Genomic DNA, 72,089 nt, shown 5'->3' on the forward strand with positions numbered 1-72,089 from the left:
CAGAGGCTCGACATTTGTTGTAGGGGATGCAATCCTTGAAGTAATGTCGGGTAGTCGAAAGATTGAACCCCCACTTCGCCGTGAGGCAATCCGGGCCGCTTTAAGGTTGGACCCACCTATTGACCATCAACGGGAAGGTAAGTAGGAGATGTTTGATTATGCTGAAAAGTCAAACCGGTTAATGTAAATAATCTCTCATTGTGGGTGTGAAATTCGCAAACCTGCCCCCTTGCTTTATGTTACTTCGCCCCTTCTTTATGTCACTTCCTCTTTATTTTATGTCACGTACCCCTCTTCCTCTTGACACTTTACACTATCTCTCAGCCTTTTGTCATTTTTCTCTTTCTTCTCATTCTTCCCCCTTAATGAGTCTCCCCATTGGGCTAGGCCTAAGAAATACCATGAGTCTGTTATATTTTACCCCTTACACAATAGATACATAAGGTCTATGTAGGGGGAGAGGTTGTTCTTCATGGTTTTGATCGAGACAGATGGTTAACATAAAACATAGGATATGACATATTAAATAATTTTTAGGAGTAAATCTATTCATTCATAAACCTCTTCATTGACACACCAAAGACATCTCTAGCTATACCACATCAGTTTATTTAAAAAAGTATGATACTCGGATTTTTTTTAAGAATATATTGGGTCCCTAAAGAGAAACGTTTGATCTATAAAGAAGATGGGAATTCAGGGAATTTTGTCGTTACCACGTAAAATAATTGGAGAGGTATTGTATCATGGTCGACACTCAGCTTATTGCTTGGGTCCATAAGCTGGCCGCCTTATCTTGTAGCTCCGCAAAGGCCCACCCACCACCAAGTAAATGCGTTTGTTTGTACGTATTCGTATGGGAAAATGATAGACCACCTACTATTGTCTGCAACCATTTTATAATTCTATTTAAAATGAAAGGTAATTATATAAAATTAAAAATATTTTTTAATAAAATGGCACAATTATATTAGTTATTTGGTGTACAAACTAACATTAGTTAAAAAAAAATTTAATCGCAAGAAAAAATAAAAATTTATATAAATTCATTAATAGTAAAAAAAATTAAAAATATATGGACAAAAACATTTAAATATTATGCTTACTATTTTGGTTTGGATAACGTTAGCCATATGGGTTGCTATTTATTCGGGCCTTTCTACTACTCATGAGTGTCAAAGTCATAAAGATTAGCACGATCTAAAATTTGAAGGATTTTATTGGATTGAGGTGATGGTTCATTTTATGTCAGGCATTTGATGGTTTGGAGTATGTGCCCACCGTACGCATGGTTTGGAGAGTGCTCTTATAAAGTCATGTCTCGCATGGTATCCGCGCCAATTTAGGTTTGGAGGGTGTGCTAATGGGACTTATCAAGAAATGCAAATTAGGTTTCCAAAATAAATAATTTGGCTCAATTTGTTAGGTATTTCGTTTGTGAGTTTTAGATATGGTTAATCGTTTATTGCCCTAAACACACTCGTTGGTTATTTTCGCTAAAAATACTATTCTTTTTATAAGTTCATTATATTGCTGAACAAAAAAGAAATATATTGCAAAGTGGAATGCCTCAACATTCATCCTAAAAATACAAATGCAACGCATAAAATAAATGCATTTTAGAAAATGGTACCAAGCCATTTGTCCAGTCTGATCATTAGCGACTATTGCCAAAAAAAAAAAAAGTCCTTCATCAGGGAGTAGGGTGTTGTGTCTGATTATATTGGGGTGATGGTAGGAAAACTTCTATCTTACATCCTATTAATACCAAAAAATTGCACAACAAGTTAGAAAGGAAAAAAGAGTCATTCCTAGCCTGCTATGATGATTTGAATCTCGATCAGTATGATCTGGAGCCTCCAGCAGTGGTCCGGTACGACTTTATTACTTCAGTACATACATCCATGACAGTGAATAAGAAGTAAATGCAGGAAAAATAAAGAGAGTGGGGCACATATATTTACATGGTTCGGCATAATGCCTATGTCCATAAACATTTGGAGAGGAATCAACTATAATATGATTATTTTACAGTCTCTCATTTCTCACTATACAATAGAAGTCGCAGATCTGTTTGCTGTAGGAGATATTCTCGCTGAAGCTCTCGTCGTGAGGTTGAGGAATTTGAAGAAGTCGAAGAACAAGCCCATTTCTCATCCAGTTTGATCCATTTTCATCCCTAACCTTGTGAGTGGTGAGGGATGTCAGCTTTATTCTACTCCTCGTTGGTGTGCCTGACTTGCTTTCCCTCGTTTCTCATTTTCTCTTCTTTTTTTTTTTCCATCCATTCCTTCTTTTCTCTTTGACATATTCTTTCCCCTTGTCCCCTCATTGTCTTCCTTTCCTCTCTCTTTAAGTTGTTTTCTAATGGGGGCCCTTTGATGGGTTGGGCCTAGGATATTTTTTTCCCTTCACACCATTTGCATATTTTTCATTTGGAAAGAATAATGATACCCACACAATACATTTTACAATAAATTTTACAACACGTGTTTTAAAATGGGGAGCAAGAGCCACTTCATGGCATGGCAAAGTAGAGTACCATTAGACTCTCAGAAGATGAAGCAACAAGTAGGCATGCTAAGGTTGATAGTTTTCCAAACATTTACATAAAAACACTACTAGAGAAAAACATAAAAGTAAATAGAAATGAAAGTTGTAGATGTCTTCGATGGTGTTGGAATATTTTTTGCCCATTGATGTGAATTGTTGTTGGTGTTCCTATTTCATTGTTGATGTTTATTGGTGGTAACCTGCTCTAAGTGGTCAAGGAGTCTGTCGACCCTCTAGGTCCATCTTTGGCAGTTGACGAGGCTGTTATGGAGCTCGGAGGATCATTCCCGAAAGTAACCCACAGGTGGCAGTTGTGGCACATGTGTAACACTCGACGTTTGCTGAAGAAGATACTATGTTGGTGTTGTTGTCCAAGGCCGAGTCAAAAGACTAGGCTTGGTGGTAGGCCTGCAACTTGCCCACAATATTTCGGTTCTTGGCCCGACTGGACCCATATACAGGAATGCTTGAACTTGACCCGACTAGACCTGTCTGATTCGGGTCTTTTTTTTTTTTTTTTCATAGACTGGATAACTCATGCATATGCATGACCTACTGAAACATTAATATTTGCTACCTATGCGATTAGAATTCAAAATTGTAAGTCTTAGAAACAAAATGGAAAGTCTTGAAAAAAAAGTAGAAATTAAACAAAAACTAACAAACAAAAGATGATAAACACTAATAAAAAGATATTATAATTGAGTACAAATAAGTTCTTGAAATGATATTATAAGGCCTCTGGAGATAGCTATGCTTCCTTAGGAAACTGCTAATGAGCTCTCCAATTGAAGAATGGAGACATCAAGGCAATAAAATTTCCACTTCCAATACAATATTTATTTTTACTCAGAAATATATACTCAGAAATAGCTAATAATATAGAAGTTCATAACCAATTAAATTATAAGAAGAAAACCTTTGTTTTCAAACAAAAGTTCAAGCACATTTATCTCCAACACAAACAAGAAGAAAAAACCACAAACAATGACAGTTTTCAAGAAAGGAAACGACCTTGAATGAATCCAACAAACTTTTTAAAAAAAAATGCAAATTGAACAAAAAATAAAAGAGAACCCAAAAGAGATTCAAGGGAAATCACCCTACAATTCCCAACTGAAACATTCTGAAAAATCTATAAGCAAAACCCAACCCATGGAAGAAGAGAACCCCCTCCAACAGTCGAGCAAAAGAGAGAAAGTAAAAGAGACTAGTAACCTGGGGCAGGAAAGCAGAAACATAGGGGAGAAAGCCGACAGAGAACGTGATGGAGAACGCCGACAGAGGCTAGGGTTTCACAGTGGGAGAAGAGACTTTCTGTCCAAAATCGGTTTCGACGGATTCAACTTTATAAACCCACTTTTAAGTTTTGACTCGATGAGCCCGAATTTTTTCGGGTGGGCCCAATCGGGTCGCGCGGGTTGAGTGGCCCATCGGGTTTCTTGGACAAACCTACTTGGTGGCACGAAAGTCGGCAAGTTAATGGACTTGTGTTCGACTAGCCATTTGGGCAAGCCAAGGGACTGGTGCCCGGCCTAAACTTCATGGCTAGTCAAGGGACTTGGCTTGATGGCAAGAAAGTTGGCAAGTCAAGAGAATTGTATACAAGCTAAACTTCATGGCGAGTTAAGAGACTTGGCTTGGTGACACGAAAGCCAGTAAGTCAAGAGACTTGTGTTTGACTAGTCGTATGGATAAGTCAAGGGACTAGTGCCTGGCCTATACTATATGGCAAGTCAAGGGACTCGTGTCTGACACATACATCGTGATGAGTCAAGGGACTCTACTTTGTTGAAGAAGACGTTTGTCCTTGCTAAAAAAAGCCAACTCAGTTAGCTTAAATAAACCAAATCAGAAATATGAGATTTACAAACCTAAATCGCTTTTCTAAAGAAAGTTAGAGGCGTGCCTGTGTGCAGCCAGGTTTAGATGGTGATGAAGACCCAGGTGCCCACGATGCCAAGTAATTTATTCTAATGGAGGCATATTAAAAAGCCCGAACAAAGCCCGAGCGGGGCCAAGTAGCCGGTGTTTCACCCCCACAGGAATTAATTCTGTTAGCCAAGATGGAATTCACACAAATTTTGAGAGAGATAAACCTAGATGTTTTAGCCGCTGTAGTTGACCTTTGCTTGACTGAAATTTTCTACTGTCGGTCGATGTTCCTTTTCTCTCTCTTTATTTATTTTTTTGCAACTGTTGTAGGTTTGAGGGGCTTTGGTCGTTGATCATCATTGTGGGCGAATAAAGACACAGGACGTGGCATGAGATATGCCACATGTAGCTGAGCAACTTTAGTACTTTGTCATCATCGTGGCCGAGTAAGAGCTGGTGAAGCATGTTGCATGGGCCATACAACATGTACTGGAGGCTGCTCGTGCTAGGCAATGCCTCTTCTTGTGGCCAAGAAATATTCCAAGTGGTCGTGCATGTGGTGGTGTTCGTGCACCTTGCTTGCGGCCGAGCAAGGTGCCATAGGTGACAGAGGGAGGTCTGTGATGGAGTGAAGTTCATGGGCAAGCTTCAACCGAGGTCGAGGAAGTTTGTGTGTGGCAAGCGCCCACCCATGTGCATATCGGGATGGTCGTGGCCGAGAAACTTCATTGTTAGGCCCGAGGAGTGAGTCCAAGTAAGTGAGGCCATGACGCATGATTCCGAGCAGAGGGGCCGTGATGCATGAGCCCGAGCATTGGGGCTGTGATGCATGAGCCTGAGCAGAGGGGTCGTGATGCGTGGCAACGGGTCAGTAGGGCCCGTGGCAGGCTGCCGTGAGGCTCCCAAATGCATGACAACGTGCACCCGTTGTGCACTGTGCTTAGCACTGTGCGTGCCATGCACAGTTCGAACGTGCATGGGTAATTTGGCAAATTTTACGAACTACCATTTTTACAATCTTCCACTTGCTATGATTTATGAGCTCTTGCTCCTATATGTTGGCAAATTTCATTATTATGCTTGCTTAGTTTATGATTTCTTTAAATATATGTGGCTTATTCCTTTAAGCAAAAAGTCCAATTTTTTTTTCTACTTTTTTAATTTTTGAAAAATATGTTGAGCATTAGTTTAACAAACAAACAAAAATTCAAACTGATGGGGGAGGCAAGTTTGCTAACACCCAGTTTACATCCCATTTACAAAAACAAGGTATTATTCATCGTTTTTCCTACCCTCATACCCCTTAACAGAATGGTATCAGTGAATGATGTCACCGTACTATTCATAAACTTGGTATGACCATGCTTTTTCACAATGGAGTTCCGAATCAACCCCCTCTCACCCTTCCCCCGCACCTGATACATCATCCACTAGAGACCGTAGTCTACCTTCCTCTCCTTTACCCATCTTTGATCCACCCTTTATAGCACCCATACCACCTACTGATCTTTCAACCAATTCTTCAGTGGCCTCTGACCACACCATTGTTACTCACTTTGAATCCAGTATTTGCAAGCTCAAGCCCAAATATACTAACCTCCATGACCTCACTTTCACTCCCGCAAAGCTAAAATCAATCCACTTTGCCTTCAAACATCCTGGTTGGTTACAAGCAATGCATGATGAATTATAGGCATTACATGAGAATAATACTTGGACTCTTGTCCCTCGTGAGTCTACCATGCCTGTCATCAGTTGTATATAGGTTTTCAAATCCAAACTCAAAACTAATGGCACCTTAGATTGGTTGAAGTCTCGTTTAGTTGCTACAGGTTTTCATTAGAAAGATGACATCAACTATCATGAGACCTTCTCTCAAGACTCCAGTTATCAAACCAAGTACAATCTAAATTGTCATCACTTTTACTTTGATCAACCATTGGAGTATTCTTCAATTAGACGTCAAGAATGTTTTTCTTCATGGTGACCTCCATGAATCTGCTTTCATGGAACAATCTCCAAGTTTGGTTCACCAAACTCACTCTTCTTATGTTTGCAAGTTAAATAAATATCTTTATGGTCTAAAACAAGCACATCGTGCATGGTTTGACAAGTTTATCAGTTTCTTATTGACTTATAGCTTTATTTGTAGCACTGCTGATTCTTCTATGTTTATTTGTCATTTCTCTCGTGGTTCTTTTATTTTACTACTGTATGTTGATGGTATTTTATTAAACGGTTTGGCCTTTGCTTATCTTCATGAATTTATTTCCATCCTTCTAGTTAGTTTGCCATGAAAGACTTTGCCCCTACACTATTTTCTTGGTATTCAGATCACCTCGACTTTTGATGGACTTACCTTGTCTCAAACCAAATATGCTCTTGATATTTTATAACGTGATAAAAATGCATGACTGTAAACCCATGGGTACTCCCATGATGCCCAAGACTAAAGAACTTACCTCACAGACACCCTTATCTTATCCTACACACTATCGCAATATTATTAGTGCACTCCAATATCTTATCCTTACTCACTCTGACCTCTGCTACAATGTTAATTTTATTTCTCAATTTATGCATTCCCCTACGGAAGTCCATTACAAAATTTTCAATTGCATCATTCGGTATTTAAAAAGTATTGTTGATCTTGGTCCTCATTTTAGTTCCCACTCTACACTTGATCTGTATGCATTTTCATACGCATATCAGGTAAGGTGTCCCCTCACCAAATGTTCCGCAACAGGCTATTGTGTCTTTCTCGATAGCAACTACATTTCCTGGTCTGCATAAAAGCAACAGACAGTTTCCAGATTAAGCTCCAAAGCTTCGTACAGAGCAATGGCCCATACTACTGCTAGGATAACTTGGCTATCATTCTTACTTCGTGATCTAGGCATTCACCTCTCTTCCACTCTGCTCTTACTTTGTGATAATATCAGTGCTCTTTATATGACAGTCAACCCTGTCTTTTATGCTCGGAGTAAGCACATCGAGATTGATTATCGCTACGTCCATGAACGTGTAGCTCTTGGTCTATTTAATGCTCGGCATGTTCCAGCCTCTCTCCAACTTCCTAACATTTTTGCCAATCCACTTGGACGACTTGCTCTTTTTTATCTTCGGACCAAATTGGCCTCGTACCTTGGCACAATTGTGAGGGTGTAATAACATAGAAGGGAACTTGCCCATAGAACTCCCACAACTCACAAAAACTGTCACAATGGCTGCCTCCAAAGCATCTCCTGAAGATTCTCTCGATCACCCTTATAGCAACCTTGACTCATGCAACCGCTACATTACAAATGCTATCAATTGTATATTTTCTTCATTTTCCACAAGTTACCTTATTGGTATAATGCACATTATATATAGAAATAATACTCTCTATGGACTCACGTTAGTTGAAGCATTTCATCAAACATCTTGTGTTCACCTTTTTTAGAAAGAGGGTGGTGTGTGGCAGCCAAACTCATCGATGGCAATGCATGACTGCCACATGCTAATTTATATTGTTATTTGTAAGCTTGGGAGGTTAATGGTTCCATTAATGGCCTCTGTATAGTTATCGGGTGAAATAGAAGTCTAAAATCTTTGCTTCAATAACTTGAGAAAACAAAGGAATCCAAAGAAAAAGAACAAAGGTAAGAAGAAGAAGAAGAGAGGATGAAGAGATGTAGGACTTAGAAATAAAATTAAAGAGCAAAACTAGTTTTGTGAGAGAGGGGCAAGAGGAAGGGATCGAGAAGCTCAACATGAGCTATGGTGGGTGATCAAGGGAACTTTTAGTGTTTGTGGACTTGAGGGAGGGAAGAACAATACAATGACAACTAACAAAATGACCCTTCAATGTTTTCTCTCTGTCGTGGGAGAAGGAGGTATATTTAATCAATTTTTCAATTGCTAGAAATTGTGAGAAACATTATCTCAGACTACTTCACTACTATTCACAAACAGTTCATTATTATTTCACTACTATTTATAAACAATTTCACTACTATTTACGAATAATCTGAAATATTCCTAACATCCAAACCTACTCTAAACATAAGGTGAGGTTTGGATAATGAGATGAAATGTGATGGTTTTAGATAAAAGTTGAAAGTTAAATAAAATATTATTAGAATATTATTTTTTAATATTATTATTATTTTAAGATTTGAAAAAATTGAATTATTTATTATATTTTGTGTGAAAATTTGAGAAAATTGTAAAGATGAAATGAGATCAGATAAAACACTTTTATTATCCAAACAGGACCTGCTACTTGCAACAGGCCGCTATGTTAAGTGGAGCTATAAAACACTAGAAATAGAAACTATATAATTGATGATAATATATCCTATCATAGACAAATTAAGTAGTATAGGGACATAATCATCTTCTGTGTAGTTGCTTACGTACATTGTAGTTCAACCAAAAACCAAGTGATTTAATACTACCAAATAAGTAGGGATTAATATGGTGAACAATTGCCACGATGATACTTGAAAGATGTATGGTCCAAGATATATAGAAAGGATATCTTGTCAAGGATTGTAAGCCATATGCAGAGAATGTTGTACATTTTATAGAAAATAAACCATTGTAACAAGTAATGTAAAAAGGAGTCTAATTAAAGACGATGAGAAACATACGGCTTTTAAGAAAATGTAAATGAGGTAGAAAAAAACCTTGAAGATGTATGATAGAGAGAGGGTGGGGAGAAATGAAAAGCTTTAGCCATTATAAGGAATCAACATAACAGAGCTGCAAGTAGGTTTATATTATCATTTCCTACAATCATGTAGGGTGCGAATGATGCACTACAACGTAACTGGTTTTTTGGGATGAAAAGTGGGACAAAATTTCAGTTTTGTCCCAAAAAATTGGGTTTTCATCACAAAATACTTCTTTGGACAAAAAAAAAAAAAATCGTATGTTCCAATAACAGTGTCCCAAAAAGTATTTTGGGACTAAAATATCAATTTCGTCCTGTTCAAACAGTACAGAATTAACATTCAAACGTATTGTATGTTCGAACGCGTCCTTTATGAGCAGTCGATCGATACCAGTCTGTTCAACCAAATAGGTATAAGGAAACGTTTGAACAGACCGTGATAGGATCAGACAATTTCATATTAGTAGACGTTCGAATGTTTAGTTCATGTTCAATGATTCATTCGAACGGTTTCACATACTGTTCAAACATTTAATTTCGATTACATTCGAATGTTCTGTATTAATATTCGAATGATTTTACTCATGTTTGAATAATTTTTGCTCGTTCAAACAATAACTATTTTATTTTACATAATAATTAAAAACCAAATTGGCATACATAATATTAAAAAAAATATATTACAATTTGTTCAATACCCATAAAACTAGTCTAATAAGTGCGAACTAAATAAATAAAATAGTAGTAGTACTAGCGTTCTTCGTATAGAAATAGATTCCAAAATTTATACAATTAATGTAAATCAGTTGCTTGGAGGCTTGAACTGTTGCATAAGCATCTGCATATGGAGTTGCATATCTCTCCTAAACTCTTGTTGTTGTTGTTCTTGTTGTTTCATGCTCATTTCCAAGTTTACTTGTTTTGCTAATTTAGAGAGGCGATGGAAAGATCTTGAGCCTGCATGATGATAAATCTTCAACTTCGATCTATTTGTTTTATTTATAGAATTTCGCATCTGCATAGAAGTTATAAATATTAGGAAACAATAATTATAAATAGGACACGTAAAAAAAATTAATTTAATTTACTTTATATAATGGATTCTCAAATATATTACAAAGTTTTTCCCAATCGGAAGGTTGGATATCCTTAAAAGCATGTTGGCGTGCATCTTCCTTGTTCTCGAACTTATTAGAATGCTCATAACACATCGTCTTATATTTACAGAATGTATTATACATAATCTCATCGACAATCTTATGCTCCTCTCTGCGACCAAAATTTAGTTCGAAGTCATCCTTGTAAAAATATATACATAAGAATATTATCATCCAAAATATTCTCAATTTTGCATATATATTAAATAATATTAATATAAATCAATTACTTAAATATTACGAAGTAACGCTTCTTGATAAGCTATTTCATATCCTTGGAGACTTTCTGTCATGAACTCATAGCCAAATGTGCATAATTTCGTGTAAGAGCACTCACATGCGATGCAAGCCAAGCTGCTTCTTGTCGTTCGCCTCCTGTATGTTCGTTAGGAATGTTAACCTTAGTCTTACCCACTTTACAATATTTTTCCAACGTCACGCTTTTAATAATGCCTCGACCTTGACAAGATTGTATTATTAACTCTTTAAAATATTTAGTTCATTGTAGAAACAAAGTAAATTATGGTTAGAAATGATGTAATATGTATGAATGACCTTAATTAAAACAAAATGACTGTTAGATTTTTACTTTGTTCTGTAGAGTCAATCTCTAGTGGTGAGTCAAACGAAGAGCTAGAAATAGGTAGAGATGAGATGCGGACTTCCTTCCTCTTTGGTGACATAATTTTGAAATACTGATACATTCATTACATAAAAGATTTGTCATAATATGTAATGTGAACACAGAACCGGTCAATCATCTATATCAATTTCATTTGTAGATTCGCCCTCATCATCTATAGATATTTCAGATAACTCAACATTTTGCTCAACTGTTGCATCAATAATTTCAGCCTCAATATCATCTCTATGTAATGGAATCATCTCATATTGTCTCAAATACACAAACAAGTTAAAGGCGAGTTGACTCTCTTAGTATGTTTCTTGAGTAGAATGATCATTTTCTTCTTTATCTTGTCCATCCACCTCAAGGATAACATCATATATATCTTAAGGGTCATTCTTTGACATCAGTGTTCAATGATCATGGTTGGGCACCAATCCTCGATCAGAAGGACAAAGCATGAGACCTCGTGTCTTATATTGACATCATCTCTGAGTTCTATAAAGAGCTCAGTGGTGCCAACCCAAACGGAGGGACATATATGATCTCTATCCGAGGAGCTTCAGTTATATTTTTAGCAGATACACTCGCTGATTTTATTGGTATTCCTGGACTGCGCACTGCATATCCTAACGTGGTGCCTAGACTCTCTCCAGCTTATGGTGATGGGGAGACGGCTGAGGACGAGGGATCAACTTATATAGATGAGCTCGATGCCCTCGCTGATCATGAGGTGAGAGAGTTAGTTGTTGGTTTAAATGCTCCTCTGTATGATGGGACGAAGAGAATCAAGCAGGCATATCTATCTGCTTTCTTCAAGATCATGAACTTAATCATCGCCAATAATATTGATCATCGGAAGCACAGGATAGAAGTTGGAATGGATCAGGTGAAATTTATGATACGCGTTGCTCATGGCGTTCTTATCAACCTAGTGAGTTATATATTCGATAGGATTTAATCAGAGGTCTGGTACATTACAATGGATATATTGTCATTCGGGATTCTGATCACCTGATTTTTGCTACATGTCGGGATCCTGCCAAATATTGTTGAGCGTGTCCGGGAGCCGATGAAACCGATTAACAACTCCACCCTGTCACAAAGCACATGACACTTAAGACTTCGTCTTCGTGGTCCCATTCCAGACCCAGTCGATACTCAGAGAGATGGACACCTGAGAGATCGTGGAATATTGGTCGGTAAGACATCCACGCAGGCCGATGCATCACGCACAGCTACTCGTGAGGAGATGGTTGATATAGTGCATGTAGAGATCAGCGGACATACATAAGTGGTGATCGATGCAGTGCGTATGGAGATCCATACTGCCATGTCTGACTTACATACAAAGATTAAATCTAGCATCTCTGACTTACGTATAGAGATTGATGTCATGTCTGCGACTCAGATCACAATCAGTATTCAACTGAAGTTAAAGACACGCCTAGATACAATCAAAGATGTGTGTAGAGAGTTGGGATCTTAGTAGTTTGTATCCTTTATTTACATTTTTTTTGGTGTGGACAATATTTTGGTGTTTTGTAAATTTAATTTAATTATGAATTAAGTATTTTTCGTCTTTTCTAAATTAATTATTGATTTCTATTATTTAATTGCTAACTTTTATATAAATTAAATATTTATCCATAATTAAATAAGGTATTTTGTTGCCATCAATAATTGTAAAAATTATGTAACCATTCGAATGGAATATATCACGTTTGAACGTTTCTAATTTCTTTTTGAACACTTTATTTTACATTTGAATATTGATAACTTATTAGTTTGAACGGTAAGTCAATGTTTAGCTAAATTTAGTGACTTAACCCACCAATTTCTCATTCGATCATATATAATATTTGTTCGAACATTGATTAACCTTGACATTCGAATGTTGTTGTATGTTATTTAAATGGTAAATCAATGTCCCGCTAAATTGTGTTACTTAACACACGAAATTGTCGTTCGGCCATATATAACTTCTTTTCGAATGTTTATTTAATTTTGATTGAATGTTTTTTGTGGATGTTCGAATGGTTATTTTATTTAGGACGAAATTTTTCATCTTTGCATATACCATTTGAACACCTTCCGTCATTTTTTAAAAACAAAATTTGAATATCATCCCTACATCTCTTTTTTTTTTTTTTGACAATTTTCATTTCGTTCTAAATAAAAATCATCTCAAAAATGAATTTTTGTTGTAATGATGGCAGGGATTAAGCGATGCTTGATGTTAAGAAAGACGTGATGTGCCTTCCTAACACCAACTGATTTTTAGTGGGTTGATAGCTCCCGGCTCAACAAGTGATCAGAGCTAAAATTAGTTGTGGGATTGTTGAAATATGCTTATAATATCACTCCATACGTTCGCTCTAAAAACAAGCTGGCGGAGTAAGATGTCAATGCCATAAAAGACTTGACAAGAGTAGATACAGACATCTCATGCTTTGACAAGAGTAGATAAGGAGATCGATTTAAAACATGGCCGGGTGCAGTGAGGAAGATTCAGGAAAAGATTAGAGACCGTATTCAGATTGTATTTTTTTGACCAGGTCTCCAGCTCAGTTGCAAGGGGTGCTCTAAAACTAAAAGTCTTTCTTTTCCTCACTCTTTATCTTTCCATCATGTGGTCCATATTGAAGTTATGCTTATCTTATTTACTATTGCTTTCCCAGCTTGCCCCTACCAGATTGATGTGTTTGTACATTGTTTGATGATATTTCCATATTTTTAGATAGACTGGCGATTTGATGTTCTTCAGCTTTCACAGCTTATTTGGTTGCTTTTGATGCAATTTGGAGGATTGCCTTTTGTCATGTAGTACTGCATGAGCCAATGAATTAAAAAAGAAAGTCTACATAATTTAGTTGTACTGATCAGATCCTAGTCATAGTCTATTTAATACGGTGGACTTTGGTGAATTATTTGAATCATTCAATAATTTAAAATATATATTTTTTCCTTTTCAAGACACAGGGAATATACTATTCCATCAATTTTGTCATGAATATGCAGAGTCAGATCATACGGTAAAGATGAGATAATGCTGGTTTTTGCCTATCTATTACCGAATGACCCAAAGGATAAGGTCGATTCATCATTCATTTGTGTTTCCAACAAATCAATTTTGAGAAATATACTTTAAAAACTTGGAAGTTCTTGTAAGAATTGGATAATTAAAAAGTTTTAAAGCGGTCAAAGAAAGAGAAATGATGATGTTCTTAAAAAATGAAATGAATCATTTTTCCTGACACCAATTAATGTATCGTATTTTAAGTATCGGTTTGGATTGAGAGACAGGTAAAACATTCTCTAATCCAATCACCCTTTCATCCAACTTTAAGATAGTTTCTATTATTTCTATTGGTTTCTATTATTATAAAAACAAATTTATAAATATATTTATAAATAAAATAAAACCATTACAAATATTATATAATTATTTGTGAGACCCACATCTGACTCATCTCTAACAACTTAAAATCATCTCATCTCACTTCTAATGCAAATACAAAATTTTCAAAAACCATCTCAACTCATAAATCTTACTACTATTCATAAATCATTTCAACTTATCTTATTTCATCTCTCAATCCAAACGGAAGTGAATTTTTTTTTGTTTTTTTATTCAAGTGGTTGGCTTATGTAAACATCACTTATAGGAATGTTTGATTCCTAAAAAGATTTTACAAAAAGTAAAGTTCATCAACGGATATGATTTGTAGTGATACATTAGATTTTAAAAACTCTTTTATTATAAAATAGATTTTACAATATTTTACATTCAGTTATATTAGTTTATGAATTTTTATAAACTTAACACTTCTCAATTATTGGCATTATCGGAAGAAAGAAAATTCTATACACCACAATATTATTTTATTTTATTATGTAAAATGTGACACATTTATTATTATTAAATAATTTTTTATTAGTGGAAGGTAAATGTAATGTATAACATCAGTCTCGAATGAAATCCACCGTTCGAAACACGTAAATGAGCCGAAAAAAAAGATAAAGGAGAACATTTATAACTAAGATGTCAAAATCAGTAACCTAACCTAAAAAGACTGTTTTATTAACACTTCCAAGTGTGCACTCCAATTAAATCGAGTAGCTAGCGCAACCCATTGGGAACTATTTCCTTGCTGCCATGTTCAACACGTAACATGCAGTACTCGGTCTCTTTCTATTTGCATCAATGCCTGTTTGTCTGTTTAATAACACTCTATGGTTACTTGGATGAACCTCATTGGCTATATATAAAAATCTTATTTAATTTCTTCTCCTTTTGGATAATATAATATTCCAACATCGAATTTGGTCAAGGGATCATAATTAATGTGATGCATATCATGAGCCCCTAGCTATTGCAATGGATAATACCACTCAAATTGATTATTTTTATGGATTTGAAAATACATCCCTATAGCTTGTTTCGATTGACAAGTGAGTCAAATTATTCAATTATTCATTTGAAAATACGATTCTTGATCGATGATTATTTTCTTTATAGGTAAGATTTGATGGCTAGATAAGATATACGTACGTATTTGGCTATTTGTTGATCAATTCTCTCAAATACAGACAAATATTAATCTCATCTTATTATAAAATGTCATCTCATTAAAAAATAGATGCCATGTTGATTTGATAAGACAAAAGTATTACGTAATCTCCGAAAGTAATTAACAATGAGAAATACTTTTTGTCCCGAAAATATGTTCTGAATTTGTGTTCCGAATGACTTTTTTTTTTATTTAGTAATTAAAGAAGTATTTTTTAATAATGTTATGAATTTTTTATTTTTTTTAAATGTTTATGATGACTAAAAAATACATAAAAAATAAAAGAAAAATAAAAAAGTAAAATAGTCTATTCGGAATGCTTTTTGGGAATGTTTTTTGGGTCAATGTAGCAGTTCTCATTTACAATTCTTTCTTATCCAAATACTTTTTTAGTATTTTTTATAACTTGATTAAATCTTATTTATATATGTATGTCATGCCCTATTAGCTGCTAATTAATTAAGTTTTCACACCACTTGAGGAGAAAACAATTAGGCTGCTTTTGGATGTTGAACTGAGTTGAGATGATAAAATATTGTTAGAATATTATTTTTTAATATTATTATTATTTTAAGATTTGAAAAAGTTGAATTATTTATTATATTTTGTGTTGAAATTTGAAAAAGTTGTAATGATGAGTTGAGATAAGTTGAGATGATTTTAGTTACCAAACGAAACATAAGGCTGCATTTAGACGTTGAATTGAGTTGAGTTGAATTGAAATGATAAAATATTTTTAAAATATTATTTTTTAATATTATTATTATTTTAAAATTTAAAAAAATTAAATTATTTATTATATTTTATATTAAATTTAAAAAAATTATAAAAATAAATTGAGATAAATTGAAATTTCAAACCAAGCCGAGCACAGTTATAAAAAGTCCATTGGCATCCCAACAACCACACGTACATTTGGTTCAAACCATAATAAAAACGTCCTAAGGTTGGTTGGATTTGATAAAGTCAGCAAAGAGTATTAATCATATATAAGATAGATTTGACTTATTCTTTTTTTTTCATCTTTTCTCAATTCATTTTTCTTTACTTATATTTCATTAAGATTCGTTTAGATAAAAAAAAAAAATATTATCAATTCATTTTATCTTTATAATTTTTAAAATTTTGATATAAAATATAATAAAAAATTTAATTTTCTCAAATCTTAAAATAATAATAATATTAAAAAATAATATTCTAATAATATTTTATTCAACTCATTTAAAATTATTCCATCTCATTTTATTATCCAAATTAACCTTAATTATTTTTTATTTTAATTTTGGCACGTAATTAAGGCACATGGGTCATCCCTGTCAAAACATAAATAATTTATTATATTTGAAAAGCAGTCATTTCTCCTACAAATTTACAATAAAAGGTTACTTAGAAAAATATAAAGTACAATATCTCGTATGGAAGAGGTGGACGATTATCTGTAAAAAGAAAAATAAATTAAAAATAATATACATATAATTATTTTAACAACTCTATTTTAAATAAAAAAATATTTTATAAAATAATTTATAAAAATAATATCCTTTTATAAAAATACAATCATACACGTGTATCACGAAGGTATAAGAATTTATAATTGATTTTTTTAAATCTCTGGCTATGATATATAATTGTCCACCTTATTAGAAAATGAGCTAAAAATGTCCGGTCGTTTTCTGACACTGATCTTTGATCACTGAGCACGCGGCACTGACATCATTCACGCAACCAGCTCGTGGTTCACACGTGGACTCTGATTATATTTTTTTTAACACCGGACCGAACTAAATATTTATATATATTTTTTAATTTTTTATATTCTATAAAATATTTTTTATATAATTTTTTATAGTATATATAATTTTTGTATATAATATATATAATTATATATAAAATAATTTTGTATTATATGATAAATTACTAGTTAATAGAATATTAATTTTTAAAATCATATATCACTATAATTTATTGTATTAATAATTATACTAATACTATATCACTATATATTATAATATACTATAATATATCACTATAATCAATAATATAATTATAATATACTACAATATGTTATCACTATATTATATTATATATACTATATAATATATCAGAAAAATCAGACTGAACCAAACCGAAATCGGCAAAACTGGAAGTACCGATTTAAGAGTGTAACCGGTGCTATATTAATTCTTCAAATATCAAAACTGGTATATACCAGTTCGATTTTAAACTAGACCGATTTCACTCCTAATCATCACCGGCCACTTGAGTTGTGTTCTTGACATATAATTATTTTAATTTTTTAATAATGTATTGGAACATGAAATAACTGATCACCAAATCTTACATTTTTAATTAGATTTTAGAAAAAAATTTCATCAGATCACTGTAAAATCGCATCCTAAACATAAAATTTAAAGTTTAATATATGTATTCTTGATTCACTACAAGAAAAATGAACTTTTGTGATCAATTTATTGTAACTAAAAGATTTTTCACAATTAATTTTAGTTACAAATAGTAATTTTGCTAGAATTAAATGGTTACAAATAAATAATTTTCTTGTAGTGATATTGAGTTGGGATGATTTTCTTCCTATACATGATCAGTCGTATACAAGTAAAGTAAATTAAAACGTAACAACCAATATTTAGAAGATGAACAATATGTTTGACTGAATAATACAAGTAAAATTAAAAAAATAATTTAGGATATGTGGTTATTAAAATGAAAATTATGTTGAAATATATATTTTGTATTAGAATATGAGAATTTTGTTGATGAGCTGCTTAATTAATTATTATTGTAATTGAGTTTGGACTCGAATTTTGGATGATCAAAGCTTATTATTATTTGTTAAGACAAGCTTATAAATATTATCCTATATATATATATATATATATATATATATATATATCTGGCAAAGATTTTAGCTTCATAAAAAAGTTATTAACAAGAACAATATTCATTATTAAAAATCGAGCATTTTTAATTTTACATTATTAGAATGCTTAATTAATATTCAAACAAGATTCTTTATAGCTAGCTAGTAACTTTAATTTTATGTGCATCATATATTTAAATTAATATTATAATTTTAAAAGCATAAAAAAAGTTAAAAAAAAAACTAAAATAAAGAATAAGAAAATTATAAGAATAAAACAAAAATAATTAAAAAAAAAAAGAGTAAAGTGTAAAATTAGTAACCTTTTATATTATATGTACTGTATATGTACACGTGTTGCACCAATTCAAGTAGGAGATGATTAATCACTAAAAATCTAAAACCAGCGGCAAAGTACATATTTTACGCATACGTTTGCTTTATACTACACGATTTTGAAAACCATGCATGGATGCCAAAGAAGATCATCGGCTGTTCAATGATATGTGATCATATGCAGAGAAATAATTATTTTAGCTTAATTTAATACCACATCTTGACAAATTAAGAAGAAACTTAATGCTGCACGCAACTTTTATATATACTACTGTTCGGAGTTTATTCAAACAGTTCTTTTCTCCCCCCGACCCCATACACCTAAGTAGAGTTAGGATTATCTTATCCGAACCGATCTAGGATTTCGAGTGGGAAAAATATAGACAGGTAAATTAAGTTCCATAATATATATTGAACATATAACGTCATTCCAGAAATTCACTCAAACAACTATAAACGATGTGAGGTTCATTAAGGTACAGTTTGGATAATGAGATGAGATGATTTTAAATGAAAGTTGAATAAAATATTTTTAGAATATTATTTTAAAATTTGAAAAAGTCGAATTGTTTATTATATTTTGTATAAAAAATTTAAAAAAATTATAATAATGAAATATAATGAAATGAGATAATTTCTAAATTCATATGTTAAGGTCTTAAAATTTTATCACGAACTCTTAAAAAATCCAAATCCCCTTTTAAGGTCTCCGAGTTCTAGAATTATTTGGTTGTCTCTACTCTCGATCAAGACCCAAAGATCCAAAACTGATTGATCATTGAGTCATGACAGCTTATGGTCCCAACTTATTTTATTAACCTGAAATGGTCAAAAATCAACCAAACTCATTCACTTTTGGGTCCCAAACTAGTTCCAGTGTTATCTTGTGGGTTAGATATATATATACCCAAATATGGCAGATTAAAATGATTCTTTATTGAGTAGTACTCCATAAATACGCAAGGATAACACTCACGTTTAACCTTGCCTCAATCAGGATAATCTCAAAGTTTATAAGTAGACAGATAAAATAATAATATTATTTATTTTAAATTCTATCATTCGTGATATAATTAATATCATAATTTTAAGGTCCGGTTTAGATGTTAAACTGAATTGAAATGAATTGAATTCTTTATGAATAATAGTAATTAGTTAAGATGGTGGAATGAGTTTTTTAGGATTCAACTAAGATGAATTTAGATGTATTTAAATATTAAGATGAATTTAAATATATTTATGAAAAGTTAAAAAAGATCGTAGATTCTGCGTAAAATAATTTTGAGTTGAAAATGTTGTAATGCCATATGTAAAGACGAGTTCATGAGTTAAACTAAGTTTATGATTTAAAAGTTATGATTCAATTTAAAATTAAGCTGAAGTGTCTAAGTTAAAAACGGAACCAGTGACTCGTCCAAAAAATAAATTTTAAATGGTTCCATATTGGTAAGTTAATCTATGTCTCTTCCCGACACATGACACCCACACCCGCACAAGCAGAGACGCACAAAAACAGGCTGTTAATGTCGGAATATTCTGTCCAAAACCAGACAAAGCTGCAACTCTGTTTGAAAGCAGTAGTGGCACATTCAGCTTCCTGCAAATTAATCATGGAGGAGAGAACCAGAACAAAAGAGCAGTTTACTGCAGCATTCACACAATATAAATTAATAAAGAAAGCCTGATAAAAAGTCAAAAACTTCAATTACACGCAATTAAACAACAACAAAAAACCAATCATAAGGAACCCATAAAACCAAATTCAGTTTCTTATTCCGGATTTTTATATATCTATTAATGAATGACATTAATCCCCAATTGCTAAAATAAATAGATAAGAACAAGTGAACATGAACAGTGCCGAATGAAAGTATTTTCCTTTTCACTACCGCATAACATTTCTTTGAAAAAAAAAAAAAAAAAAAAGAGTAGTCGCGGCCTTGCGGCCATGGATTAATACAGGTAATGGTATAGACTCATAGATTAAAGCAGTCGTCACGTTTCCAAAAAGCCAGTCATTCTGAGAATCGAATTCCGAACATGGCTTAAATCCCGGCCCTTGAGAGTCCTCCCGTTGCCGGTGCAAAGCGAGAACGCCATTTTCCCGGCGATTCGCCGCTCTATGATAACGTGGGGAGGTACCATTTCCCCGTCTTCCCTTGCGTCGTCAAGGTCATCGCTAACCAAGCGGTGGAATATTCTATCCGGGATACCGAGGGGAGGCGAGTTGGCCATTCTCTTCTCGGTGTTGGACTTCTTGGACTTGTTATGGCGACCCATTTGATCTTGGGAATCTGAGAAAGCACTGTCTTGGTTGAGTTGGTGATGCCGCTGGTGGCGGTGGTCGGGAAAAATGACGTCGCATTCTTGGAGTTCTTCGAGCTCCTTGGCCATGGGAAAATGAAAAGAGAAATTGAAGGAAAGAAAAAGAGGTTAGAATGGAAGAAGGGAAATGTGGTGGGGGGTTTTTATAGTGGGGAGAAGGCAAATCGTGCTGCGTACAACTGATTGCTTGCGACTTTGTGTTGCGAGAGATGGCGTCACCATAAAGGCGTTGAGTGTGATCCCATATCTCTCTCTCTCTCTCTCAAAATAATTCGTGTATATGAGTTTTTTGTCAATGTTTTCTCTGGTTTTAGTCGGCTGCACAATACAGCTCTTTACTTACGGCTCACGGATTGTGCTTTTGTTTTTGTTTTTGTTTTCGTTTTATTATGACTGCAGCTTGTGTGGCTGATGCATTGACTTGACTAAATCGGCTCAGCTTTGGTTGATCAGGTTTTAAATTTGGTCATATTTATGTTTTAATATTTTTTTTTATAAAAGTAGAATTTGTTATATGTATTTATATTTTTATTTATAAGAGTCATTTATTAGTTTTCTTTTAAAATTTAAATTCTAATAATTTTTAATTTATTAATAACTGACATTTAGATAAGTAAATTTTTATTAAATACATCTAGCATTTTCTATAAAAGTATATAACTTCAATTCAAATGTCTTTTAATTGAAAAAAGTCACAATTTCAATTTTCCAATCAATCATTTACCAAAAGCTTAGCGAAACGTAAAAACATATATTAGGTTGTAATGGGTGTTGTACTAGAAATCTTATGAGATAGTGTAAAATTACTTCTCAAGCATTGCTTGAAGAATTGGGAATATAATAGATGGAAACCAAGATTAATCAATACCTCAAAGTCTAAAGTCAATTACATGTTCAAATTTGCCTCTTAATTAAAAGCTTTGACTAATGAGAAAATTAAGGCCAAAGTACAAAAGAAGTTTATGTATAAACAATATTGAATCGATCGATATAATTTTTTGTAGGAATTCTTGCGATATATTTTGGAGAAAGCTAGATATTGCTACGCAAAGTCTATAATATTTATTATTATTTATATGAATTTCTTAAAATTTTATTTATTCTTCTCTAAAAAATAATAAGAACTTAGAAAGATAATTACGATTGCGTTTAAATAGTGAAGTGCTATCAGATATTTTATAAATATTGTAAAAAAATAATAATAAAATATTAAATAGTAGGTTATTCTCACTTATCCAAACTAACCCTTAAAAAGATTATTGGAAACAAAAGTAACATGTTTTGGGCTTTTTTTAACCGGAAAAAGACAAAAATAGAGTTTGTAGGGTTTAATAAAGCCGGGGAGCCGAAGCCTAGCCGAACCAAACACAATTCACCAAATGATTGTGTAAAGGAAGGAAGGCGTAGCCGTAGCCGTGAAGCTATTATTAATTATACATGTATATACGGATAATTAATAAAAAAGGTCCCTACAGCTCGGCGCACCCGACGGATCCGGCTCCGCGTTGGAGGTGGTGCTGGGGTCCACCTAATGTCATCCACTGCTGCCACGAATGAATTTTCGAACACGACAGACCACTAGATATCTTACACGTGGGTGGGAATCTCAATAATTATCCTGAGTTGCCACATTTGCCGCGTTTTTGTTTACGTGTAAATTAAGTACACCCCGTACTAATAGGAGGGAGGAGTAGAGGGTTTTCATCTCCTTGTTCTTCCTTCGAAGTGTGTGTTTATATCTACGTGCATTTTTAAGGAAGCAAACAAAGACATATAAAAAGTCAAGGGAGAGAGATAATGCTGTTTTTTGGACTACAGAGAGAGATCTCTTTTCCAGTATCCACAAAGATTTCTATTTTTATTTTTTCAAATTCTTCTACTTATTATTTTTACCCCCACATATTTATTAAAAAATAAAAAATAAAAAGATAAAAAATAAAAAATAGATGTGTAATGTAAGGATAATAAGTCGAATTTTTATTTTTTATTTTGCAAAAGTAAATTTTTTTATTTTTAAAATGTTTTTGCGTTCAAAACTATTTTTTTTTCTATTTTTGTTTGTTCTTAGGTCTTTCTATATTAAAAATATTTTGATACTTATTTTTCATTTGAACATTTTTTAAGATTTCGTTCGTAAGGGTCTTTCTTTCTTTTTATTTCTTTGATAATATTTTTAAAACAATTTTATACTTTTATTAATCCTTTCCAGGGCGTAAATTGACAAAGTTGAAAATCCAAAGAGCAAAAAGATAGTCAGTCCTACATGAAAACCTGAAGACCTTCTTGTAAATCTAAAATTTTTAGTATAAGAGACGGGATTATTATAGGTTTTAATTTAAAAGTTTTCATAGATATTAATGAGTTTTTCTACTCTTCATCTCTACACTACACACCTGTTAAAAAAATAAAAATAAGTGTGTGATGTAGAGAATCTAGAGATGATGAGTAGAATTTTTCGATATTAATATGATGAAAAGCTGTATTTTTCCTTTTCAGTGCAAACATGTACTGTTTCATAATTGAAGTTTGGGATCTATAAGATTAATTAGATTATGGCCCATTCTTTGGGTAGCAAGGTATTCTCAAGAATTCTAGATATTTCATTCTCAAACATTACTTAAATATAAAAAAAAAAAAAATTAATTTTTCATCTAATCATTATAACGTTTCCAACATTCTAAACAAAACACAAAACATAAAACTTTTTAAAATTTTAAAACAAAAATAATATTAAAAAATAATATTCAAATAATTTTTTAATTTTATAACATTTTTATTCAATTTTTTCTCGCTCATTTCTCAAAATCTAATAAAACATTTTAACTCAAACTATTCCAATATTATTCACAGATATTCTAAAATATTCAAAGTTTCCAGACTAGCCTAAGGTCTTGTTTGGATTAAAAAATTATCTCAACTCATCTCATCTCATTTTATCTAACCATTATAACTTTTTTAAAATTTAAAAAAAACTATATAATAAATAATTTAATTTTTTTAAATCTCAAAATAAAAATTATATTATAATAATATTTTATATAAAATTTGACTCTCATCCACCTCATCTAAACTCATAAATTCTTAAAACCTAATTCTTGATCTCTTTTTGGCCAAAACATGCATATATTCTTGTTCTCGTTTTAGTCAAAAGATGCATATTTATTACACAGTACGGTAGGAAAGATCAATTGATCTATTACTTGAACAGAACTGTCAAGGTATATATATATACACACTAGCAGTTATATAACGTGCAAAACACGTTTGTCCATTTATCTAATTAAAAAAAATAAATATAAATAGCAATCATTATTAGAAACAATCATTTTACATACATAATGTGTCATCATCTAAATCATATATCTCTCAAATCTAAAAAAAGAAGAAGTAAAAAACTAAAAGTAATCATGTATTGAGTGCAAAATGTGTACTGCTACAATAACTTCTCTCTAATATTACTCAATTGAAAATGATGTATAAAAAAAAATAATATGATGTGTAAAAATAATATGTTTTTTTAAAGAAAATTAATTAGTTAATAATGTAATGTACAGGAATAGGAAAATAAATTTTAACAAGCATCATAATGATAAAAAAACGTTACAATAATATAAGTAATATGAAAATTAAAAGATTTTGAATATTTTAATAATAGTTTTCTTAACAAAATATATGAATTGTGTAGAATTCAATCACAATACTCAATGACCCAAGGAGCACTGAAAAAATACAGAATCTTTTATTTCTATATTGCTCACATTTTTTCATTATTAAAATCTCTTTTATTTTAAAAATTTCAAAAATATTATAATGGTAGAAAATCATTTTATCTAAATAATTTTAGTTAATTAAAAATATGATGAGATTTAAATTATATTAAAAACTCTAATTATTTATATAATTTCTCTCTTAAAAATATTTAATAAAATTCTATCATTTATTTTACTGTTTAGTACTGTTCATTAATGTAACACTGTTATTACTGTTCACGAGCACTGTTAGGGCAGGTTTGGGCGCTCAGATATCTCATCCCAAATCTCAAACTGAGATGAGACATATTTCCCAAACAATCACTTTGAAGAATACTCAGAAATCTCTCCCACTGTTTAAAACATCTCAATACTGTTTATAGACATGACATTAGGTCTGAAAAGCAGCGTCTGTCCCCCTCCCACATTACTCCCCCCAGCGTTCATCTGTGCCCTTCTCCTTTCTCCACGAAAGGCTTGCGCCGTCCCCCAAACAAACTAGCCCGTAAAACAGACTTCTCCCTCTCATGCGAAGGCCAAAAATCGCCCAGAAATCCCCCAATCGCAAAATCGTCATCCATTCCGAATATGTGTTTGGAACGACGCCATCGATAAAGAAAAATCCCCAGAAATACTTGTATCAGATCATGCCAATCGATTGGCGTCCAGTGGGCTGACCCACGAAGATCTGAGATTTCTCACATTCTGGTGGAGGAGGTTACGATGAAGCTCACAGATTCTGCAGAGGTAGGCAACTTCACAGCCCCTACTTTCCCTCTGCCCCATACGGCCGTGCGAATCTCTGAACATTTTCATGTCAATCAAGCAGGCTATTGTTGACATTGACCAAGTTGAATCTCAAAGCCCTAAACAAAGGCTGTTCTGTAGAGTGAATGGTCACTGAGCTGACCGCTGCTGCTCAAAAATAGACGTTTCGAATATTGCAACAGTTGCAATAGGATTTCTCGTGAGGATGATACGGTTGGCTCTTATCGAATAGAGGACAATGGTGTATAAAAGAGCAGCGGGAAATAGAGAGGAAGACACTCATATGAAGCGAATCAACCCTCGCACTGGATTCCAGAAATCTCCCCGTCGTTGCCTCCATAACTGGACCGCCACGAGTCCTAAGACTCGGTCATACCAGGTGAGTTTCTCTGCAACGACCCATATTGAGAAGTTTATGTTGTTGCATTCTACGTCTACATTATGAAATACTGGAATTAATTCTAGCGTATTATCATATATATACTAGCTGCCATCGTTGTGGGGTATGGTCATTCCTAGTTTGGTTTTGTTTTCCGTGTAACTATTGTAAATGTGTGATTGTGATTTCTTTAGAAATACACACTGTGAGTTAGGCATGTTATCCATTGATAAGTGTACTCTGATTGGGATTCTGGGATTGTGATGAAGTCATTGTGATCTGGGTTAAACGGAAATCTTTTACAGTTTTGGTGAAATTTCCTCTATCATTGTGCTTCTGTGCATGTGTTTAAAGTAATCCATTGCAGGGGAAAAATAGGTTGGTAGTTGTAAACAAATGGAACTGCAGCCCTCCGAATACATCACTGCAAAACAGAACATGTTGATGTTCTGGTTCAGTACAAAGCCTTAGGTCAAATGATGCAGATTTATTTTTTTAAATTTTAATAGAGGTGCCTTTGTTCTGTGATTAGAGCTGGAGAGCTTTGAATTTATAGGGATCTAATTTGGTATATTTCCTGAAAGACATTCATTGCTTAGCGTCTGATCTTGCCTGTCTCTTGCAAGGGTGAAAACATGTTATCTTTAATAGGGTTTTATTTTTCTGGATGGACGTTTGCTTAATTGATTTTGCTCAATTATGAGAATTTGAACTTAAAACATTCATTGATCCAACACCCAACTAGAACTATCTTTCACTTGTTAGCTGCTAGGCACGTATACAATATTGTGCTTGCAGTTATACTAATTTAGGTCATGCGTACTGTCCATATTGTACATATATTAGGTAAATGTTTTTGTCTAAATGATTACGAAAACACCTAATCTTTTGACCATTTCTTCGCATGCAGATATCACAAATAATATATATATGAAGTGGTTAATATCATGGCATGGATTCATAAAAATTCTGACTGAAAAATCTAATTCAGCATGAACGATCTTTCATCCATGCTTTTCTTTTTCTTTCTTTTATTTGTACCAAAACTGGAGTTAACAGCTGGGCAAGCAAACACATGACTCCAGTACGTAATTAAAGTAGTACTGCATGTCGTTAGTAGTCTATCCTCTGTCCAAATTGGTTTGATTTTTTTTATAACCATTTGAATAAATTAGGCACGGCCTGTAGATCTTTTGTACCTGGTTATTTAGTTCATTGTTTGTTTAATGGCTAGTTCCCGTCTCGTTTTCTTCTTGTAGCGTTATTACTTGAGGCGTTGTACGACTTCATCCTCTCGACAGGTATTGGATCTTCTGCTTTATACACAATAACATATTTGTAAAGTATAAGCTGAGACATAGGTTGCAATGTATAAACTACATCCCTGGCGTCCTTATATATGAAATTAGTTTCAGGGATCAACTTTTGTTTAAAAATTTATGAAACTGTCATATTTCTGTGCTCATGTTCAGTGTTTTTATATTGTTTCATGCATGGGCCAGACTAGATTATATTGCCATATCCACGAGCTACCCTGTTCACTTAATCTACAGTACATTAATATACCAATAGTTCGCACAACATCTTCCCATGCATGAGTATGAAATGTTTTTATTATTTCCATGTTAACTGTGTTTCGGGTGTTAGATCATTCTACCCTAAAAATATAATTGTCCATAAAGGAAAACTGCATGTTGAATGTGGTCTAAGCCATTTCAGCGCCCCCTATTTGGTTTCAATATAAAACGTCCTCGTTTGAAAATATATTAGAAGCATATGGACAATGATACGATCGAAACTCCACGTGATCGGGATTTATGGAGTGATGGGTTTGAGGATGTCCTCGTTGACCTCTTGTACCAAGACACCCTCATGGATAGATTGAGAGGAGGGAGGATTACAACCGCTGATAATCTGAGGCTTGCTGAACGACTGTCTGCTATTGGCCCAAAAAAATTCAATTGTGACCAAGTGAAAGGGAAAATTGGGAGGCTTAAAAGAAGACAACGCGAGTTTACTGATCTTATGAAACAAACCGGTTTGGGGTGGGACCCAGAGAGGAAGGCACCAGTTGCTAGTGAGGAACACTGGGCGAATGCTATAAGGGTACGATCTATATTTGCTCTACTGTGTTCATTTTCCTTTTGGAATACATATTGTGATTCTAATTAATGACAATTGATCATGTTAGGTTCGTTCATCATGGAAACATTATAAGACCCATGGATGTCCAAAGTATGAACTGCTTTGCGCAATTTTTGGTTGTTCAGTTGCCACTGGGACAATGGGGCGGGCATCGACCGATCCTGCCCCAGATAGTGACGATGAGCGGTTTCTTCAGAAGGAAATGCAAAATCCTGGGCAACCAGTGATTGATCAAGAACCCTTGCATTCACACAGACCATTCTCTGCCTCCTATGCCAGCGGGTCTCGCAGACGACAAAGGGGAGGGCCGCCATTTCAAAACGATGCCCTTCAACAGCAAATGAACGAAACCCTTGATGAAATTAAACGTAGTAACGACGCGAGACGGAAGGCTGCTGAGGACGTCATGGAGTCGAGCAAGTCAAGGAAGCGAAGTAAAGGCTTTGGCACTAGCATGGAGTCGGACGGAGCGTTTGATCTCCAGATGCATTGTATGAAGTTGTTGGAAGAAGTACAACCTACCCTACCTCCTGATCAATTTAACAAGGCCTTTGACCGTTTATTGAGCACTCGGGTCCAGAGATCGTTCATTTCAATCTCGGATGAACGCAGAAGTCAGTGGGCTTGGAGTCTAATTTGATGGTGACGCCGAATGTCATTTGCCACTCCTGATCCTACAATGGTTTTGGAGCTATTACCATGTTGGATATGGAACTATCTTATTAACCCTCTTATCAATTTAATCATGCATGTCTTTGAATTATTTTAGCCTTCATTCTGACATTTCACAAACTGTTGAGGAGGTTATTTTAGGCTTTATGAACTTGTTGGATATTGTTGTAATTGTGTATGGTACGTTGAGTATATTAATGGTTATTGTGTACGTGATCATACCAATATTTTCTTTGTGTTGCTTAGTGAGATTTGAGAGTATTGGAAGAAAAATGGATGATGAATATGGTAAGCTTAGGATATGACAGGTTTTATGATAGTCACATACATGTACCTTGATATTGTGTTTGGCAAATTATAAATGTTGTTAAGAAAATAAAGTTTGGGAAATTTATAATAGTACTTTGTCATTGTCCCACCGTGATCCAACCCTTGCAAGGTTTTTGCAACTCATCTATATTTCATAATATTTTTATGCAGTGGATGACAGCAGCTAGACGGATCGTCCATTATGAAATGCCTACACCTTTGGATTAATTTATTCTCCAAATATAACATGTAAGAACTCTTCTTTCCATCACAAGCGGTAATGAACCATGAAACCAGCTCTGCGGAAACCCGATCGATTGAGACCAACAGCGAGATAGACGATACTTCGTCAAGTATCTCTCATAACAGTGAGGCGGATGAGTTTATGCGGACATATTCCTCTAGTGGAGATGAAGCGGCAATGCAGGAGGTAAACCTTATTAATGTGATGTACTCAACATCTCAGAGCTGGGGGCGTCGGGTTCTAATGCCCCACCACAATATAGGTCTACGGGGAAACCAATATATTCAAGCGGTGTTGAATGGAAACCCGGCGAGTTGCAAAGAGATGTTTCGAATGGAAGTACCTGCATTCCGGTATATATGCGACCTGCTACGGGGGTCATTAATTATGGACCCTACAGAGAGGGTCTCAGTGGAGGAATCAGTAGGCATTTTTTGCCTACTCGTTGGCCATGCACAGGGCCAACGCATCGTAGGGGACCGTTTCCAACATTCTAGCGAAACTATTAACCGACACGTTGTGACGGTGATGCGCTCGCTACATGAGCTAGGCCGGACCGTGATTAGGCCGACACACACTCATGGGGTCCATCCTTACATTGCGGGAAACCATCATAATTACTGTTCACACAGTTTAATACTGTTTATATTTATAGTCACTTTTAAGTTAAAATGAGATATATATCTATATATATATATTTTTTTTTAGAAATAACAAGGTTTATTGATTTGAAAGTCCTAAGAGTACTTTTTGATCATAAAGAGAACCACAAATTTTCAACAGAAAAATTAAATGGCAGAAATGTCTTAAGTCAAAATTGTTTAATTTAGGCGCATTTATGGCAACAAGATAATTAAGGGAAATGATGAGTTCCATCATGGTTTTTTTTTTTTGAAGAAAAACTTTATTTTCAAATTTTTTAAAAAAAATTGTTTAATTTAGGCGCATTTATTCTCAAGTTACATAATCTAATTTAGAAGAAAAAATTTAAAATTTAAATCTTACAAATCAAAACTTACCATTTAAGTGATCATATGTATAATATGATCAATCCACACATCGATTTAAGAATATAATAACTGATTTGAAAAATAAGTATTTTAAAATTGTCAAGAAGTATATATATATATATATATATATATATATATACATAAATTATAATCAAAATAAAAGTTAAAAATTTATCAATCACAAAAATAACCTATTGTAGTGGTCCATTTAGAAAAGTCTATATGCACAAAGGGCTAAGGACGAATATATATGAAAAATATATAAACTAATTAAACTAAAAATATGTATAAACTAGAAGATGTGTAATATTGGCTGGCCTTGAATATAGAGAAAAGATAATTGCAGTCATGAGTGCGCAAACGCCATACAATCACTTTGAAAAATAATAAATAAATACATGACTTACATGAAAAGAAATTAATTTTTTAATAGTAGAGCATGTTATTTTTTAAAACAACTGTACGACATTTGCACATTCCAGAATTATATATAGCATTACTCTTAAATATAGTAACAAAATCATTCCAACCCAATTTCTTAATGCATCCAATTTTCGTTTACGCAATACAAGATTTTGAAAATCTTTCATAAAATAGAAAAAACTTACGATTTAATTATCTACCCCCTAAAACCTGAAACGAAAAAGGACACTCGATCTCTTCCTTCTATCGTGTGGCTCCAAGTTCCAACAATCCCGAATCTGTTTCCATTGGGAGAAATGATTAGTCCACAATTTGCTTTTACAATTGTATACTAGATGAAGAATAGGTTTGTAAATAAACTTATTTTTAATGAAGTGGCCGACATGCTTGTATTGATTAATTGTGAAATGAATTCTAAAAGAGTTGTACTACTTCTTTCATTACCGCTCATTTGTTCTTATATATTCCAAATGCACCCATGCTTTTTTTTTGTTTACTTAATTGTTAAGAAAATGATTATTAATAAATTTTTATAATTTCTTAAATATTTAAAAAATATGTGAAAGAAAAAAAAAATTAAATTGTTATGATTGGTCCAAACTATCGGTACCTTTTATCGATATCGATAGCAAGACTTACGCACAAAACTCTCTCTTTAAAGCACACAAGACTCTCTTTTAGTACTACGGCTGACAACGAAAGCCCCGAACCCCCAACTAGACTATATCATCAAACACACACGTTACAGACTTCCAACTATCACACGATTGAACACTAAACAGTCATAAATTACTTTTTGTGATGCCATTAGACGGCCAAAAAAAAAACAAAAACAAAAACAAAACTCCGTCACACGGATATGCCAATGATCCATACGATCCAACAGGCAATATATTCTTCTATTTTAAGTTAAAGTTGTTAAGTGCAAAATACATAGAATATATATGAAAGTAAAAGATAATTAATAGAGTAAAAAATATTAGAATGAAAAATATTAAAATGGTTAAGAAAACACGAAAGAAGAAAATGGGGATGTAGATGAATTAATAGAGTACGTATGTATAATTTTATGTTAATGCCTTGACGTATATGCACTCTTCAGTGAAAATGACTACTGGAGGGGTACTGTTTCTCCTACTGCAGTTTTGGTTTCTAATCCATACACGCATGATATTAATTCTCTATATATAAGTCTAGAACATATCATATACGTACGTTAATAGTTTTGAATTACGACGGGGCAGACAATGACTTCAACCTCATCTTTGATGATGGTGGGTATTAATATATTATATGTTTCATGGATTCGCATGCGTGTGTATATATATAATATATATATATATATATATATATAAATGTTCTTTTATCTCTCATGGTTTTTAAGATTCCGTACGTGAATATAAGCCACGTAACTTAATTAGGTTGAATCATTATAACATAATTATTTTTTAGTGACGGTTTGAAAATTGAGACCATCCCAAACCGCCACTAAAAGGCATTTTTTGTGACGGTTTTTGAAACCGTCACTAAAGACAGATGAATTTTTATTTTATTTTATTTTATTTTATGTTTGAACAAAGAGCAAATTTACATTTGAATGTCACATATACGTTCGAATACTGTGGCTACTTACGTGTGAGCGTGAAATGTTTTGGCGCCAATGTTTGAATGTTAGCAAGTAACGTTCGAACGTTAATTGTAAATTTAAATTAAATATGACTCTAATTTAAAAATTATGTAGTTTTTATGGTGCATTATTTGCGAACAAGTCTAAAAAATTGTAATATATATTTATATACACACAATTTGTAAAATATAAATATATATTTATATATACATGTATAAATATTTATATATTTATGTTCATATATATTTGGAGTGCAATGATTTAGTATTAAGGTTGGAAAATCTAACATTAAAAAAGATTGAGAATTGAAATTAAAAAACAATAGATATATTAAATAATATTATTCCTTACATATATTAAAAGAAAAATATAAAATACGATAGAATTTCGTAAACAACACTCAGACGAACACGTTGTTCATGAAATTCATACTCCGTATCTCCTCAATCAAACTATCAACCTTCTTGTTGAGGATACCTACACGATGGGCTATCTCGATGACAGACTTCTCTACAACCACAATTTGTCGATCGATATGTGCAGTCAACTGTGAGATCACCGCATTAACCCAAGCAGGCCGTGCATCTCCCGTATATATACTTGTCGGCTGCTGACTACTACCCATACTAGGCCTGGGCTGAGTCGGAGGAGCTAGATCCACTACAGGGGGTGGCTGACGTTGACGATACCCCCTCGCCTGTCTAATGCTACGTCGATGCATGCTCATGTCGAGGGGGTTTGTCTGATCTGTGACTCGCTCCTTCGGTTGGAGTGGCACTCTCCGAGCAAGTAATAGCCTGCTGATGATGACGTCGTATGGGAGGTTGTCTGTGAAAACGATGCTCGTCTCGTAATAGATCCTCTCAAAGATGCGCAATGGCAAATCGATGAGATTTTCACGTGCCACTCATATAAAAAACTATGCCCGAGTCTAACTAAATGTGGTCTTATGTGCCACATGATCTAGGTTTGTTGCAACAATAAGTTGCAAAATGTGAAAGAAAGGTAACATATGTATTTGGTTGAATGAGTTTTTCCTCTCGATCTGTGTGCGGTCTCTCCTGGTGAGGATGTAGAAGTCCTCGTCTTGATCATCATCTCGAGCCTCACGGTCAATACCCTCATCCTCTGACCGGTCTGCATCTCTAGCATTATCTACTAGCCAGTTGGGCCAATAGATGATGCAGAAGTGCCTACATCTGCATCGAATGTGCCATGTATAGATGTAGATGTGTGAACGATGACTGTCTTGCCAGTCTGAGAGTCAACTGTAGTCGATGTCTCAACTACTCAACGAATCCCGAGTAGCTCGGCGATCACATCTGGTGAAATCTCAAACGAAACACCGCGTATAGTTACGGTGTGAGAGGATGCGTCTTGAGACATGAAGCACATCCCCAAATAGAACTCCCGAACCATTGAGAGCTATACTTTACCCCTCAATGTGCATATATTTCCCTAATCTCTACTGATGAACATGTCTCTGAAGTTCGTCTGCTTCCATCTGAGCTCGTCGAACTCATTAAGCAGGCATTTCACTCCACCATAACAGTACGAGCCCCGATCCGAGTGGTGTCCTCAATGGCTCATTTCCTCCCTTATTTCCTAGTATGCAAAGGATGAGCCATATCCTGAAAATAAAAATGAAAAAAAAATTATTAGTACTATTGATGCATTTTTTGTATTAATTTTAAACTATTTTGCATTAACGTTCGAACATAATATAACTTGATGTTCGCACGTTTTATCTAAAGAAAGATGCACATTCTTTAGATAAAAAATATAATAATGTTCGAACATAATATAACATACATGTTCGAACGTTAAGGGCATAACGTATAAGAATTTTGAAATGTGTTGCGTTCGAACATTATGCCTTTCAGTTCAACTGTATGTTTTTTTACGTTTGAACGTAAAATATTGACTTCTGCAACGTGGAAAGCAAAACGGTGGATAAATTAAAAGGTTGTACGTTTGAACGTTAACATTAAACGTTCAAACGTAAATGCATTGAAAAGTAATGTTCGAATGTACAAAATATACGTTTGAACGTGGAAGGCATAACGGTTATCTAATTGAAACGTCGTACATTCGAACATTCTATCAAAACGTTCAAACGTTTCGATACAGAATGGCTAAGTCGACTTAACCATTAACAAAAATCACGTACCACAGTTCTAAGTGGCCAAATGCCACCATAGAAATGATGTATACATTTAAAGAAATTTTTTTATGGTAACCATTTGGCCAATGACAACCCGTGGTGGCTGGAAAATGAAGTTGAATCCGGTCACTACTAATGTTCGGTTTATACAAAATCCTACTAAATCTTAAAAAAAAAAAACATGTACGAGGACAAAAGAGGGATGCGTACCTTTTTGTGACGGTTGTGGTAGAGTTTGACGGCAGAGGCGACGATTTGAGAATGACGTTTCCCGTTTCGGTTTTGGGCTTATATATACGAAACGTTCGAACGTCATTCTAAGTAACGTTCGAACGTTTGGCGATTTAATTCTCAAAAGTATATTAATAATATATTTTATTATTAATATATGTTATATATTATAATGTATACTATAATATATCCCGAACGTAATCTAATATTATATTATAATATATATACTATATACTAGTATATATATATATATATATATAGTATATAGTATATATATATAGTGTATTATATATATATATATAATATTTTATATACTATACTGTATATATAGTATTATATATAGACTATATATAACGATATCTACTATATATAGTATATTGTTGTTGTTAGTATAGATATACTATATAGGAATGCTATTAGTCTATAACATATAATATTAAGCTAATACTATACTAATATATTATATGGTATAATGTTATAATATATAACATAATATATTAAGTATTATATATATTATAGTCTAATATAATAATAACAATATATAATAATTCTAATTCATTAAAATGTCTAAATTATAATTTAAGGCTTGAATTAGAAAATTTGATGAATAATATAAAATATCTTAAGTGAAAACAACAATTAATGAGACAAGACAACACATTAATGATGTCTAAATATCATATATATCAAAGTAGATAAGTGGCAATAGAGGAATGAGAAGCTGATTGTAACTTCCTAAGAAGCAATTGTCTTTTTGTATCATATATAATGATGTCTAAGTATCATATATACAAATACTATACACTAATACTACATATATAATGGAAAAACAATTCACAGTATAATTAAATTCATGTATAAATTTATAACAAGACATACAATCATTTTTATAATCTTTTTGTAGACCATATTTTATTGACTATAAGTTAGAATATTACTAACAACATTAACATATATATTTTTTCGTTGTTTTGTTAAAAATGTAAAAATTAACTCCCAATAATTGATAGTAGATTTTAAGAATATTTTATATTCTTAATAAGTTGTCTAAATTAACATTACATCAAACACATCAAGCGATTTAGCATAAATATGATATTATTATTATATTTATAAAGCCTAGTATTGCTATTTTTATTAATTATGTCATTTTTGCCATTAGCAAGCCCTAATTCTCAGTTAGCTGTCTAATATTAATATTAGTATTACTATATTAATATTAATAGTAATTACATAATATATAATACTAATATATAATATTACTATATAATATAGTAATTAAATTCACAGTATAATTAAATTCATGTATGCATTTATAATAAGACATACAATCATTCTTATAATATTTTCGTAGACCATATTTTATTGACTATAAGTTAGAATATTACTAACAACATTAACATATATTAGTATTGCATATGGTCGGTTATATTGCTTGTTTTACATGCTTTCATGCATATGACTGGTTATACTGCATATTATTATTATTATTATTATTATTATTATTATTATTAAGCTATTATTAGTAGTTACTTATTACTTGGGATTTACGTCTTTGGTATAAGAGCTACTGGCGATTGTTTTGTTATATTATTGTTATAGGTTTTATTGGCCAACTTTTCAAATGTCGCCTTTCAATTGTTATATCACATATTATTGTTATAAGTATCAGAGCTAAAAGGCTGGTGGGATCGTTACCTTTCAAATGTCGCCTTTTCTTCTCAAGATTACTCACCCTGACATCTACCTCTCATAATCCTGAAAATGAACATTTTTCTCCAACATATTCACAAGTGATTGGAGATGATGTCCAAATATACACCTTGAGTAAATAAAAATTTAAAATTAACAAAAAATATCTCAAACAAGATTATATGAAAGAAGCAAATAGTCACAAAATGTTAGTATTTTTCTCAACTTTTCAAAAATAAAATGAGATTATATTCAAGAGAAATATTATGAGTATCTAGAAAAAATACATATATATAACTATTATATTAATAAATACTAACTACGGAATAACGTCATACATTCACGTTCGAACGTACACTATTTACATTCAAACGTTAAAAAAATGCGAGAATTTTCCCGCTCAATTTCCTCAGATATGTGATGATCTTTCCATATTTGAACGTTCCAATTTAACATGCGAACATGAATTGAGATATATAAGAGAAAATCGATTTACATTTGAACGTTAAATTATAATACATTCGAGCACGAGAAGAAAAATGCGAGAAATTTTCGGCTCGATTTCCTCACCTCTGTGATGATCTGAACGTTCAAACGTTAATCAATGAAATTTGTTGGGAAATTTATAAACGTTAGAACATTAAATTTCCGTACGTTCGAACATGAAAATAAAAGTGAGGAAATTTCCTGCTCGATTTAGGCTCTGTCATAGGAAGATACATTCGAACATATTTAACGTCCGAACGTTATCTGCCAAAAATTTAGCTGAAATTTTTTAACGTTCGAACGTACAACTTAAACGTTCAAACGTTCCATCTAATAATTTAGTTTTTGCATGAATACACGCATGGGAGGAAGTAGACTCATTTATGCTGCTTCTCCCTTGTGCGAAAATAATCGAGAGAGAGAGACGATGATAAAGGATCGTGGGTTAGAGAGAGAGAGGGTTAGAGTGAGAGAGAGTTGAGTGAGAGAGGGTTGTGGGTTAGAGAGAGAGTTAGAGTGAGAGAGAGCTGAGTGAGAGAGGATTAATATTTTGGAACTCTAGCTCCATTGATTTTGGTAAGGAAAAACTCTTTTTATTTTTTATTTTTTTGAATTTTATGATATTTGTTTTGTGTTTTTTTTTTTAATATATATGTCTCTAACAAGTTAGTGTTATATGTTTTTGAAAGATTGATTGTTTTGGCAAGTTGAAAACTTTTGATTTATAAGAGGATATTGTGAGTGTTAGGTATATTTCTAAACTTTAGTAATATGTTTATACATTTTGTTGTGATTTTATTGTGGATAATGATGAATATGAGATGTGTATACATTTTTTGCTGATAAAGGAGTTATACATCAACTTAGTTGTGTATATACTCATCAACAAAATGCTATTATTGAAAGAAAGCCTCAACACATATTAAATGTTGCTCGAGCTCTTATATTTCAATCTCATATTCCTTTAAATTTTTGGAGTGATTGTGTTTTAACTGCTGTTGATCTCATAAACAGAATACCAACTCCTATTCTTTCAAATAAATCATCATATGAGGTGTTATTTTTTGTTAAACCTCAATATAATCATCTTAAACTTTTTTGTTGCCTTTGTTATGCATCAATTCTTGGTGGTTCTTCAACCAAATTTTCTCCTCGAGCTCAAGCTTGTATATTTCTTGGATATACAATTGGCATAAAAGGGTATAAACTGTATAATCTTCATACTCACAAGATATTGATTTCAAGAGATGTTATCTTTCATAAGACCATTTTTTCCTTTCAAATTTGATTTTATAACTCAATTAGATTTTGCTTCTATTTTTTATCCTGTTTTACCAGCCCCTTTATCAGACACTGTTCTTAGTCCTTCTCAGTCTAATATTCCCACCAATCCAGAAAATGATTCTGTTTCTATTCCTACCTGAAAATCTACAAGAAATAGAATACCACCTGATTACTTGCAACATTACCATTGTTCCTTGATCTCAAAGAATGAAGTTACTCCTTCTCCTCTAGTTGATGGTTCTTCAGCAGTAGGTACTGTATATCCTATTTCTTCATACCCATCATATTCCAAATTCTCCAATTCTTACAAACACTTTTGTTCTTCTGTTGATTCTCTGTATGAACCTAAATTTTTCCATCAAGCCATAAAACATCATCATTGGAGGGATGCAATGACAGCTGAAATCAATGCTCTTGAAGCTAATAATACTTGAGTTTTAACTGATTTACCTTCTGGCAAGCGGTTAATTGGTTGTAAATTGGTGTATAAGTGCAAGTTGAAATCGGATGGCACTTTAAAGAGATATAAGGCTCATTTAGTTGCCAAGGGTTATACTCAACATGAGGGCCTTGATTATTTTGATATTTTTTCTCCTATTGCAAAGCTTATTATTGTTCATTGTTTTCTTGATTTTGTTGTAATTCACAACTGGGAATTACATCAACTAGATGTAAACAATGGTTTTCTTCGTGGGGAATTGGATGAAGAAGTTTATATGAAACTGTCACCTGGTTTTGAAAAACCAGGAGACTCTCGGGTATGCAAGTTGCTTAAGTCCTTATATGGTTTAAAACAAACTTTTCATCAATGGTTCTCCAAGTTCTCTTCCACTTTGATTACCTATGGTTTTATTCAGTCTAAATCTGATTATTCCTTGTTTATAAAGAATTCTAGTGATTCTTTTATGGCAATGGTGGTGTATGTTGATGATATTGTCATTGCATCTAATACTTCTACATTTGTTTCTGATCTTAAGGCATTTCTTCATTTGTATTTTAAGCTTAAAGATTTTGGCAATTTGAGGTATTTTTTGGGTCTTGAGGTGGCAAGATCTACCAAAGGTATTTCTTTTTCTCAGAGAATATATGTACTAGAGATTGTTATTAATTCTGGTCATTTTGCTGGTAAGCCAGCTACTTTTCCAATGGATCAAAATTTACGGTTATCCAAAACTGATTCTTCGGGCCCTTTACTTGATGATCCAACATCTTATAGAAGGTTGATTGGTAGACTTCTTTATTTGATACTCACTAGGCCTGACATTTATTATTCTGTGAATACTTTGAGTCAGTTTTTGGATCACCCTTGCCAATCTCATCATGATGCTGCTCTCAAAGTTGTAAGATATGTTAAGGCTACTGCTGGTTAATGGCTGTTTTTTCCAAGTTCATCATCTCTGCAGCTGAAAGGTTTTTGTGATTCAGACTGGGCCATATGTCTTGATTCTAGACGATCCGTCACCGGTTTCTGCATTTTCCTTGGTGATTCACTGATCTCATGAAAGTCCAAGAAACAAGTGATTGTTTCCAAATCTTCTGCTGAAGCTGCGTATCGCTTAATGGCTTCTGCTTGTTGTGAAATAAAATGGCTCACTGCTTTACTTGTTGATTTTAGAATTATTTTTTCCTCTCCATCTGTGTTGTATTGTGATAGTGAAGCAGCACTACACATATTGTTGCTAATCCTGTTTTTTATAAAAGAACTAAACATATTGAGATAAATTGTCATTTAGTTAGGGACTTTATTCAAGATGACACCGTAATTATTTTACATGTTTCTTCTAAACTTCAATTAGATGATTTTTTCACTAAGCCTTTAGGAACAGATAGATTTCATAGTCTTCTCTCCAAGTTGAGTGTTATCAATTTACATACTCCAGCTTGAGAGGGCCTATTAGTGCATTAAAGTTATTTTTAATCACTTGTATGCACGTGCACTTTAGTTAGTGTGTTACTCACTTTTGTACTATATATCGTTTTTACTTTTCTGATGAAGTACAATGAAGTGTTCCAGATTCTTCCATTTCGTTATCTAACTCTCTATTTCTCATCAATGATATGAGATGAATTGAGATTAAAGTTAAAAAGTTAAAGAAAATATTGTTAGAAAATATTTTTTTAATATTATTTTTATTTTGGAATTCGAAAAAATTGAATTGTTTATTTTATTTTATATAGAAATTTAAAAAAATTATAATGATGAAATATGATGAATTGAGATAAACTGTAAAAACAAACTAGATAAGTATCCATAGTGAGCAATGGGCATTCTATGGAGATGCGATAGAGATAATTAACATCAGAAAGGACGAAATATGTCGGGAGCTACAGGCACAACAATGGCAAAAGTCGGAACAAATGTAGTCCATGATGGCTCAACAGTTAAGGTCTCCAGTCTCTCATAATTGATTGAATTAACAATTTTTTGTTTATTTATTTTTACTAAATTTGGACAATTAATTTCTATTTATCATCCTGTTTTATTTTTAATGTTATAGATTTAGTTTAAATGATCTAATGAAAAAAAAGAGTAATTTACTCATTATCCCAATTTTCATCATTATCTCATCATTTTATGTTGTGATATTAGATGATTAGAGACTATTTATTATATTTTATTTGTAAACTTATCATTTAATGCTACATCATGAAATGATAAAAAGATAATGAAAAAATAGATGATGAATAATGTTCAAACTTGCGTACGAGGTAAATTAAACCATTGTAATGATCACTAATATTTTTAATATTGTACTCTTTTGTATGCTTTCAATAATTAGACCAAAGAGCCTTTAAACTATATAAAACACGAAGGATTCATGTCACCAATGAGTTACAAGATCAGTATGCTAAAGAGATTGCCATTGGACTTCTAACAATATGTTTCCCGTCAGCCCATGAATACCACCCAAAAGCATACTCATCCTTGTCAACCTTGCTCAGCATCTCTCTTCTTACTTTCACCGTGATGGTGAAACTCTTCTTCTGGCCAACATCATCGAACGACAAAACATTTGGGGAGACTTTTATCGAGAATCCCAAGGGCGGTTTAGCCGTAAATGAATATACACTTTTGCTGTCACCAACGTTCGTGACTGTCCGCTGAACAGTGATCGTGTCATTGAGTTTGGGGATTGCTATGGATGGATAGTTGAGGTTGATTGCTTTTGGTGCTGCTTTTGGACACTTGAATGTTGGATCGAATTTGCTGATTGACCCGATGGTGCTGCACAAGTAGAGAAGGTAGTCGGTATGTGAGGCATCGTACACTAGGCCAGGGTCTGCAGCCATGGTGGGGCGTAAGTGTCCAGAGCCATATGCAAAGGGAGTTGCAGTTTTGCCAGAGTTGTCAGTCAATGGGGAACCCATGTTGTTTGTTAATCCAGCTGCAGGGTAGAGAGATGTTGAAGTTTTAAGGCATGTTGGCCATACCATATATTGATCATGTTACAACTTCAGAGATTTTGCTCAAGAGTAGTTGAGAGATAGATACATAAATTGAAACTCATAATATGCGATCATCTATCTCTTTAGATCCTAGGATCCGGACAGGAACGCTAAGAGATCTAAATCCTTCATAAATACTAATTATGTACTTTTAGCTTGAGCTTAAGTCGGGAGAAACTGAAAGCAAATAAAAAGATTTTCTTAGTTAGAAATGAAAAGGGTATCAACATTTCACTTTACCTAGCTCGAAATGAATTGTAGTTACAAATTATTGAGTACCTGTGGTCATAAGGGCAGATCTTATTGCAGCACTGCTCCAGGTAGGATGTATGGCTTTAAGAAGTGCAGCTGCAGCAGACACATGGGGGCATGACATTGAAGTACCGGAGAAAATATTGTACTTAACAATTCTGTTATCTTGATGTGACAACTTTGTAGGAGGATCAGCCTCGCTCCATGCTGCCAGTATATTCAGCCCTGGAGCTGTAATGTCAGGCTGCATGCAGAGTAGTAAACCGAACAATATATATTATTGCATTACAATATATATGATTAATTTTGGAGTTATTTATAAATGAAAAACTATGTATGATCTAATCAATTTAGTAATTTTCATTTACAGTTAGTACTTATTAGTGCAGTCTATTGATTTTCCCAACATGTTTTTTTAGGTTTTTTCTGCTATTTTTTTTTTTAAATTCTTATCCAGTGAAATTTTAAAGGTTACTGAATTTTAGAGGAATTTAAAAGGTCATATCATCTTGATTCTAGTCGATCAATGCTGAAATAAACCAAAGTTTGTGAGGTTTTTGCTGTAAAATAATTCAAGGCATGTCTACACGACTAGTTTAAAGTTAAAACATGTTTTTTGTTCATGCATGTTTGAGGGGTAGTGTAAATGCTGTTTCTCCCATGCTGGTTAAATTCATATGGCCAGAAAAAAAAAAAAAAAAAAGATGAAATAGAGTTGCAAAATGTCTACCTTGAGAATATAAGGGTCAATAACATTAGGACCTCTGCTAGAGAAGGAAGCCATGAATGGTGCTGGCTTGGTACCTATCACTGTCTTTGCTGGTATGATAGTCGCCATTGGATTCTTGCTGGAATTGATGTAATCAACAATTCTAACTGCATCATCATAGCTCACTGCAGAGGCAGGAAGCACGTGTGCATCACATGATAACTCAGCTCCATTCGCCTTACTATTTCCAAGGATAAAACCAAAACCACCTGCCATCTTAACTTCCATGCCTTTTCCAGCCCTGGACCCAAGACCTCTCATGCACAACACTATCTTTCCCCTTACCTTCTCAGGTGAAAGAGAGCCAGGGAGACATTGCCTGCAACAATATTTGGTATTACGAATGCAGGGTGTGCTAATCAAGATCATGTTTGTATTCCCAGAAAGAAAATGAATCAAAGGTTGAGAAAAAAATTACCCAAGAGCTTCTTTTGACACATTTGGATTAACTACATCTGCCGCGTATACTAATGGGTATAACTTGTTCTCCAGCTTAGATGGAGTCACAGTTTGTCCCTAGCAATGATTTGAAAAAAAAAAAAAAAAAAATGGTGAAAGCCCTTCCAACAACAATACATAACTAATCCCATGCCCGATTAGAATTTTAGTAGCACACTTTTTCTTTAGTTTCTCGAGAAAATATACATAACTTAATGTAAAACTATTTACCTCAATTCTGAGACCATTTCCCAGCACGACAGGAGCGATAAACTGACGGTCAACACTACTAGCACCAACGGTGATGATCCATGGAGCTGGATTTGATAAAGTTGAAGGTGCAGGGCCTTGGTTCCCAGCACTACATGCAACAACAATGTTTTTCTTCGTAGCATGGAGTGCTCCAATTGCAATATAATCCTCCGTATATTTAAAAGGTTGTTTAGTCCCGATGGAAACGCTTAGAACGTTAACACCATCCCCAATGGCATCGTCAATGGCCGCTAACATGTCTTCCGCAAAGCATGTGTTCCCGTCTACTTTCGACTGGCCGGGTATTGGCCAGCACACTTTGTATATGGCTAGCCGTACGAGTGGTGCTCCACCGGTGGCAATACCGTGAGCAAAGCCACCAATGGCCGAGACATTGAGGACCCTTCGGCCGCCAACTGTCGAGGCAGTGTGTGTTCCATGACCATCCTTGTCACGAGGTGATCGGTAATCCTCAGTGGTGTTTAGAGGGCCCAGGTGTGCCTCATAAGACTTGAGGTAGTACCTTGCTCCAATGAGCTTCCTGAAAACATGAGATTAATTTAGTTGTGGAAAAGAAACTAATAAAATCTATTTTTGTTCGTCCTTACTATACATAGGTGTAGACAATCTCATCATGATTTTGTGTTTTGGTTAGAAAATGATAAGAAATCTTGATCCTTGGAGATTATATTATAGCATCGCTAAATGAAAGAATCTATGGTACTAGTGATACTTCATTAGACAGTTTCTCTCTGAATTCTCTATCTCAGTAGGGCTGATCAAAGTGATTAACTTCTTTATGGATGCCTTAATGTCGTTGATTTCCTCTATAATTTCCTTAATGTCGTTGATTTCCTCTATAATTTGAAGGGGTGCAATAATTCATGTGATCACTTAGATTGACCCAACAGACGTAGACAAAATGAAAAGAAACAGGATAGGATACTTTGAAATGCATGGGGCACTGGAGCTAGCACTGATTGGGGAGCTGATCACAAGATGGGGGGAATGCATGACAAAGAAGCCAAAAATAATTGAATCAATTTGATCGAAATGGACAAAGGTAAAACGACACATTATAGGACAATGTGTGGCCCTCATGGGATGTTGTCATGTGAGTATTTTTGTCCCGGAATGCAACTTTATCTTTCTTTCTCTTTATCTTTTTTCTTTTTTCTTTTTCCCCCAAAATGAGGTCCTTGGGTTATAAGCTTAATAATTTTCTTTTCTGGGATGGATTGAGAACAAATTGATTATATTCTAGCTTTAGTCAAAATGTTCCTCGTGCAAGAATTGAATGTATAGCCATCTGAAAACGACACGATCGTTTTATAGAAAGCCTACTGCAATTGATGATCATCAATTTAATGATGAAAATATTCACTACGACTTTGATTAAGAAAGCCACAGATGGGTCATCCAGTACAATAATTAAGAATTCCAATATTCAACGATTCCTATGGTGGGACAAGGACCCGCATGCAAGGCCTCTTAGCAGTATATATATAATCACTAAAGATATAACAAATGTTGTGTCGTTTTGCAAGCAAAGCTCATCATGTGCAGAACTGCTGCATATATGGTAGCCCAAGATATTTTTGGTTCAAATATTGCAGGATCTTCTCAAGTTCCCAAGACCGTTGGTGGGTATTCGGGACAAAATTAAATTCACCATTCCTCATGTGGCTTTAATATTGCTAATTAAACAAACTCATACATAGATCTTAATTTAAAGTTGGTCAAATATATCTATATCGAGAGAGAGAGAGAGAGAGAGAGAAGGAATGCAGAACAAAAAGCAACAGTATGCATGTCACAGAAATAAAGAAAGCAAGCTCACCTATTACAATGGGAGGAGTTGAAAGCAACTCCAGTCTGGCAGATTCCCTTCCATGATTTTGGGATCGGTCCCATTCCTTTATCACTGAAGCTGTTTGATTCTGGCCACACACCTGATTAGAACAACAGTATTCTTGATCACATGCAATCCTATTGTCTTCATCCGCACGAAATTGTATCATTTACACTCGTAGATACATGTAGTTGCTAAATTGCAAACATGTCAAACAGTCATAGGGCCAAAAACTATTTCAAGTTTGTATTGAAATTGTTACCACTATCAAGGACCCCAACTATGACATCTTTGCCGTATCTGGCCTTGGACAGTAAGTCTTCTCCCTTCCACGCGTGCTGCTTTTGATGTCCCCCTTCCTCTTGTAATCCTATGAAATCCCATGATCTTGTGGTGTGCAATGAATACTTTCTTGGGTGGCTCCAAGACACCGATACCACTTCCTCCAGTTCTGTTCAAAACCATTCTTTTTATATTCTGCAGAGAGAGATCTAGAGAGAGAGAGAGAGGAAACAAATCCATTTGAGGCCGGTTTTGTTTACCGGATAGCTTTGAGGCCTCTTCTGTTGAGAGTAGTGCAGCAAAACCATTGATGCTATGCTTGTAACTGTAAAGTAGAGAAGCTCTGGCTTCTTCCTCGGTCTTTTTCACAGAGAGCAGATATGAATGATGAGAGTCTTCAATCTCATGAAATGCTTTTTCTCCACTGTGCTGTCCAATGTTCACCATGTAAACCTGTGGTGCCCCCCCGCCCCCAACCACAAAAAGAAAAGGAACCAAAGAACAGAATTAGTAACAAATCTTTCTGCAGAATAAATCCTAATAGAAAACAGTAACAACAATACTGTCAAATGCACCGAGAATTCAAATTCTTTTAAGAAAAGAAGACAGACCTGTTTATCTGCACATGAGACTAAGATCAGAGGGAGGAGTAGGAGGATAGAGATGAGAGAGATTCTCGTCATTGCAACTCAGATATTGCCAATGACAATGGAATATAACATTGAGAAATCATAAAGAGGTATTTATATTCGTTTAGAGAAATCTTCCAAATCAATCACAATTGTACCTCTTTTATAGAATAGGGAGGCAATCCGATAAGTAAAAAGTTTTGCTACCTACACGACTTGGTCACATGAGTATAGTCTATAGAAATTGAGCAAAACATAATTATTATTTTTTAAACATCTATCTATATCAAATTATAAAAAGCTAACCCTATTCCATCACATCTTGGTACATAACTAATATATATAGTTTCTTGACATAAAATAAGAAACTGGCCAATATCTCGGGAGGAGATCTCATATAAAGTAGGGATGACAATTCATGTTCGCGGGTCATACTTACGCTATATTAAAATATGGATGCATGACTATATAGCTCAATACAAATTTGATTCAGTACTCAATTCAACTAAATGGATCAAATACCTCAACCTTGACATGGATAAATGACTCATGTTGTATAAACCAATTAATTATGTTGGATCGACTCTAATATGAGTTGTATCAACTCTTCTAACTATGTTTAACATAAATGGGTAGAATTGATCTACATAATATTGATCTGACTTGAGTAATACAATTACATAAAGTATAAATCATATCAGTTATTTGTACTTGCAATTTAATTGATGATAGAATCGATATCTATAAGTACTGTAATTAATAAGTGTATCCAAATCCAACTATTAAGCAATTATTTAATCATCCAAACAAAATAAAACTACATTCTAATAAAATTCATCTACATAAACAGATATATAACACAAAAATTAGATTTATTCCATATATAATTAAAAGCTGATAAATTTGGTAGGTTTGGGTAATGAGATAAGATGAGAAATTCTCAAAACTTTCATAATTTCCTTCTCAAGCATCACTCACATACAAAATACATTTCAATTTCAAAATTTGAACTTTTTCATCTATTTATTATCTAATCATTACAACTTTTACAAACTGCAAAACAAAATACAAAAAACAATACAAAGTTTTCAAACTTCAAAATAAAAATAGTATTAAAATACTTTTTTAACTTTATAATATTTTAATTCAATTTTTTTCTCTCATTTTCCAAAACTCAAATAAAAAATCTTAACTCATACTATTTCACTACTATTCACAAAGAATCATCTATTGTTACTTATTAATATGGTCTTAGATGGGTTATTTTGTAATGAATAAAATGTAATGTAGTCCAACATTGCGTTCTTTTACAAACAAATCCAAACAAAAACCAAAATAAAGTTACAAATCAAACCAAACAAACTAACAGATAAAAAAAAATCACACAAATCAAATAGAAAATCAAAACAACTTACAAAATTACAGATCATACCAAAGAAATATTAAACAAAACATAGTAATCTCATAGATGGTCTGTTCACAGATTTGAAGATCTGTGTTCATACCATTTATGCACAGATTCACGGGTTACAACCGCAGTCATGGGTCATACAGATCTATGCACATATATTTAGAGATATGTGGGGAGATCTATATGGCCCATGTTTGCCATGGTTGTGGTCGTGGTCGTGGGTCCATAAAAGCACAGACCTATCACGACATCACCCATGGTAGTAGCCGCCAACCACAGAAGTTAGAACTCCCGGCCATGGGTTTTTAATGCTAGCCATGACCCACCCACGACAATGGAGAGAAGTTCTTTGCCGGCTTAAAAGAGGAGAAGAAGAGAAAGGAGAGAAAAGAGAGGCTAGGATGGTGGCCACTGACAGTTTGGCATTGAGGCATGAAAGCTTGAAATGAAACGAGAGAAGAGAACACAAGGGAAGAGGGAACATGGCTAGGAAGAGGGAATGAGAGAAAAAATCATAGTCTTAAATTCTGTTCTGTTCAAGCAAGAATTTTTCGTTCCGATGTAATATGTGGTACACTATACCTCCTTGTTTCATTTCGCTCCAAAGTCCGGCACGTTCTGGCCAGTTCGGTCAAATTTTGGCCGGAATTGGCATTTTTGTCCCTATTCCATTTCAGACTATTTTTGTAATTTTCTTGTGCTTGAATAACATTTTTATAAGTTTTTAATCCAGAAGGTATTTAATTAATTATATAATATAAAATGTATTTATATAATTTTAATTTTTTTGTAACTTTAAATATGTCCCCTCATTCTCTTTTTTTTTTTTTTTTTTAAATATCATTATTTTTATTAACTTCTCTATTCTTTTATTTTTTTTCTTTGTTTTTATGTCTCAACTCAAGTTTGTATTTTTTCAATGTATATTCATTTTATAAATCTTCAATTCTTTCATATATATATATATATATATACACACATACATATACATGATACACACTTACATATATATATATATGTTTTTATTTTATTAATTGTTAGTTTATATATACATATAAATATTTATATATAATATATAATTAATCTTAAAATCAAAATACACCAATACTGAAATATTTTATTATAATACTTAAACCGGAATAATCTTTGAAACGGAATTTAAAATATTGAAAAAAAATCATATTTATAGTTAAGATTTTGTTTCGAAACGATACGGTTTTGGGATTCTCAAAAAGATGTCCTTTCATTATATATATTCTATAGATGTGGGCCTAATGGGGATATCCTGGGGTGGCCATGGTCTTAGCCTGAGCCCCGTCTCCACTACCTTTTGAACATGCAGGCGAATGTCTGCACGCCGCCCCCTAATCAACGGGCCGCCCCAGGCGGGGCCAGACCTCGGGGGTAGGGGACTAATTTTTTTCACTCATTTTCTCTTAATTTTATACGGAAGATCATATGCATCGACATTAAGACTTTGTTTAGAAATATAATTTATTTTAATTCATCTTAATTTATTATTATAATTTTTTTAAATCTTAATATAAAATATAATAAATAATTTAATTTTTTCAAATTTTAAAATAATAATAATAATAATAAATAATATTTTAATAATATTTTATCAACTCAACTCAATTCAATTCAACTCATTTTAATATCCAAACGTACCTTAAGAAAAAGAAAAAAAAATACAACTTAAAAAATCCAATTATCGGTTACTATGCTTTCAGATGTTATGCTCTTCCACACTACTATTTCTAACGTATAGTACAATCTTTTAGAGACAATCAGTACCAAAAACATATTAAAAAATGTAACTAATTATTTAAACTTTCCAAGTTGCTATATATCATTTTTATAAGCATTATCTAAACTATACTCCCCAACTTGAATCGGCCGCCATCACCCATGACGTCTATATTCTGGTATTTCCTAAAGTTTCTTTATTTTTCAACGAATAAAATTGGAACCAATTATATAGCCATGACGTCTTCTCTATAATGATTGTATTACATTATTATTAGGTACTGATCAAAGACACCCGTATACTTTATTCGTTTCTTGGATTTGTTGGATTGAATAATGTATGTTTTTAATTGGTTTTAAAGTACCACAATCACATGCATGGTTTTATTAATTTGATCACTTTGTCAACATAAGCATTTTCAAATTCTTATAATAAATAAGCTTTTTGTCGTTTATCCATTGAATTAAACATTACGCCATTCTTTTTATTAATTATGTTATACCTGCTCACATGCTAATTAAATCTGTTTCGTCAACTTAATGAAATCATTTTGGCCTGATATTCAAATTGAATATAAATTTAAAAAATAATTAACGTCAAATACAAATTTCAGTGAAGATGGTAGATCTCATAATAAATTCTATATATTATCTCAAATGGAAAATAGAGTAGAGTGTGAAGTTTTTGATCTATGTGCTTAGGCTTGGGCCGGCAATTAGGAATCTAGGATGGCCTGGAATGGAGTTTTACATTTCGAAGTGGAGGTTTAAATCCAACGGTATGGTTCCAAATTAAGGACCACTAGCCAGACATCAGATTCCCAGGCATGTCTAGCTAGTAGAATATAGGGTGGTGAATAATAGTTGATAAGAATAATTTTTCACCAAGAAAATACTCAAGCAAATTAAGATAGCCCGTTTGGATATGGAAGTGAGGTGAAATCATCTCACCTCATCTCATCTTATCATCTAATTTCAACTAATAATCTCATTACTATTTATAAACTATTTTAATTCATCTTATCTTACTATCCAAATAGGCTAATTATCTCAAATAGAAAAAAATAGAGTAGATTGCGAAATTTTGATCTATGTGCTTAGGCTTGGGGCTGGCAGTTGGGAATCTGGGATGGTCTGGAATGGAGTTTTACATCTCAAAGTCGAGGTCTAAATCCAATGATATGGCCCCATATTAAGGACCACTAGCTAGGCACTAGACTCCAAGGCATGCGCATGGGAAATACTCAAGCAAATTAAGATCGATCATGCTAGCGGGCCATCCAGCGTTTACTACTGGGCGTACTTCTGGTTATAAATTTTTTGTTCTTTTTGTTTTGTTTTTCTTTTAAGTATTTTTTTAACATTCTTAATAATTAAGAAAAAAATAAAAAAATACACAATTTTATTAATGGTTACTTCCTTAACTATTAAGTAAAAAAAAATAAAAAAAATTAAAATACATGAACAATAAATTTGAGGAGCTCCGCTAGTATTTTCCAATTAAGATTGTACATAGATGATTTGGACCTGCTTGCTTACCTTTAAATATAGCTGCTTTTGTTGTGTTCTAGATCTGCAAATCCTTCATCGGCCCATGAATGCTTACATCTTTGCCATTTGAGTATTATGTGCCAATTTGTTCCACGCTTTCCACCCCACTTTTTGCCATGGGCTACGTCAGTTCAGCTTAATCCTAAACCATCTCTTTCGACGTCTATGTGCGAAATAGCACAACGTCAAGTTCTGGTACCCATATTGCAAATCTGCCTCTCCCCAAAGGCATGAGCCTCTCGTTTCACCAAACGCATCACGACACCTCTTGCTTGTCCTAGCTACATAATAAGATCTTATTATGTAGCTAGGACAAGCAAGATCCATCTTTCCAGCTTGAAATTTTCAAGCAATCTCTTGCTTGAAATTTTCAAGTCCATCTTTCCAGCTGTAGAGGTTTCATCATCAATGACTTAAGTAAGATCTTCTATTTTTTTTGGGGACTGGGTTGATCTTTGGATGCATGATCGTATACATAGGGGAAAGGGAGAGAATAATAATGTAATGCCGTGGTTCGAAAAGTTACTACTTATCACCTAAAATCATATTTCACAGGATATATATAAATTTCAATTTCTCAATTACAAATAGATCTCATTGTTTTAAACTAACTATTCTGAAATAATTTACTAGAAACACCAAGTCTCAAAATAAACGTTAGCCCTCCAAAATACAAAATTCTCATATGATTTCATTTCATTTTATTTCATCTTATTCTCAAATATAACTCATACAAAATTTTTAAACTAATTATTGCAATTTTTTCAAACTTTTAAATAAAAAATAAAAAATAATTCCAACTTTTTCAAATCTCTAAACAAAAATAATATTATAAAATTAATTTTTTACAATATTTTAACTTTATAATTTTTTATTTAACTTTTTTTTATCTCCTTTCACAAAATCTAAAAAATATTTAATTCAAACTATTCAAAAACTATCTTACTACTATTAAAAAAATTGTCATCTCATCTCATTCTCCAAACCAACCATAAAATTCTCCAATAACCATGGCATCCTTTTGTGCTTAATTGATTGTGTTTAACTAATCTCGTCCAATAATATGCACAAATTTACAGATTTTATATTCGTTTTTTTTTTATACAATTCAGAAGCAAAATGTCAAAAATTTACTCATGACTGCACCAGTCATGACAAAAATATTTTTTTCTTTTATACAGATTTCATGACTAATGTAAAACAAATAACTGAAGTTGTTTCAAATTTCTTTTCATAATAAAATATGCATATTTTTTGAAAATTGATTTTAGTCTATTTTTTTTATGCCAAGTCTGGCATGAGAACACTACCTATACTTCTTAATTTTTATGAAAATCCTCTCAAAAGTGTCAAGCAAATTTTGATCGTCACCCACGTAATTAAATATTCTATAAATTAATACAAATAAACTGGCACGTCTACAATAAATGACACAATTAGACGACCCACAACAAAACTCCCAACCTTTACGATTTTCATACTCCAACAGTATGCTTTTATATCTACCTATTCTATTTCCAACTTCCGCCATACTCACACAGTACAAACCACTCCATCCACCCGACCTCGACAAACACACAACTCCATCTATGCAAAATTTTAGCAACACAAACACGTTCCCAAATTTTATGACCCAATTCAAGGGTACAGTTCCATTCAAAATCACGAGCTTATTATCCATATACTTCACACCATACGCCAAAATTATATAGTTCAACTCAGGCACTTCACATGGCTTCCGGCCACTTCACAACTACACAATTATTCCCACCACTTTACACCGCACACATCTGCATCACAATTACACATTTTTCAACGCTTCGCACGGCGCACAGTTCACAACATCGACCTCAAATCCATAATTTTACAAACTCTAACTACATTAGTATAATAGTTCTCAATTTCAACTATCTCGACATAAAAAAAAAAAAAAAAAAAGAAATCCCCAAAACATGGATATAGAAATTATACCTCCAATTACAATGTTACATTGTGGTGATTCATGGCGTTGCGTGTGGGATGGTAGCGGAGGAGTAGAGATTGAGGGCTGGAAACGGTGTGGGCGACATTATGGTTGGCGGTAGTCCGATGATGAGTTGCGGCTGAAGGTTGTTCAGAGAGCGAGAGAGAGAGAGAGAGAGAGAGAGAGAGAGAGAGAGAGAGAGAGAGTGAGAGGCATAGATGGAGGGTGAGAAATCAAGAGATAAGCAGGGAGACAAACGAAGGAGTTACCGTGGTGGCGTGCACGACAGTGTCTCGCGGGGCTGCTTGCGATGGCGGTGCACGACTTAGATGGGGGCGGTTCTCGGACTGCCATGGACTGAGTGGAAGGAGGGTGCTGGTTTCCGGCTTAAGCCTTAGGTGATTCTGAGAGATAGAGAGATTGTGCGACCTGCCATAGATTGAGTAGAGGGATGAGAGAATTCCTGAGGGAGTGGCGTGAATTAGGGAGGACGGGAAAAGAAGAAATAGGAAGGAAATAAAAACTGTCTGGGAAGAGGGGGAAAACCGTCGGGGGTGGGGTGATTGTGGGGGAAGGAACGTGTGTAGTGGATAAGTGGGAAAGAGAGATAAAGTGACGGGAGGAGAGAACTGAAAGAGAGAAGAATTGAACTTACTGAATGACGGCGTTTCCTCAAGAGGCTGGTATTTTCGTGAGCCTGGGCCAAGTTATGGGCCTGGGTGTTACAAAGAATGTCTAGTGCATGTGATTGGCAACATGGTGATCTGTTTCAGAATTGTCAAAACTGGCGGGCTACTCCACCACTTCGGAAAATAATTGGATGAATCCCTAAACACATAAAGCAAAGTTTACTTTCATGCTTTATGGATCTCATAAATTCTCATATTGATCTCCAGGAAAACTAAAAGTGGCTTCATTCTTGAGGCACAAACTCGAGTTAACGTTGATCTGCTACTGATCGGTAAAACTTTAGTTTCCATCTTGTTAATGAAAAATATTTTGTTATCATATTAATCATGTGATAAAACCTGTCATTTGAATTTTAATTTTCTAAGCCGACTTTGAGAAAATATGAAGAAATTGGTCAAGCAACAACTAATGTGCTAGAAATGCACTCGAGAGTCTCTTGAGCCGACATCACACAGAATTCACTTGTCTATTAGATCGTCATTTTCTCGAGCAAAATTCGAATAGAGAATTCGTTCGACTCTCGCTCCACATACGCTCGAGCAAACTTCATATAAAGAGTTCACTCGATGACTCGTACAACACTTGCTTGAGCGAACATTAGCGAGTTCAGCAAGATAAATCAAATTTGAATTCTTTAAGAACCCTAGATTAACCCTAGGTATAAATACTCTATTATATATATGCAAGACTTCCGGGGTAAAGTGATAGGCAAAATTGTTGATTTTATTGTGTTCTTATTAAAAGAACCTTAGATATCTATCAAACCTTCAAAATACTTTCTCTCCTAATAAACACATTGTGATAACCTTGGCCCAAAGGTGTTTTAACCCAAGCACAATTTTAAGGCCCAAGTCCATAAAAAAAAATGCTAAAAACATTTTCTTTTCCTTCCCCCTCCTCCCTCGACACCTTTGAGCCCTCAACACCTTCTTTTCTCTTCTCTGAAAACTTTATTTCCTTTGCCTCCCCGTTATCCCACCAGTAAGCATCTTCTCTCTAACTCCTCGGCCTCTCGCTGCCTTCCCTCTCTCTCTCTCTCTCTCTCTCTCTCTCTCTCTCTCTCTCTCTCTCTCCTCTCTCTCTCTCTGCACTTGCAAGTCGCAATGTCTAGCCCCTCCATCACGCCGCCGCCTGACCTAAGGCCATTGGTAAGCTTCGTTGATCTCCTCCCTCTCTCAATCCCGTAATACTTAAACCCATTTTTGGGTTCAAAAGATCTAAGTTGCGTTTCCACCTTCCAACCAACGTCATTGTCTCGTTGTGCCCTCACGTTCGGCATTGCGACAATGAGTCATTCCTCTTCTGGTCTCCCTATTTCACTCTCTCTCTCCCTCTCTCTCTCTCTCCCCCCACCCACGCCGCCGGCTACCCTTTTCCCCCTTCGTTTCCTCCGTCCGAAACACAGCCCTGCACTAATGGGAGTTGTTGGATTTGGGAATTGTGAACTTGTTATGTGTGCCTCTATTGTGGCTATGTGTCTCTGTGGTAGGAGCTGTGAATTTAATATTTGTGGGAGAGTTGAAAATTTGTTGTGATGGTTCTATATTGTAGTTGTGTGCCTCTGTGATGAGAGTTGTGACTTTTGCTATAATGGTTTTCTGATTTGGGCCTTGTGCTCCTATGATGGAGTTGTGGATTGTTGTGTTGGTTTTTTTGCTTGGTTTATACCTCTGTGGTGGGGTTACCTTCATCAACTTTGGAATGGTTCTTGGGTGCTATGTAGAACCCTACTTGCTATCCATTTGATTATTTATGTTGCATAAATGATTTCTTATTTCAATTCTTGTTGTTACCGCCACCGTTCACATAAAGGGTGTTGTACATTTGGTTGGAATTTTTTTTCCCTCATTCACACTCTTTACTTCAAGGGTGTTGTGAAGGAGTTTTGGCATTTCCCACATTTGCATTGGTTTACAGCTAGTGCATGCTTGCCAAAAATTTCCCCACGTGCACTGTTCTTAATTATATAATTGTTCTCGGATTTCTTATTATTGGGTCATTTCTAACATGTAAATCATTTTTTGAGTGTAAATTGGATTGTGAGATATTACTAGATTTCTGGACTGAAAGGTTTTACGCAGATGTGTGTCACGATCTCAAGCTGAGATGGAGCATTATCTTGGTAGAGCTCATCCACTCACTTGGGAGCATATAATACTAAGTGACATCCCCTGCGTTTTGTGACCGAGCCCAAAGAAGCCTAATAGGGGTGTAATTGGTTCGGTTTCATCCGATTTTGTACATTTTTTTAAATCAAACTAGTATACATCGATTTTAAAAATTTAAGAATCGATACTGGACTGATTCACTACAGAAACCAGAACTTTCGATTTTTTCTGTTTCGGTCTAGTCTGGTCTAGTTTTCCAGTTTTACAGATTATTTATATTAGTAATAATATGAGGTTTACATATACTAAACTATTAGTTTATTTATATTATAGTATAAGTATATTATTTATAATAATTAGCACATACTAGTACAATATTAAATTTAACTATAGTCTATATAAGCTCTAGACTTTTATACGAGTATATATATATATATTATAATTAATTATATTCCAAAAATAAGTTTATATTAATGTTTATGTTTAATATTAAAATTTTATATTATAAGATTAATAGACTTGAATAATAAGATTAGAATTTCACGTTATATTAATTAGCAATTTAGTATATAATATATATGATATAATTTAAAAAATTATATATAATATAAAAAATTTTAAATATCTATCGGTTCGGTTTAGTTTAAATCGGTTTTCGAAATAGGAAAATCTATATTGCACCAGTTTAGGACCGATTTTAATTCTTAAGGTTTGGTACTGCACCGGACCACTAACAACCAACCTAGTTTGATCATGTCCGGTCTGGTTATATCGATTTTCCAATTTTATTTACACCCCTAAAGCCCAAGGCCTAGCTTTAGAAAATTGCCTAGCCCACTCACAAAAAGGGTGATGTTTTGAACTCCTGCACTATTTCTTTTCCCTTCTCCATTTCCTTCCTCCCCTCCTCGTCGTCCTGCCTCTCCCATGCCAACAGAGCATCACTGACCCTTGCCTGCACTGCAGCCTGCTTGTTAGCTGAGCTCTACCGCCTTTGACCATCGCCCTCCACCACCAATAGAAGAACCTCTCCATTTCTCCCGTTACGATCACTTTGGTCTACAAATGGAGCGGAAACCCCCCCCCCCACCGCACCTCCTTTGCTTCTCGGTCTCCCCACTCATTTTTGTCGGCCTCACTCTCTCAGATTTCCCTCCTCTTTCTCTCTTACCCAAACTTATTTTAGGTTCAAAATCCCTAAACCGTGTGTCCTCTCTTCTGGCACCATCGCACACCTTGCCGCCATACCTCATTGATCAATTCCTCCCTATCTGCTTGCCTCTCACTTTCTCTCTCTTCCCTCTACCTCTGTCACTCTCTGACTCTCTTTCCCACTTCGTCTCTATCTCTCTATCCCTTTTTCTTTCTATCTCTCCCCTCACACAGGTCGTCTGCCACCCTCCTCCTTTCGTCCTCCATCTGAAACCCACCCTTGTGGTCTTCGGCCACCTCATGCCAAGAACCACCATCCCACTTGCCTAAACACTCGTTTTTTCCTCATTGCCTAAGACACTACCACCCAAGAGACCTTGCACCTCCAGGAGACGGGAACAATCACGGGAAACACAATATGAAGCAAAACACCGATGACCATCTAGAATATTCTTCCTTGCATACGGTGGTAAATAGCTCTATGAACGAACCTTGAAAATGAATGTCAATGGTGAGAATGTTTGGAAACCACCACACTTTTGAGTGGTGAGAGACTTTAATATATATTCATTTACAGAATGTTGTAGAAGGTAATTTACTCATAAATGCTAATTACAAAATAAATGGAAAGAATCAGTGCCTAATCAAGCTCTTATAATTAAGGGTCAATGGCTGCACATATGGAATGCCTTAGATTAAGGCAAAGGATCCTCAACACCCTCCCGCAAGCTAAGCGTTGGATTTGAACAGACGTGGAGCTTGGATCGAAAAAATTCAAAGAGAGGTCTAGGACACTTTTGGTGAAAATATCTGCATCCTGTAAGTGAGAAGACACATACTATGTGCAAAGTTTGCTAGCAACAACAAGTTCGTGAAGAAAATGGTAGTCTAATTCAATAGAAGAGGCCATTGTGGAAGAGAAACTTTGAGGTCATGAAGGAGATGCATGAGCCAAAGAATTTCGTTGGCAGTAAGAGCAAGGGCACGATACTCAGACTCACAGATTGAACGAGAAATAGTAGGTTGCTTCTTGGCACTCCTAGAAACCAAATTGTCACCAAGGTAAATAGAATAACCAGAGGTAGAGCGACGAGTATCAGGACAACCTGCCCAGTTGGCATCAGAGTAGGCAATTAGAGCACTTGGAGCAACAGATGGATGAAAAGTGAGGCCAAAATGGAGTGTGCCCTTAACATAGCGAAGAATGCGCTTGACAACAAGAAAGTGGTCTCCAGTCGGAGAGTGTAGAAATTGGCTGATAGAGTTGACATCATAAGCAATATCGGGCCACGTGATAGTCAAATATTGGAGAGCACCAACGAGAGATCTGTAAAGGGTGAGATTCGAGAACATAAGACCATCAGCAAATAGGTGCTAGGAAACAACCATAGGGGTGTGAATGAGTTTGCTATCAAGTAACTAAGATCGCGTGAGAATGTCCTGTGCATATTTCAATTGACTGATAAAGAGACCATCAGTGGTGGATGTAGCTTCAAGACTAAGGAAGAAACTGAGAAAACCCAAATCCTTAGTAGCGAACTTAGAATTGAGCTTGCAAGTAAAGCTATCAAGAAGAGATGAGTTGTTGCCTGCAATAATGATGTTGTCAACATAAAGAAGCAAATAAATAATGTCAGTCTGCTTATGAAAGGCAAAGAGTGATGTGTCTGCATGATTGTAATAAAAACCAAGTTGAATGAGAAAATAGCTAAATCGCTGACAAACATAATTAGGGAAGCGAGGGTCAATGTACCCAGGGGCTGTTTCATATAAACATGTTTAGTAAGACGACCTTTGAGGAACGCATTCTTGACATCAAGTTGACAAAGAGGTCATTTGTTGGTCACAACAAGAGAAAGTACAACACGAACAATGATAGCATTGATGACAAGGCTAAAAGTGTTAGTGTAGTCAAGACCAAGTACCTGTGTATAGCCCTTGGCAACAAGGTGGGCTTTGAGATGCTCGATAGATCAATCGGGTAAGTATTTGGTCCGAAACACCCATTTGGAGCCCACAATGTTGGTGTTGGCAAGTTGAGGAACCAAAATCCAGGTACGATTATTTTGCAAAACTTGAACTTCTTCATCCATGGTGGCTAGCCAAGCACGATTCTTAGAAGCAGATTTGAATCCTTTAGGCTCAATGGATGCAAGAAGAGCAGAGAGAAGTCCAAAGAATCCCAAGAGACAAAGATGGGTTAGGTGGCGAGTTTTGAAAATACCAGCTTTGGCTCGTGTGAGCATAGGATGAGAATCGAACGGAATGGCTGCAACAGGAGTAAAAGCAGTGCTAGGCGGCTCAATGGTGGGTTCAAGAAGAGCTGAGCTAGGATCCGAATGCTGCAAAGATGGACATGTAAGAGAATCATTGGCCTGCAAAAACTCATACATTGGATTAGTACAAATAACACACGGGCTAGATCCGAATTGAGGAATGTGCTGGGAATGTGGCGTGGGGGAAGAGGAGGGCATTTCTGGATAGGGAAGATATGGTTCTAAAAAATTTGAATAATGGAGAGAGGATATGGGTTGAGCTTGAGAGATATATAGGAAGGGAAAGTAAAAAATTTGAATAATGGAGAGAGGATATGGGTTGAGCTTGGGAGATATATAGGAAGGGAAAGTGGTTCTCATCAAATTGAGCATGTCGGGTGATATATAGACTAGAGGTGGTGGGATTAAGACAACGAAATCCTTTATAAGAAGAATTGTATCCCAAAACAATGCAAGGAATTTTGTGGGGGGAAAATTTGTTAGCTATATAATCACGTAATCAAGGATAAACATGGTAACCAAAAGGATGAAAAGTTTTATAATTTGGAGAGGAACCATATAGAAGCTCAAAATGTGACTTACCTCCAAGAAGTGGTGTGGGCAAATGGTTGATAATGTAAGTTATAGTGCTAAAGGCATCAACCTAGAAGTGAGGGGAAGTGTGGGAAAGAAAAAGGATAGCTAAGCTTGTTTCAGTTACATGTCGATATTTTCTTTCAGCGTGACCGTTTTGAACGGGTGTATATGGACAAGAGAGTTGATGAGCAATGCCAAAGTTACAAAGGTGAGCTTTAAAGCAGTTGCTTGTAAATTCTGCACCACCGTCACTTTGAAAAATTTTGATACGAGCAGAATGTTGATTTTTCACAAATTTTTGAAATTGAATAAAGGTATCATAGAGTCAGATTTCAATTTCAATGGATATAGTCAAGTGAAACGAGAATAATCATCAATGAATAAAACATAGTAGGCAAAATCCAAATTTGATTTGATGGGTGAGGGGCCCCATATATCGCAATGAATAAGATCTAACACATTAGATGACCAATGTTCATTAAGAGAATAAAGCAAACGGTGATTCTTCGCAAGTTGACATGTACTACACAATGTAGGAGATGCCAATAAAGAGGTAGGATAAAGCTGTTGTTTTTTATTTAAAAGAGAGATAACAGAATGATTCACATGTCCAAGGCGAGCATGCCATAAATCATAAGTAGTATGAAGAGATTTCTTTTTTAGGACAGAAATAAAAGTGAAATTGTCGCGCTCTAGCACATATAAGCCGCCATCTTGTTTACCAATTGCCACCACCCTTCCCATTGGCGATTTTGAACAGTGAACAAATTATTAGTAAATGTGACGGATAACGAAAAATTAGTTGTTAATTTACTAATGGACAAAAGATTTTTAGTGAGGTGAGGGACAACCAAAACATCTAATAGCTGAAGATTTGGAAATGTGAAATTTTACTAGTATGGGTAATGGGTAGGGACACCCATTCCCGACAATCACACAATCCTTACCCGTGTAAGAGGTGGTGTGGTCCAAGGTTGATTGGCCTGGAGTCATGTGGGTTGAAGCCCCTGTGTCCAAGTACTAGTCCGCAGCGTACTAGAAACAGAGCACGAAGAAGCAAATGCCTCTACGAGTTGTGCTGAAGGCTCATGGCACTTAAAGTGTTGCCCGCACTGGTCTGCATAGTGACGTTCCAAGCTGCAGATTTAGCAGCGCGGGGGGCGGTGCCCTTGACCAGAAGAAGAACGACTATGTCCACTATTTGAAGAGGAGTGGCCATGGCCATTGTTTCGCCCTCGTTGGGTGCAAGAGAAACTGCTCCTCTAGTTCGAGCGGTCATGGCTTCAATTTGTGGCAGCAAACGCCTTTGTGGGTCTCGTAGTAGGACATTCGAGGGACTGCTGAAAGAGCTCAAAGCTCTTAGCTTTGGAAACCAAGTCAGTGAAGTAGGGGAGAGGGGTAAGAGCCATCTGTGTAGTGGAGAAACTCGAAAACTCAGCATTGAGGCCTTGAAGGAACTAGTGCACCTTATCGGTGCCATTGACGAACCGACCAATCGCATGGAGTTAGTCATAAAGAGCCTTGAATGCACGGGCATACACATCAATAGATTTGGTTCCACATTTCATGATCTGAAGTTCATCCTTGAGACAGATTTCCCAAGCCTTGGAGTGGTGGCTGAAGGTGTTCTCTAAGGCAAGTCATACCTCGCGTGAGGTGGAGAGGCCAACTACCTTAGCCATGGCTTCCTCAATGAGGGAGGAAAGGAGAAGGCTGAGAAGATGTTGGTCAGTGGTTTTCCATGCCAAGTGTTTGTTGTTTGGTGTCTAAGAACAGGCAGGTTCAAACTGTGGTGGCGGCACAAGGGTTCTATCGACATGTCCCAATAATTCTTGGCTTTCAAAGAGAGGGAGAAGTTGGCTTTTCCAGAGAAGATAGTTGGATTAAGAGAGCTTGATGGTTACCATGTGAATCATGGTGTTGAAAGGGAGAAGAAAGAGAGAAGGATTGATGGATGCTAATCCTGAAGGGCTCGTGATACCATGAGAATATTTGGAAACCACCACACTTTTGAGTGGTGAAAGATTTTAATATATATTCATTTACAGAATGTTGTATAAGGTAATTTACATATAAATCTTGATTACAAAATAAACGGAAAGAATCAGTGCCTAATCAAGCTCCTATAATTAAGGGTCAATGGCTGCACATATGGAATGCTTTAGATTAAGGCAAAGGATCCTCAACAAATGGAACTGTGAGTTTTGGACTTGTTGTGGTTTTGTGTGGCCGAAAGCCTTTGTCGAAGTGATGGGAATTTGCATGTTTCTATGTGTGGCTGAGTGCCTTTGTGGAAGAGCGGTGTGGACTACGACATTGGGCTCATGTTGTGGTTGTGTGCCACTGTGGGAGAGTTGTATATTTGTTTTGTTGGTTTTCTGTTGATATAATTGATATTGTAAATCTCTTGTTTTAAATTCTTGTCGTTATCTAGTTGTTTTGTTGGAATTTTGCCCTCATTCACAATGTATTTCAGACATAAAGTGGTGTTGGGATTTCCCACCTTTGCATTGGTTCACAACTTGCGAATATGTGCTAGAAATTGCCTTCCCTACACTAAATTACAACTTGTGAATGCTTGCTAGAAATTTCCCTTGCACTGTTTTTTTTTTTTCACCATGTAATTTTTGTTAAATCTCTTATTATTGGGATGTTTATGGTATCTAAATCATTTGTTGAATATCTTGCCATTGATCTGTGATAGATTTAAGTAAATATGGATTCCAAGATATTGTTGAATTTTTGGGTTAATTGGCTTTACATGGGTGTGTGCATATCACAACCCCAAGCTGTGATGGGGCATTATCTTGATAGAGCTCTTCTGATCACTCGAAAGCACATAATGAGTGAAATCCCTTGAATTGTTGTTGGGCAACAATGAGTTCAGGCGAGATGGTAACTCTCTTGGGTCGAAGTTGTGCCCTCTCTAATAGTAGAGACCATATCGTGGTTAAGAATGATCTTGAAGCCAAACTTCACTCTTAACGAAGTCACATGCATAGTGCCAAGATGTGCAGATGGTCCATTTAGGGGAGACTGTGGTATACACATTCATACACATTACTAAAATTGATATTTTTTAGACATTGAATTTTCTTTTAGGTATGCTGCAACTTACGTGGAATATTGTGCTGTGTACTTTAGATATGTTATTTGGTTTTGTTTAATTTTGGTTAAATATGAAATGTGAACTATTGTGTTTCCCTACATCAATTACTTGCCTAATTTGCATTTTCAATGGCATGCATTTTTTAGTGTTAGTTTGAGTTTCACTTAGTGTGATTTTTTGAAATCTCACCCTCGTAGTCTCACTATAGTCATGCTTCTCAGAACTATAGATTTTGATGCAGATAGAGTTTGATAGTGGTTATGAGCATGAAGATCCACCAGCGCCAGAGGATTGAGGATTGTGGCTATTTTCCATTTTGTTAAGTTGCTATGTTTGATTTCATTGAGAAGCTATATGACTGTAATATTCCTTTAACTAAAGGTTGGAGACAAGTGGCTTATAGATATTGGGGTTGTGTTGTATTTATTTTTCTGGTACTGTTATTTGAACTTAATAACTATCCTTTTTATTTTTTGCTATGAATTAACTGTACACTTTTATTGAGCATGTGAGCACACACTTTATTATCACAATGTACGAGTGGTGGATGACCCGAGCAGCCAACATCTTGACATCAGAATTTTACCAAATCACAAGCAAGACTAGTGGCGTCACAAACTTCGTGGTATCAGAGCTTTTACGACTCTAGATAAGTCTATAAGTTACATAGGGACAGTACGAGAGCCCTAGGCTTTAATTATGATGAGATTGAACCTTTTGGCAGGAAGGACAAAATGGTGTGACCTCGACTAGCTCGAGATGAGCCTTAATACCAAGGTCCCGAAGATGAACTACCACATGGTGAAGAAAATTTAAGCTATGTTGCGAGTCATAAACCACAAAATGCTGGGATGACAACAAGAATTTTCCAATAGAATTTTCAATAACAACCACAGGCCGAACAGAGAGGTTGCTGGTACCAGTAGTTTCTGGCCTACAGATGCCTTGGATTTTTTGGAATTGAATGGCCTATAAGGGTAGGAAAATGGATCGCGGATCTCGAAAAGACCTTTGAGATCTAAAATTGTATTGAGGATCAGAAGATTTTATATGCGGGCTATCTACTTCAAAAAGAAGCTGCAATATGTTAAAAGATGAAGAGACGACTTCTGGTCATGGAACTAGGGTCAATAGCAATCGTGATCTGGTAGCAATTCAAGAACGGGTTTGATGAGCATTTCTTCCAACCATGGTGAGAGAGCAAAGGCAAGAGAATTTTTCAGCCTAATCCAAGACGGTATGATTGTGGAGCAATATGCTCTAGGTTTATGGAATTGAAGAGGTTCGCGGATACGTTGAAAAGATAAGAGCTGTATGCTTCTAGAAGGGGTTACAATCGTGGATACGTGCTCGCACAGGCTATCTGTTGATTTAAAATCTCCATAGGCTAGTGAAAGTAGCCTCTATAGTAGAACGTGAGCATGATCGTAGCAACAGGTTAGAAGATAAGGACTTATGACTTATACTGGGGAAGGAAGCAGCTCAACGTCACCTTAGAAATTCGTGTTTAAATCTAGGGTACGACCACAAGCCGCAACGGGAGTTTGCTTGGGGGTTGTTCACCTGTTTGTAGCTGATGCAACAGGTCCCATTGAAGAGATCATCATCAAAGCACCAACAACTGTTTCAGATGTGGCCAAACGGAGCACTTTGCCAGGGAATGCCCAATACGGCCAAGCTAGCCGACCTCACCCAGGTGAAGGAAGGTCGTGTGAGAGACAATCTGTGCAGGCGCTAGTTTATGATCCGATGCCTAAAAGAAGTTGATGATGAGGCTTAAGAGACATAGGAAGCAGGACTTATCATAGGTACAAACTTGCTTTAATTTTGAGAATTGTTGCATTTTTTAAAGTATGTCATTAAGATTAAAGGCATTTGACTTTATCAAGAAGATTCAAATTGTATGCGTTTTACACTTGTACCTTGTTTGACTTGGGTGCATGTTAGAATGTGTAGTTTACAAAGGAATTCCTTATAGCAAATTGTGGCAGACTTGATAGTGTTCAACCTTCTTGGGTTTGATATCTTCTTGGTAATGGATTGGTTGTTCTAATACTACGCCAGTATCAATTGTTAGAATTGGGTTAGCAACTCAAGCTAAGAAAGATTTGCTGGTGGAGTAGAATTGTATCTAGTTTAGGTAGTGTTGAAACCAACGGAGAAAAAATTGGTAATAAGGATTCTATTCATCGAGGAGTTCCTAGAAGTTTTCACTGGTGATCTCCCAAAGCTGCCTCCTATTTGAAAGATTGAGTTCATGACTTGAAACCACTAGCAGCTCCCGTACATAGGGCACTCTATCGAATGTCGCCATCAAAATGAAAGCAGTTGTAGACACAATTGCAAGAGCTTATGGAAAAGGGGTTTATCAGACCAAGTTCGTCACCACGAGTAGCATCGGTATTATTTTTCAAGAAGAAGGATGAACTTTTAGGATGTGCATAGACTTCTGAGAACTTAATAAGCTGACAAGAAAGAATAAGTACCCCTTACTTAGGATTGATGATTTGTTTGATCAACAAAAAGGAGCATCAATGATTTTCAAGATTGACCTTAGGTTGGGGTATTACCAACTGAGAATCAAGGAGAGAGATATGCCCAAGACTGCATTCAGAACTAGAGATGGACTATAAGTTCAGGGTAATGCCTTTCAGATTGGCCTATGCACCTGCAACATTCTTGAATATTATGAACCAGGTGCTTAGGCCCTTTTAGGATTCATTCATGGTGATTTTTATTGACGGTAGTCAAGTCCACTCGCGAGATTTAAAGGACCACATGAACGACCTACAACTGGTACTGGGGAAATTGCAAGAGCATCATTGTACGCAAAACTCCACAAGTGCAAGTTTTTGTTGGATGGAGTTAAATTCTTTGGTCATGTAATCTCCAAGGATGGAGTTGTTGTGCACCCTAGCAAGATTGAACCAGTGATTGCCTAGCCACATTCCATAAATTTGCACGAGATTAGAAGTTTTCTAGAAGTTGTAGGTTATTATCGGAGATTCGTGGAACGTTTCTTCAAGCTTTCAGAACCACTCACGACCCTGACTAAAAAAGAAGGCTAAGTTCATTTGGACCGAGCAATGTAAAAGAGCTTCCATGAGCTGAAGAGAAGACTGGCCACAACATTTATGTTGGCATTACCTGTGGCACACAAGCCAATGGTGGTTTTCAGGGACACGTCCAAATTTGGTTTCAAGAGCATCCTAATGTATGAAGATCGAGTTGTGGCGTACGCATCACGCCATCTGAAATATCATGAAAAAAATTATCCCACGCATGATCTCAAGTTAGTAGCAGTGGACTTTGCCTTGAAAACTTGGTGGCACTATCTCTATGACGAAGCTATGAGATCTACATAGACCACAAGAGTCTGAAGCACCTTTTCAGTCATAAGAATCTTAACATGAGACAAAGAAGGTGATTGGAGATAATTAGTGACTACTAATACAAGATCAAGTACCATCCAGGTAAGGCTAACCTAGTTGTCGATACATTGAGTCGGAAGTTTCAAATGGAGGATGTAGTAGAATCATCAAAGGTGAATTATCTACAATGTGGATGAGGAGACTGGTAGTGGGAAGTTCTCATTAAGAAGATGTCATTGCCTCTATATAGGAAATTAGAGTCGTGGACTTCAAAGAGTTGAAGACTCAATAGAGAAGGGACTTGAAACTATTGGATATTTGACGAAGGGTCAAGAAGTTGAGAGGGCCTATACATTACAGTCTTAATAGGGGCAGTGCCCTACTATACAAGAATTGAAGAGTCATTCCCGTAGATGTTGAGGTCAAGGAGAAGATACCTACAGGGGCCCATGTTGCACCCTACTCAGTACATGTAGGAAGTACAAAGATGTACCAAGATAAAAAGAATTTTGGTGGGAATGAATGAAGAGCAATATAGTATTGTTTTTTGAAAGGTACCCTACCTAGCAACAAGTAAAACCAGATCATCATAGAAGCTTCTTGGGAGTTTTTGGAAGAGATGCGAGTTATGTACCCACGCTTTTGGATCTTGATAATCCCTAGTAAATTTTTTAGGACGAAATTTTTACAGTGGAGGATGGATGTGATAACCCAAGCCCAATTCCAAGGCCTAAGTCCATAAAAAAAATAAGAACATTTTCTTATCCTTCTCTCCCCCCGACACCTCTGAGCTCTCAACACCCTATTTTTTCTTCTCTGGAAATTTTCTTTCCTCTGCCTCCCCGTGTCGTCGCCATTACCCCATCGATAATCATCTTCTCTTTAACTCCTTAGTCTCTTGCTGCCTTATTTCTCTATGTCTCTCTTTTTTATTCCGTTTTGCTCTCCCTTTTTACACTTGCAAGTCACACTGTCCAGGCCTTCTATCACCTAGCATGTTGCCCGCCGTCTAACTTAAGGCTGTTAGTAAGCTTCATCAATATCCTCCCTCTCTAAATCCCATAAAGTGAAACACATTTTTGGGATCAAAAGCTCTATGACACACCTCCTCCTTCTGGCCACTGTCACCGTCCCTCCGCACCCTCCTGTCCAGCATAGTCACAGTGAGTCGTTCCTCTTGTCATCTCTCTATTTGACTCTCTTTCTCTCTAACTCTTCCACCACCCTTGGCAACTGACCACCCTTCTTCCCCCTCCCTTCCTCCATTTGAAACTCACACCTACAATTTCTAGCCACCCATCTCTATTTTACCTCACTGCTTGAGACACAACCACCACCCATAAGTTCTACGAGACCTTTGCACCACTAGCTAACGAGAACAACTACAAGAAGCTTACAGAGTGACCACCCAAAATTGCCCCTACACACAATGGTAATGGCTCTTAGAACCAAGCTAGAAAATGGATGTTGTTGGATTTGTGAATTGTGAACTTCTTATCTGTTGTGGTCATGTGCCTATGTGGGGAGTTTCGAATTTGCTATGATGGTTCTCTGTCCTGGTCGTGTGCCTCTGTGATGGGAGTTTTGAGTTTTCTGTGACAGTTCTCTCTTGTGGCCATGTGCCTTTATAATGGGAGTTGTGGTATTGGTATGTTGGTTTTCTGATTTGGGCCTTGTGCCTTTATAATGGGAGTTGTGGATTGCCATTTTGGTTTGTCTGTTTTGGCTTTACGCCTCTATGGTGGGGTTGCCGTGGTTGGATATGGTATGGTTCTTGGGTGCTCTGTTAAACCCTTACTTGTTGTCCATTTGATTATTTTTGTTGCAAAAATGGTATTGCAAATTCCTTATTTTAATTCTTGTTGTTGACCAGTTATGTGGTTGTGATTTTTACCTCATTCTCACTATTTTTTAGTCGTAAACAGTTGTTGAAATTTCCCACATTCACCACATTTACCTTGGTTTACAACTTGTGAATGCTTGCTCAGAATTTTCCTACGTGCACTATTCATCATCATGTAATTGTTACTGGATTTCTTATTTTTGGGTCATTTACAACATTTAAATATTTTGCTGGATTTCTTGTCATCAAACTGTGACTTATGGGTGTAAATTAAATTATGAGGTAGTGATGGTTTAAATGGTTTTATCCAAATGTGTGAGTATCATGACCTCAAGCCAAGATGAGACAATATGTCATTGGAGCTCTTTGGGTCACTTGAGAGTTCATAATACTGAGTAAAATTTTCTAGGTTTTCGCTCAGGGACAAAAGGCTCGAGCAAGTGTGTAACACCCTTGGGTTGAAACCATGGCCACTCTAATGGCAGAGGCTAGAGGACAATGTGGACAAGTATAGGGCGTGAAGCCAGATGTCGCTCATAACAAGTCACACGCATGGTCAATACCAATCTAGTGGTGTGGCAAAGAGAGCCAGGGTGTCTAGATGGTCCATTTAGGGAAGACCATATTGTACACATTAATAAAATAGATGTTTTGAAAAATGAGATTTATGGGTGTGTATCAACTTGCATGGGACTTGCGTTGAGTACTTCTGTTATGTTACGCAGTAAAATTTTGGATGAAGTTTACTGTTACCTAGTTATGCTTAATTTTGTTTTAATGTCAAGTCTCAATTATCATCTTTTTATGCTTCAATTATTTGCATAGTTTTCATTTCTACTGCCATGCATTTTGAGGTTGGTCTTAGTTTTGGTTATTGAGATTTTTCGAAATATCATCCTGGTAGTCCCACTATATTCTCACTTTTCAAAATCGATTTTGAAGTAAATGCAGAGTTTGGTGGTAGTTATGGGCATGGAGACTAGGCACAATCAGAGGATTGACGATTAGGTATTTCTCCCATTTTGTTAAGTTGCTATGTTTGAATTTTATTGGAAAACCGGATGACTATAATATTTCTTTCTTTAGCATTTGATTTGAAGACATATGGCTTATGGATATTGTGGTTACGATGTATTTTAGAATTTTCAAGTATTATTGTTTAGATTTAATGACAACTCTATTTTTACTTTCCACTGCAAGTTAATTGTAGATTTGAGTTTTCTACCCCACCCATGTTATTTGGTAGCTCATTGAGGCCTAGATCAAGTGACCGTGGTTGCTAGTTGGCCATCCCGAGTTTGCTGTCAAGTTTCATGCTTTTATTTTTCTAACTTAAATAAATTATTTATTATAAGTTCTCTTAAAACTTCTCTTAAAAATTCTCACATCCGAACATACTTTTATAATGAGTTCCACCACTTTTTAAAGCTCTATAAAACATCATCTTAAAATGTACTTCAAGCTTTTACTCTTTTCATTGACACTGCTACATTATTTATGTAGCCATTTTAGAGCCAAACAAGCCCTAAAAAGACCAAAGTTGAAGCGCAAGAATTAAAGACTTAAAAGATAACATATAGTAATATGAATCTATGATTTGCTAGAAAATAATTGATATCAATCCATGATTTACTATGAAATAATTTATATCAATCCAGGCTTTGCTAGGGAGTTGATATGGGCTTTCAGAATAAGTAATGGTAGGATTTGAGTTAGTAATATAATAAAATTCGAATAATCTCTAAGGTTTGCAATGTGCTTATCAAGGAATTCTTATATAATATTTCATCTTGTATGGACAATGTTTGAAGCTACTCGACCTAGTTGTCATGGACTTTGAGCGCATGACTTGTTGTTCCTCTTTGGCCGGTGAATTAGTGCACTAGACAAGTGTTAAAAAAAAGAGCAATGGGATAGCTTTTTTATAGTAGACAACCGACAAAGGACAATTGGAGGGGCTACTAAGAAAAAATGAAGAGATGATTTCAGAAGCACGGGAGCCATTGCCATCATGAAAATATGATCATTGGGTCCTAGTGTATAATGGAATAGGTCCAATCTCAGTCAAACCCTACTGTTAGCCACAATATCAAAAGGAAGCAATTGAGAAAAAAGTCGTAGACATGCTTTCAACAAGTATTATTCATGAGTCTACTAGCCCTTATTCTTCACCTGTTATTTTGGCAAAAATACAAGATGACACTTGGCATATGTGCATGTACTACCGTAAATTGAATAAAATCATGGTCAAATACAAGTTTTAGATTCCATTGATCGATGAACTACTTGGTGCCTGTATTTTTTCTAAACTTGATTTACACTTTGGATATTATCAAATTCGAGTGGGTCCAGATGATGTGGGAAAAATGGCTTGATTATGCCTTTTGGCTTAACCAATTCTCGTTCAACGTTCTAAGCCATTATGAATGAAGTTTCTGGAGTAATTCATCCGAAGTGGCCTTTGAAAACTAAAGGAAGCCATGACCCAAGCATCAGTTCTAGCCATACCAAACTTCACCAAGACCTTCTTTGTTGATTGTGACACTTTAAAGAGCAGTATTGGAGTCATTCTTCATCAGGGATGTCTCATAGCTTACTTCTGTCAGGCCTTATAGGGAAAACAATTATTCTGGTCCACATATGACAAAGAGATGTTAGCTCTAGTCTTGGTTGTACAAAAATGGCGACTCTATTTATTAGGATGTAATTTCGTGGTCAAGATCGATCACCAGAGCTACAAGTATTTATGGCCCCAGAAGATTACTACAAGTGCCCAACAAGGTGGCCACACAAGCTCTTGGGCTTTGACTTTACAATTGAGTACAAGTGTGTGCGAGACAATGTGCGAGCAGATGCATTGTCTAGATGAGATGGTATGGAACAACAACAAGGAAGGTTAGCTGCAATTTCGCACCCGAATCCGAATTGGGCCGAGGGCATAAGAGATGGCATTTCTGGTAGGGGTGTTACCTCTGCACCCCTCGGATGGGGGACCCCCAACCATGCCACCCACCTGCTTGGTGGGGGGGGGGGGGGGAGTTAGGCCTTCAGGCCCTGGCCTTGCCCCTTATGGGTGGGTGCTCCTATCTGAATGTTGGGGGCAGATTCGTAGTGCAAACCTTCAAGAATCTGCCAAACAATCCGATTTCAAAAATCCCTTCAACAAATCCACAAAACTATCCCTCAAAGCCACATATCAATCATCAAACAACAAGTATACAAACACAGACCGAAAGACTATCATCATAAATAAAAACAATTGCAATGATGCAAGCAGCAAGACCACGATGTGACCTTGCTTCTCTAAGCAAACCCATAGCCACGTTGTGTCTTGTGGCTCGAGGCAAAGAACCATGGCTAGTTGTGGCTGTGGGTCTGAGTAAAGAATCACGGCAATGAATGGCCATGGGTTCCTTTTCAAACCCACAAACATTCATGGCCTCAGACCCACGGCCATGTCTTGCTCGTGGGTGTCTCAAAGTGACAACCTTTAAGAAGAAAAACTAGAGGAAGAGGAGGAAAAGAAGACGGAGGAGGAGATGAATTGAAGAAGAGAGAAGGGGAGGTAGAACAGAATGACGAAGGGAGAGAGAAGAGATGAGAGAATGAATTAAGGCCACCAAAACAACGTGGTTTTATTAAAATAATTTATTTTTTCTTAATACTCCGGCCACTGTGGTAGCCTGATTTGTATTAATTCGTGGTAACTTGAGTTTTCTACCCCACCATGTTTTTCGGTAACACATGGAGGCCTAGATAGGGTCACCGTGATTCCCAGTCTAGCCTTCTTGAGTTTGCTGTGAAGTTTCATTCTTTTGTTTTTAATTTAAATAAACTGTTTAATATTATTTATTAAATGATCTCTTAAAACTTTTCTTAAAGATTTTGCACATCTGAACATACGTTTATAATGAGTTCCTCCACTTTTTTAAGCTTTATAAAACCATCATCTTAAAATATTTTTTCAAGTTTTTACACTACATTATTCATGAAACCATTTTACATCTAAAGAAGCCCTAAAAGTACCAAAGTAGAAGCGCAAGAAGTAAAGAACTAAAAGTTAAAATATAGTAATATGAATCTATGATTTGCTAGGAAATAATTGATATCAAATCATGATTTGCCATAAAATAGTTAATATCAATATATGATTTGCTAGGGAATTGTTATGGGCTATCAAAATAATAAATGATAGGATTTGAG

General features: G+C 35.1%; 3 protein-coding genes and 1 long non-coding RNA gene across 4 annotated transcripts; 1 reads left to right on the top strand and 3 right to left on the bottom strand.

Annotated features, from left to right (window-relative positions):
• Positions 1-20,516: 20,516 nt before the first annotated feature.
• LOC121266861 lies at positions 20,517-21,146 on the bottom strand. The gene is made up of 2 exons (XM_041170704.1): positions 21,005-21,146; positions 20,517-20,944 (listed from the first exon to the last, which is right to left on the bottom strand). The coding sequence occupies exons 1-2, from the start codon at positions 21,050-21,052 to the stop codon at positions 20,654-20,656; spliced, it is 339 nt and encodes a 112-aa protein (XP_041026638.1). The 5' UTR covers positions 21,053-21,146; the 3' UTR covers positions 20,517-20,653.
• Positions 21,147-27,655: 6,509 nt separating this feature from the next.
• Positions 27,656-28,664, top strand: LOC121267091. The gene is made up of 2 exons (XM_041170968.1): positions 27,656-27,985; positions 28,071-28,664. The coding sequence occupies exons 1-2, from the start codon at positions 27,656-27,658 to the stop codon at positions 28,662-28,664; spliced, it is 924 nt and encodes a 307-aa protein (XP_041026902.1).
• Positions 28,665-40,894: 12,230 nt separating this feature from the next.
• On the bottom strand, positions 40,895-46,378 carry LOC121268087 (subtilisin-like protease SBT5.6). The gene is made up of 9 exons (XM_041172215.1): positions 46,070-46,378; positions 45,719-45,911; positions 45,439-45,627; positions 45,165-45,276; positions 43,304-43,865; positions 43,053-43,150; positions 42,596-42,953; positions 41,893-42,109; positions 40,895-41,552 (listed from the first exon to the last, which is right to left on the bottom strand). Exons 1-9 carry the CDS (start codon positions 46,139-46,141, stop codon positions 41,008-41,010), a joined length of 2,346 nt encoding a protein of 781 aa, XP_041028149.1. The 5' UTR covers positions 46,142-46,378; the 3' UTR covers positions 40,895-41,007.
• Positions 46,379-52,518: 6,140 nt separating this feature from the next.
• LOC121267349 lies at positions 52,519-53,331 on the bottom strand. Its single transcript, XR_005940972.1, has 2 exons — positions 52,770-53,331; positions 52,519-52,588 (listed from the first exon to the last, which is right to left on the bottom strand). It is a non-coding gene; the product is annotated as an uncharacterized LOC121267349 (long non-coding RNA).
• Positions 53,332-72,089: the final 18,758 nt, after the last annotated feature.

Source organism: Juglans microcarpa x Juglans regia, chromosome 5S (assembly GCF_004785595.1).
Source record: "Juglans microcarpa x Juglans regia isolate MS1-56 chromosome 5S, Jm3101_v1.0, whole genome shotgun sequence".
Classification (NCBI taxonomy): Eukaryota; Viridiplantae; Streptophyta; class Magnoliopsida; order Fagales; family Juglandaceae; genus Juglans; species Juglans microcarpa x Juglans regia.

What these genes read in the sequence shown, in the direction of transcription:
- LOC121268087 (XM_041172215.1), bottom strand. Translation starts at nt 46,141, where the DNA reads ATGACGAGAATCTCTCTCATCTCTATCCTCCTACTCCTCCCTCTGATC. An exon ending in TCTCATGTGCAGATAAACAG is followed by an intron (nt 45,912 to 46,069) that starts GTCTGTCTTCTT and finishes GGGGCACCACAG; the next exon opens with GTTTACATGGTGAACATTGG. An exon ending in AGAGGCCTCAAAGCTATCCG is followed by an intron (nt 45,628 to 45,718) that starts GTAAACAAAACC and finishes GGTTTTGAACAG; the next exon opens with AACTGGAGGAAGTGGTATCG.
- LOC121267091 (XM_041170968.1), top strand. Translation starts at nt 27,656, where the DNA reads ATGGACAATGATACGATCGAAACTCCACGTGATCGGGATTTATGGAGT. An exon ending in ACTGGGCGAATGCTATAAGG is followed by an intron (nt 27,986 to 28,070) that starts GTACGATCTATA and finishes TGATCATGTTAG; the next exon opens with GTTCGTTCATCATGGAAACA.
- LOC121266861 (XM_041170704.1), bottom strand. Translation starts at nt 21,052, where the DNA reads ATGGCCAAGGAGCTCGAAGAACTCCAAGAATGCGACGTCATTTTTCCC. An exon ending in AATGCGACGTCATTTTTCCC is followed by an intron (nt 20,945 to 21,004) that starts GACCACCGCCAC and finishes TCAGATTCCCAA; the next exon opens with GATCAAATGGGTCGCCATAA.